The following is a 64,243-nucleotide window of genomic DNA, read 5'->3' on the forward strand; positions in this document are numbered from 1 at the left end:
ACCATAAGAACTTTAACAATTGGGAAACAGTTGAACGTTGCATTTTCTAGCAGCAGTTGTAACTGGCTAAGTGGCTCACCGCCAGCTTACTTTTTTAAACATCATAGTTATTATGTTACTGTGTGATTACGGTGATACTGATATAGCTCCATTTGAATTTAAAAAGCTTCCTTGATTAAAAATTGTATTGTAAAAATTGTATTCTGTTCATTTTTGTATTTAAGTCCAGGTTAAACTTAAATGCTTTACATTAGCATATATTCTGTTTGAGGCACGGACTAGAGGAATATATTTATTGTAAAGTGAATAATATATTTAGCTACTACGTAGTTAATCGGCTTACATAAACAACCCAAAATTATTCATTTGACGTTTTGTGACTGAAACGTTTCAGTTAGGTAATTTGAGCCGCTTTTACTTTGAAAAGCACCGAGCGGAAGTAGTGTGGTGTTCCGCTGTGGGTTTGACATTAGGTCCGGGTTTTACCTCAGCTTTCTTTATTCCACCCTACCTCCCCGTTTCTTTCCCTGTTTAATGCGCCCCAGCCTGCCGTATGTGTCTATTTATTTATTTATGCTTTCTGTCTCACAGTGTTTAGTTGTTTTGTTTTAAGTTTTAGACGTTCCTCCAATGAGAAGGCGTAAAAGATGGAGCTTCATATCTTAGAGCACAGCTTGAAAGTGGCGAGTATAGAGAAAGAGGGGATCGAGATTTGCACCCATGGATTAATAAAACTCGCCTTCCTGGCCTCCAAAACAAGGTAGGCAACTTAAGAGTGGTGTTATCCGTGTGAAGCTGTTTTTATGTGTGTTTTATGTGCTTTTCCTGCTGCTGCTGTTGCTGCTGTTAACCTAGCCAGCAAACACCGGGGGTTGCATGTTAAAGGGTGTTTATTGGAGCTGCAGCTCGCTCCTGGAGTTGTCTTAATGCTCCAAACACGCCGCTTTTAGGTGTTATTGTCAGAGCAGCTCGCAGTTTCAGGGCCTGTCCGGCTTGTGGAGGGTAATTCCGAAGCTTTGTGGATCGACGCCGGTGTTGGTGTTGTTGCTTTCTGGCTTCTGTCAGGGTCATTTTAGCCCGATCTGGCAAAGTTCTGCATGCAGATGAGGGCATTTTAAATGCGGAAACTTTTCATGCAGAAGACCCGGTCGTCATGGCCGTAAATGGCAGGAAGCGGGCCCTGGGTAAAAGCTTGTTTTGGTGCCATACCATAGTTGCTACTGGTATGCAAATAATGTTATGTTGGCTTTTTATATGTACAAATAAAGCTTTAAATTCCTTATGCAACCTACCAAAATCAAGTTATTAGAATCAAATGATGTATAGAAATATAGGGTGCAAGCACGAGTGTTTTTTAAAATAGCACATGAGTTAAAAAAAATCATAAGGATAAAAATATGGCTTAATGATTTGAAAATTGAATAATAGTCAAAGACATTGAAATCACAGAATAAAAAATGAGTATTTTAATTATATTACCCAGTGCAAAAGTGATGATTGTTCAAAAATAATTAATAAAAGAATAATAAGTTGCTCAGTAGACATTCCACAAACTGACTTTGTTCTGTTTCATTCATTGCTTAAAAAAAAACCACAATAAGTTTGACTATTTTGGTGAGCATGTCAAGATGCTTCACTGATTTATTGCATCAGTTTATATATTATATTTTTCCAACATTAACAAGCATTCTTGATTAAATCTTTTAAACTAAACTAAAATGCAATATTTTGGACTACAGACTTGAACATATTTTTTATTATTTAACATTTATGTCTGTAAATTGTCAATAAAAAATATTTTAAAACAACAATATTTTTTATATCTTGTCAAATTGTCATTGACAGTTAAATTAGTTAAGGTGATCATTTTCTGACTTTTATTGTATTTCCTGTTTCAGATTTTTAAGACGTTTGGTTTCCATTAAAAGTTGAACATATGTTTCCTTTTTTTTAAAAAAAAAAAAAGAAGGCCAACTTTTCAGTGACAAGTGTATTTAATTATGAAAATTTCACTTTTGCAGTAATATGTCTTTCTAGCAGAATTAGGACTATTATAAGTCAGTTAGCAGATATTTATTACAATAATTCATTATCACTTGTTGAACCCGACATGGCATTACATAAGAACATTTTTAAAAATGGCCAACTTTTTATTTATTTTCTGTTCAGATTTTCCCAGGCTTCAGTGTAAACAAACCTCAGAAACATTGTGCCTAACTTGGTTTTTAATCTGCGCTCTCACAGAATGTTGCAGAAAGCTTTTCTAACACCCATTCATGAGAGTAATAGTAACGTTTTTTACTTCTGGCTCTGTTGTGGCCGGTGTCTCCTTCTGTGTGGTGCCCCAGATAAAACTCGGTGCTGCTGTGATTAATCGCTGATCAAACACAATCTCTTAAGGTTAATCTTTACCTGACGGGATCAAAACTGTCTGAAGTTGCATTGTAGCCACATGCTGTTAGTATTGATTACAGTTTGGGGACCAATAATATCCGAAGATTTATCTTACTCAGCTGATCTAATCAATCGTTATCTCAAACTACTTATGCTTGGAACATATTTCTAAGAGCAGTATGTAAGATCTATCAACCAACCGATACGACTTTATTCATAAAGCACTTTTTGTGCAATCAAATCTAAGGCAAAGAGCTTTTGTAAAAGTTCAAGAAAAAAAAAACAAGAAAAATGGTAAGTTAAAGGTGCAGTATGTAACTTCTATAAAAATGTTTTCTTCACATATTGGCAAAAACTGTCAGCATGTTGTGAGACAGATAATCTGTAAAAATATGGATCCTCTCCACCTTCTTCCTGAGGTATTATTGCTGTCTGAAGAAATGCACCACTCTCGACCAAAAACAACCAATCAGAGCCAGGAGGAGGGTCTTACCACTGTCAATCAACACATGTACCTGCTGCTAAATGTGCTAATGATGGAGAAACAACTTACTGTTACAGAAAAACCATTTATCTTCCATCATCGGTGGCTATGCTGACTAGCCTTAGCGTTCATGTGCTAGTTGCAGCGTAGCAGACAGTAAGGGATGTGCAGCGGCACAAAGAGGTGATTGACAGCGCCAAGACCTGCCTCCTGGCTCTGATTGGTTGTCTGTCATATCAAACTGTTACAACATGGTGACAGTTTCAAAAACATGGAGAATAAAATATTTTTAATAAACTTTATATACTGCAGCTTTAATAAGAGTTTGGAAATATTCATATTTGCTGACTTTCTTCTTTCTCCCATTGTTTAAATGATGTCTTTCTTTTTTTTCCCTTATTTTACCCCCGTCGTATACTTTCTGCCGTCCTTCATGTCCTTTTCCTTGGGTCTTATCTTCCCTCATTGTGTCCAACTTTCTTTACTCCCTTCTTCATTGTGTTTAGTCTTTTCTGATCTACATCCTTCATCCCTTCCTTGTGTCCAGTCTTTCTTTCTTTTGTCCTTCTTTCCACTTTCATAGTAGTGATAGTTTAATCCATCCTTCGTGCCCTATGCTTAATATACAAATACCTATTAAAGCAATGGTTTTGTTGCTTGCTAACATCATGGAGTCAGGATCAGCATCCTTGGTTTCTGATGTTTCAGACAGAAAGTAAGAAGTGTTTTTTAAATTTATGTTGATTCTCATATCAAGTTACTCCAGTGAAACAGGTCGGGCTGCCTGAAATAAATTAGAAAAATAAACCTTTTCTAGTTTATTTTTGGCCTACTGTATAGGCCATAGATCTATCACATGTTGTATAGGCCATAGTTCTATGGCCTATACAACATGTGATAAACTATAAACAATGACCACTTGTTTTGCGTGAGCACTTGATGTTCTCTGGAGATCATCTAATTTTAATTTCCACTACATTTGAAATGATAACCACTACTGTTTGGGAGTTTTGTGAGTCTTTCCCCTTCATTTTTAGGGTTTTTCACATGATAAAGATACAAACGTCAGTGAATTTTATTGGGATTTTATGTAATTGACCAGAGGTGTCCAACTCCAGTCCTCTGGAGTTTCTTGCGTGCAACTGGATGCATCCCTGCTCCAACACACCTGAACCAAATGATTGGCTCGTTACCTGATGAGGGAATTTGGCTAATATTACCTGCTAGCTTAACAATTAGCTTCACTTTTGATGTAAGAATGACCTTTTTCTGCAAGCTCACATCAAAAGTCTGCCTCCTGCAGAAGAACTTCTTTAAAGACTTATTTTCTTCACATATAAGCATAAGTTAAATTTGCAGTTTGCAAAATCACAAAATCTTACCAAGTATTTTTGGTCTGGTTTCTAGTGCTAATGTCTTAGCACTTGTAATAAGGCAAAACTAGCAAGCTATAGGAGCGTGTTTTAAATGCAACCTATTATGCTTCCTTGAAAAGGTTAGGATAGATCTATGGCCTATACAAAACATGTCGATTCCATTTGTTGCACAAAATAATTCTGTTAATGAGATTTCACCTGCTACTATAAAACAACATCAGTTCTGTCTATTTTGAGCTCCTTGCTGTTGCTGGGTGTAACTCAACAACAAAACACTTTTCCAGCAGCCATTGTACGGCACATCCAGTAGTAAAACCAGATGGCCAAGAGTACTGAAGCTCCGCTTGGGTTTCTATGTGACGGGCAGCGCCTGCTAATTTGTGATGTTACATCTGGAAGGTTTTTGAAACGGCACATTTTCCAGACATCAAAACACAGCTGGCTGTTTTTTATTTGTTTGTTTTTAAGCATTTGAGATGTTTTTAGAAACAGTAGAGACCCAAATGGAAGTATAAAAACATGCAAAATCAGAATTTTACATAATAAGTCCGCTTTAAGTAAATTATATTTCAATCTTGATTTTAAAGGAAATACTAGGTCCACTGGGAGATTATTTCACATAAAGCATGGGAAAAATGTCTTAAGTGAAATACTCTAGCTGTGGATTTAGTACTTTGTCATCAATATTAAGGAATTATTTACTTAAAACAAGCTCCTATAAATTGCTGAAAAGTTACTTGTTATTGGTACTGAGGTATTTGCACTAGAAACTAGACCAAAAACACTTGGTAAGATTTTGTTTTTGCTGTGTGTAAGTTGAAAGATGAGACAAGAACGTTTCTTGAACAAAGTCAAGTTCCTCCCATCTGAGACTTGATGTTTGGGGCCATTTTTTAAGTGATCGCATGCAGCTGGCAGCCATTCAGAAAGGATTACATAAGTTCATATAATTTGACTGCAGGGCCCGAGTTTTCATTGGTTCACACTGGATTTTTTTTTTTTTTTCCCTGCTGTTCCACTGAGGCACCAATGTTGAAGTGGCTCCTCTTTGATGAGCCTCTTCAAGTGTTTTCTTTCATCTTTAGAGAACATACAGTCTGTTTTTGCCGATATTGATTTGATTTCTTTTCAAATCTGCGGTTAAGAATTGAAAACCCAGTTCGTCTTTTTTTTCCCCTTCTTTCTTTTTTGAACCCATTCACAAAATGAAGTCTAACAACATCACGGAAAAGTCTCCAAGTGCTGCTTTGACAAAGGAACACAATGGGAACTCGGCAGCAGGTGATTACAGGAAGAAAAAGAAAAGTGCTCTGTTTTTCTGCTGCTGTTTACAGCATCTTATTTTACTCTTAAATAAGCTTCCACTCTATTCTCTGTTACCTGCCGATCCTCCTAATGTAGGACTCCTCTTGGCCAAAACCGGAATAAATCTGAGCAGTTCTTCTTCCTCCCAAATACATAAATGTAGTAATTTTTTGTTTCAAAAGTTTTGCAGTGTTATGAAATGTTTGCACGAACTTTGTGCAACAAAATGACATCAAGAGAACAAGGACTATATATTTTATTTTGGGGGGAAGGGAGGTGCTATAAACTAGATTTTGACTTTTTTTGATTGAAATTATTGTGATGAATCAATTATTGAAATAATAACTAATTTACTAATTAATTATCAGGACTCACAAAATGGCAATTTGTTGAAATAACATGTTCAGAGCAGTAATTAAGCTTAGGACACTTGGTGCATCAAAAGTGTGATTTATTAATTATTTTTTTAAATTGCTGTTGGGCACAGATTGGCTACATATCTTATTGAGTTTAATGAAATTTATTGATGCTTTCACTGGATCTACAGAGGAGAAAATGCATTTCAATATCAATTTCAACAACATTTAAAATTTTGGAGATTTTCAGATATTAACAGTAATTTTGCTACTATAAATCAGAATTCCCATGAGAAATTTTATATAACAATAAATCATGCATTTTTTTGTTATAAAAAATAACAATAAATTTTTTTTATTTTTTATTGTTAAAAAATAACAATCAAAAACCAATACATTGGTCTAACCTATGTATTGGTTTAACCAATACATTGATTAAACCAATACATTTAATCAATGTATTGGTTAAATTTTGTCAAACAAAATTGTACTTTTCATTCTCAAACCTGCTGTAAAAATATACATATTGTTTAGTTTATCCATCAAGTCAATCTGGTTTGTTTAGTGAGTAAAGACTAACCCTGTTTAGTGGGATTGAGGCAAAGTATGATTATTTGTTTGTGAAAAACTGGCGAAAGCTCCCTGAATCTGAAAAGCGTGTTGAAAAACTCCAGGAGATAAATGGTGGAGCTGGATTCTGGCTCGGTACCGTCCCGCCCGCTGGCGAGTTCAGAGCAGCTCCTGGAAGATAAAGATCCTGATTACTGTCAGGCGCTTGGAGCATGACTCCAGATGAATGTCAGCACCTCTGCAGAATCGGCAAATCACTCGATACGACTCAACAGCTTCAACAGAGGAATGTGTCCTTAATTTGTTTCTCCCTACAAGACCTGAAATAATCCAGGACATTCATGTTTTAGTTACTTTTGTGACAGAATTTTCTAATGTTTTTTTTTTAATGAAATTTATTTTTAAATATTTTTTAAAATATGTTTTAAAAAATTTTTTTAAATAATTTTATTTATAGTAAATAAGATTACATATTTCATTATAATTAAGCTAATAATGTGTATCTCACAGAAGGGATGACTGAAGTAAAAGCCACTTTTTGGAAATGCTTTTTCATTTGTGATTTATTTTTTTAGAAAAAGCGAGAAAAAACAAAACAAAAAAAAACTTAAGATCTGCTCAAAAAGCACCTGAAAGTACTGCATTTAGAAGCATATCTTGTTCTGTTTTAAATGAAACCATCTAAAAAAAAAAAAAGTAACTTTATTTTTAAATCCTCATTAAATGCTCCTGATGATTAAACTCTGTTTTAATCACAGTTCTCCACGGTGCTGTAATTTAACCCAGAGCTGTGAATCCTGTGTGTTTGGGGCTCATTTAAAGCCTGCATGTGAAGTTCCTAACAGGCTCACAGGGTGAGGCTTATGCAAGCCAGACGTGCAGGCGAACGTGGTTCTGCAGTGGTTCTCCTGTCTGGCGTTAATCTGAACGCAGTGTTGTCAAAGAGTAAACAAAGTCATTAAGCGGAGCTCGCATTAATATGATAAAAGGAGGACGAATCTGCCCAGACCGGAGGGACGACGCTCGGTCCTCGTCGTCTTTAATGTCCCCGCTCGACAAAACAAGCCGTAAATCAGGGTGACGTGTGACAGCTCGTCTAATTCAAGGAGGAAATGCGGCTTTCCTTCACAGGCAGAGCTGCTAGAGCCTCAGTGTTGATGTCTTTCTGTTCCTTCACACCGTTCAGACAAATATGAAGTGTAAATATTGAGCGGCAGGCCGGTGAGCAGCGAGGTCGTCACTGGACTCATGTTGATGCCGTTTCCCTGTCTGCTCAAGGCCATGATGGAAAATCTCTGCTTCTGCTGAAACATGGGTTAAAGTGAACAAACTTCACTGAAAGCAGCTTTTTTTGTCACTTAGTCTTTATTGAATTGTATTAATTTTGTATTAACACAAAAAACATAGGACACATTCAACTACTTGCTGGGTAACATTTACCTCAATTATGTTTTATATAAATTCTCAATTTTACCCATTTTCTGTCCATTTCTGTAGTTTGTAGTTTCAATTATAAATATTTCTTCCATTATTGCAGTCTATTGGTGCCTTCATTTTCTCCAGTTCCTCATTATTGCTTTCTTTACCCCTGTCAGTAATGTCTAATATTACACTAATTAGATTAACTCACCAAGATTTAAACAAGATCTGTAAGCTCAGCTGGCGGTGAAGTCTAAAAAACTTAAACTTGTCAAACCAAGATTGTTTTACCTTAATTTTCCTTTTCTGTTCAACCAACATTCGCAGTTCTTCAGAACAATGCCTCAAATGAGCCATCTGTTGTTATTTATGACCAGGATGTTAACATTTACCACTGATTCGACCTCATTTATTAAACTCCACATGGACACTTATTGAATTAGAAGCATGCATGTTAAGTTTGTTGGTTCTGGTGGTTTTCCTTTACTCTACTACATCTAGCAGTAAACTGTTTATCAGAGTTTAACAGCTTTAAAAAGTCTGAATTGTAATTGTTTCATTGGATCAAATTTCCAGACTTCAGTTTTTATCCTTCTTGTCACATGGGCCACAATCTTTAAATCTAAACAATAGCTCTGTTAGACTAAACAATAGTCTAAAAGTTTTAGACTTTTTTTTTAAAAGAGTCTAAAACTTTTTAAACTGCTCCAAGATCAACTAGGTATTTGCTATTTTTTAAATCATTTAACATTTTAATTAAACAAATAGAGCTGTTGGCTTGTCTCGTACTCTGGAGCGTTTTGGACCAGTTGACTGCAACATACAGCTGGATTTGGATTTTTTTTCTCCAGTATTTGTGATGTCTGGCCTGATGTTGTTTTATCTTATTACTGCTGGAACTAAGTTCTGATTTTTCTCCGTTTTCTTTCTCCACTGCTGCTGCATGAGAAACCTTCATGTTACCAAAGAGCAGAGCTCAGTGATGACTGGAAGCTCGGTTTCCTTTTGGTGTCGCTTTTTAAAGTTGTCTTGTAGAGGCGCATCGTGCACTTAGTTCCTTAACAAGATGGAAGGTGGGGGAGAAAAAAATCTCTTCTGTTTGTTTTTATCCCCCTTTACTCCACAAAACAACTAAAATTTTATTTTTTGATAAAATGTATGTATTAAAAGCTTTGCCTCTTTTGTTGGGGATGCCTTGCATCTTTTTAGGTCAACTTCCCAGCTTATCTAATTCCTTTCTGAATACTTAAAACAACTGAAGCAGCTCCAAGTGTTGGAATAATACTTGTTGTGTTTCTTTTTGGGGGGTTTTTCCGTTTCAGATGCAAGTTCTTCAGTTTGACGGAGACTCCAGAGGACTACACTATCATCGTGGACGAGGAAGGATTTAAAGGTGGGCCTCTCTCTCTCTCTCTCTAAGGTAGTCGCCGTGGCAACCGTGGATGGGGATCACGTTGTGTTTTCTCTAATCGTGTCCAGCGGCGGCGACTTCGGCTGCCACTGTTTGAGCACACTCTGTCGTTATAGATGCGAGGCCAATTGGCCGGCCGCCGTTCTCTGTGGCGGGCTGAGTGAACGAACCCGTGTCATTACCCTGCCGTTTCCACAGTGACCCTCCTCGGTTACTCTGGAGACCACATGCTGTGTGTTGCATAACTGCTGCAGGTATTTTACACTGATAAGTGCCTCAGTTTGTGTGTGTGTGTGTGTTTTGTTGGACTAAGAAACGGGGTGAAACTCAAGCAAGCCGTGTCGGATGACATCAAGTAAACAGGACACACGGTTCTGACCGAACCCTGACAGGACGCTGCCGGTGGTCACAACCAAGAGCTTTTTGTGATTTTCTTCCTTTTTTATTTTTATTGTTGTTGTGTTTAAAGCTGCAGTTAAGGATGACCTATATAAGTAGTCAATGATTCTGTCAATTATTCTGATGATTAATTGAATAACCAAATTTTTAAAAAGTGGTGCATTTTGCAGGTTTTCCATTTAACCGTTGGAGGTTTTTTATGCTAAATTAGAAAATACTAAAATATGAAGATAAAATGATTGCATTCCTTTTTTGAATAACAAAAATTTTATTACCTATAATGCAATTACAGTATTTCCTTAGTGAACACTTTATCATTTGTAGCAGAGGATGCAGCTAAAAAAATATTCAACTTGAAAAGTTCAGACCTTTCTGCTCGACTTAAAGACTGATCTATTGATTAATTTTTGAATTAATTCTTTTATTTTATAAATTTTGCTGGAACTATGTAAATATGTTTTTACCAAGTTGTTGCAAAAGTTTTTCTTATATATATCTTAACTGCAAAATGTGTATATTTTTGTACAGCTTTGGCTTAATTACTGCTCTCGGTGTGTTTTCTTTCAGCAGATTGCTTTTTTTGAGTCTGAATACTCCAGTTAATCATTAATCGACTACTAAATTAGTTTACAATTATTTCAATAAACGATTAATCATAATTAATACGATTAATAGTTTCAGCCCTACATGTGTTTCTTGAAACGATCAAGCTCCACTCAGACTTTTCTGACTTTGAATGAAATGAGATATTTATAAATCACTTATGAAGTAAGTGATTTATAAAGTAAAACTTATATTAAAAAGCAGATATCTGCACCAGTTTGCCCAGAGATCCAAAATAAAACAGTTATTTCCTCTGGGTCTGGATGTTGTGCAACTGGAAGGATTTTTTTCTCTTTTGCTTTCGGACACTTGTTATATGATGTAACCGTGGCAACAAGATGTTTTTTTTACAACCAGGAGCAGCTGGTGAACTTCTTGAAGCTCAAATAACGTCTGAACTTTGACCCCAAATCCTGGAGGAGTTAAAAACGGAGACTTCATGGATGCAGAGCAGGACCAGAGAGTTGAGAGAGGAGGAGGAAGTTCTCACCATGTCTCTGACTCCAACGTCTTTCTAAACAAATGGCCAGACAGAGATTTTAAAAAGGAGTGGCAAAGGCAAATGAGGTGGATTAGCAGCGCTTGGTGTCATCCAGAGCATGTTGCTGTGGAAATATTGTCTTCTCTGCCTTGAAATTGAGCTGTTAGCATGTCATCCAGCAACAGCCTTTAGTCAGAGGCTTCTTCTGACTAAAGAAGACAGTTTTACAGTCTTTGTTGCAAGACTGACTGCGACTGGAGATCCTTCTTGGCTGCAGCATCACCAACCGCAACCACTCTTTGAAGATATTTGGATCCTTAACCATTTCCTTTTGGCATTATCTTTGAATTTAATTTAATTTTCTGTTAATCAGCTCTGACTCATGACTATCCTGTTTAAGTACAGAAAATATTTTATTTTTTTAAATCTTTTTGATTTAGCCTTTTTGAGTTGTTGGTAAGCAGCCACATATCCATTCACTGCTGATCCAAACAACACATAGTTATCCAAATATGGCAATGAATTTTACTTCAAAGGCTCATTTTGTGTTGGTAAAATGTGTTTTTAAAGTACCTGTCTGCTTTGAGAAACAATAGATGGTTTTAGTAACATTTAAGGATTTATGAGGTTTTATTGTGTGCAGGTCATTTCTCACCTGTTAGTCCAGTAGACTCGATTGGAGAATTGAAACTTTTGCTACATTTTCAACTTTCACAGTGCACTATGTTATACACTGCTCAAAAAAATAAAGGGAACACTCAAATAACACATCCTAGATCTGAATGAAAGAAATATTCTCATTGAATACTTTGTTCTGTACAAAGTTCCATTTGCACAACAGCAGGTGAAATTGATTGTCAATCAGTGTTGCTTCCTAAGTGGACAGTTTGATTTCACAGAAGTTTGATTTACTTGGAGTTATATTGTGTTGTTTAAGTGTTCCCTTTATTTTTTTGAGCAGTGTATATTAGAGCCATTCTGTGTAGAAAAACGAGGATATTTCTAACAAAACTATAAACAAGAACATTTCTGAACTTCTGAGTTTTAAAAGTCAACTTTTGAAACTGAGAAATTTCTTGAGTTATTTTCTAGCAAATCTTTGACGTTTCAAACACAGAACTTTAAAAGCTTTTTTCTAGAAAATTTCCAAGTTTATTTTTTTTAGCGGAAATGTACTCTTCCCTTTTTTTATCATCTACATTGACCCTAAAACGTGTCGTACTGCACTGTCAAACCCAAACCCTTTAAAAACATGCTCCCCTCCTCGCCTGTGGGAAGATACTGAGCGCAACTTCCTTCTTCATAAAAAGCAAACAAAAAGGAGTGGCATCAGATTTTAGCGGCTGTTGGATTTCTTTTTTGTTTCAGGCTAAAAGAACTGGATCCATTTCTCCCGCTAGCGCTAGACTCGCGCATCTGTTTTGATTGGATTTACCCAGAATGCCCTGCAGCCTGCTTCCTGCTTTTGGAGCGGTGTCCATTCCCAGGATAGTTGTTAGAAAACGTCAGACTCCAGCTGTTTCCACAGAAAGGATGAATAAAAACTCCTCTTTCCTCCTCCTCCTCAGAGCTGCCCCAGTCGAATCTCATCAGTGTTGCCGATTCAACATGGCTGGCGCTCAACGTGGTTTCCGGCGGCGGCAACGCTTCCAGCTCGCAGCCAATCGGCGTCACCAAAATCGCCAAATCAGTCATCGCGCCACTGGCCGACCACAACATCTCTGTTTTCATGCTGTCAACGTATCAGACCGACTTCATCCTGGTGAGTGTCCTTCCAGACAGTCATGGTGCCGTTTCTTTTATTTAAGGGGAGTCAGACTCCATAATAATAAGAATGTTTTAAAGCGATGCTGATGTCGTTCCTCCGGCTCTACGAAGGAATGTTCAGGTTTTTATTTGTACTTTTGCTTCTTTCTCACTCACTGACGCCATGTTGTTTATGTAGAAAATGAGAATATTGAGGCCCAACATCTTAGAGCTGCAGGGAAGGAATTAACTTTGAAAACAGAATATGGAAGATTTATGAATTTTGAAGAAACTGTCTCTGAGACCTTGTCTCTGATATTAATCGAGTTTTTTTGTAGAGAAGTCTGTTTTGATGTGTAGTCATATAATCTGACATGATTCACTGAAACAAATTTATTTCATTATTTCCATAAATATGATTTTTTTTCAGCAATTGTTTACGTCCAGATTTACAGCGTCTGCTGCAGAATTATGACGCATGTCTCACATCTATGACGTAAAAGTCGAATAAGATGATCAACATGAGCGTTTATGCTCCAGATTATTTGAAAACTATCGGATATTTATTCGGAGTACTTCCACATATGGAAGTGGAACAAATCGGCTTCTTTGGTCTGTTTTTAAAGATCAGAATTGGGCCGTACACACTGCGGTGAGAGAGTTGAATATGGGTCACGTTTGCCTACAAGTGATTGATGTGTCCAAGCATACTCACAAAGTTTAGTGGAAGGAAAAAGTGCTCAAGCAGTAGCCTTGAAAGGACCTGAATTATTGTTTCTAGATTAACTTTTCCTGTTGTTCTACTTTGAGATGCATCTTTATTGCAGGTAAATAAAAACTTTTTTTAATCATCCACGGAACCAGCTGTGATGTCAGCCGCCGGTTTGGAGACGTTAAAGGAAACATTTGCATGTGATTAAGCTGATGATGATTTTGACTTAACCTGAACAGGTTGCAGTCACGTCATACATGTCGGCATAAAGCTGGCCAGCTTTACGGCCTCCTGTAACTGTTGCATTATTTGTCTGTTATGCAACCGCTGGCAGGCTGTTGTTTACGTCCACAGAGCCGGCATGAAAAAGGCAATAACAGTGGATGAGATGAACCGATGACTGACTGTCTGATTTTTAAATTGGAAGAAAATCCTCTGGAGTATCCAGAGGGACTCTTTGTTTTTACTGCCTCAGTCCTGTGGAAAAACAAGGTCTGCTGACCCACTCCAGCTTCTGTTTTTGTTTTTTTTGTTTAGTTTTTTTAAATGGGGGGAAAATAACGGCTGTGTGCGTCGATAATCTGTTACATAAAGAGGATCAGCAGCTCAGCTTCTTGGAAACCAAGGTACCAAACTCAGACCTGCTTCCTGTCTCCACACCGTCTGCTTTACATAAAACAAACGTTTACAGCAGCGTTCCCACATCAGCTCCTTAACGTCCGACATCGATTTACTGCAGATTTCCAACCAAATCTATATGGAAACCAAATAAACCAGATCAAAATCTTCACTGTTATGTTGCTTTGTGTTACAATTATTATTTAAATATGACCTAAAAAGACCCACTGGAAGTGATTGCATCATCTCATCTAGGAATAAATGAATATTACAGAAAAGTCTTTAAATATGTTCCTTATTCTATAATCTGAATCAAAAGTAGATTTTTACATTGATTTATATGCATGAGACAATAGAAGTTAGTCTATTCTATGAATATTGAACAAATTTATACTCTGAATTACATTCAATCCCCTTTTTATTTGGGTTTCTAATCCCAGTTTGGACCCTCAGGTTCTAACTCCTAATGAAACTAAAATACTACTACTGAAAAATCTAAATGAGCCTCATTAATTTAAATATTATTTTTCTGCTCTATTGTCTGTGAAAATATAAGAAAACATGCCAACCCTTCATACACACAGAAAAACTAGGGACTCTGTTTTTTGTGACTAAATCATATTTAAATGCACTTTCAGCGCTTTTTGAGGATAACTGGCTTATGAGCTAAAACATTATATATTACAACACAATAAACTAGGTTATTCTGTTTTCCCTTGTTTTAATGAGACACATTTTTAAGGAGAAAATATTTAAGTTGTGAGTGCATTTGCAAGTGGAGAATTAAAAAAAGCAAACATCTGTTTGCCTGTAAAGCTGGAAACCAGTGAGAACTTAAGACTTGGTTAAAATTTTTAATCAAGTTAATCTGTAATTAACCTGCAATTTAGTCGAGTATACTGTCAAAATAAGCAACATTTACAATTTAAAAACTAATTTTTGTTGCTAAATTATTAAATAAATAGACATATTAGCTCAACAACAAACACATTTGTTTTTAATCTGTTATTTAGTTTATCCAACCATCAGATTGGTGGAAAGAGTTTCAGGAACTCCTGGTCATTCATGGAACTTTAGAAATGTGGTCTGCTGCTGATACATAGTTGGCACTGAGATGGTATTTTAGGCTGGAATAGCTTCGCTGTTTGGCTAACTCAGTTTAGCACTAGAGCAACAGCGTTGTGTATTTTCATGCGTCAAAAAGCAGTTAATTCTTTGTGACGCAGAAATGAACTCCCAGCCAGACGCGGCTTTGTCGCTGTTTGCAGACGTAGCTTGTGAATCAGACATTTAGTCTGATTTATGGGCCCAGAAACATGTGAAAACAAAAGTTAAACTTAGAACTTTTGTATTTGTGTTTTTTTTTTTTAAAAAGGGATTAAATGCAGTAACATTTTGTAGGCATTAAAATTGAATTAATTTATCAAAGTTAAAGCTGCAATGATTTAGTTTAAATCTATTTCTTTAGGCTTTTTAGGGTTGATTGCCAATGATCCCAAACATTAGACATCGAAACATTTTAATAGAGAATAGTGCTTTTTTTCTTTATTTTATTTCTTTCTTATGAAAATACTTTTCATAAATATGAACTCAATAACTCAATATTTAGCTGTTGAGTTTTGTAAGCACAGTTTCTAAGTGAAAGGGTGAGTTAAAGAAAATTAGTTTTCAGGACCTTTAAGCTCCAACCCTTCACCTTAAGTCAGACTAAAGTTTTTGCTACCATTTCTCTGAACTTCTTTGCTGGTTTTTTCCCCCACCAGGTCCGAGAGCGCGACCTGCCGATGGTCATGCACACTCTGTCTTCCGAGTTCACACTGTTCCGGGTTGTCAATGGAGAAACAGTCGCCGCACACAACCTGGGAATCTCCAACGGATTTGTGAAGCCGAAACTTGGTAGGTATTTTTTTTATTAGTATTTATTTTTTAAGCTGATCCCGCCTAACCACTGACGTTTTGTCGTGTTTCAGTGCCGCGCCCCATCATTCACCCTCTGTCCAGCCCCAGCAACATGTTCTGTGTGACCAGCTTGGACCCAGACACGCTGCCCTCCGTCGCCACGCTGCTCATGGACGTCATGTTCTACTCTAGAGGGTAAGACGCTCACTACGCCGTGGCCTCAACGTATCCTGAACGGGTTCAACTCTGAAGCTGATCAGGAAGAGAAGCTGTTTTCTGGAGCTCAGTCTAAACAGGAAGCTAACATGTTGCTGCTTTTAGAACCAAAATTAAAAATATTTTAGTCATTTGACCAATCTGATAATATTTGCCTCAATAAGATAATAAAAATAGATTGTTAATAAGTGATTAAATCCATGTTCTCCTTTTCCAAGCAAACAAAGAGAAAAAATAACCACACATTTAAATTTCCTGCTTTGACTCTCAAATTTTCTCTGTTGCAGTGAAACACTGGATGCTTGAAATAGTTTCTATATAGACGTATTTGATCAAATGTCTGTAAAATCTAAAGCTGTTGGTATACCTGTGAGGTATTGTAGTCACAATAAAAAAGAAAGTACACCTTCCTCATTGAATCCATCTAGTTATAACGTGTGCTTCAAAATGAATACAAAATATATATATATATATTTTGCATTTGAAGATTTAATATTGATGGCAACAAGTATGGTTTTATGGATCTGCTGTATCTTATTCATCTATCAAAGCTGCAGCACATCTGTTCAGCTGGTTTTACCTCTTTATGAACTGTACAATGGCTGCTGGAACAGACAAGCATTTAGTTGTTGAATTATCAACCAGAAACCACTTTCTGCATTCTTGCTGTTTTGTGCAGGAGGCTCTCCTTCTGCTTTTCAAAGATGTACGGTTGTGCGTCTGTTTGCAAGTTTAAACGTTGAGTTTAGACTCACCGTTGTCACTTTTCTTTTAATTTAAAGTGAAAAGGCACCCTAAAACGGCTCCTTCTGAAAACGGGCAGAACTGATCAGACTAAAATCTGATTATCTAATAATGAGTTGGTGCAATAAAATGTAATATGTTTTGTATAGGCCATAGACCTCAGGTTGCCTTTAGGCATAAAAACGAGCTGGATGTGACCATAAGAGACGTTGAGTTCCTGAAGGTTTCAGTTTCTTCTCCAGGTCAAAAGAGGTCGGGGCGTCCGGCGAGGACTCCACTCACATCCGCTTCTTCTCCTTCTCTCTGATCGAGGGCTATATCTCACTGGTCATGGACGAGCAGACAGCTCAGAGGTGAGCCCAAATAAAACTTCATTATCTTTCTTTTTCCTTGAAGATCCCACGCTTGTTTCCTCAAGATGTTGTTTTTCTCTGCTAAAGGGTTCGTTACTTTTATGTCGGGGGAATAAATTCATGATTGCTATTTGAAGGGGTGATTAGCTTGTTGCTAAGCAATAACGAACCTCTTGGGTGGACGCGGTGTACTTAAATCACAGTGGGTGTCGTTCTGACTCATTCCTTCTCCACCGAGTCCCCCATTTTCTCTCCATGAACTCCCTCATTAAGCTTGGAGCCCATGCAGAAAAGCATCCGGCTTCATGTCCCACCTCGTCCCTAATGGCCTAATCAAAGCCTGGCCATTCAAAACTAGAAGTGGGTACGTCAGTGATGCCTTAACTGAAATCATAACAACAAAAATAAAAATAATAAAAAAATATATAGACTGGTTTGATTGTGGTTTCTGCAGCATGTAGGTCAGAATTGTCTCCATGTTTTCTGTAATGTTCTGCCTTAAAGGGACAGGTCACCTATTTATCTTCACTTTACAGTTTGTCGTCTTTAACGAGCCGAAAAATCTACCTGCTGTTATTCTATCATTTCTATTTTAACTGCTGAGTATCTTTAGTTTACCTTCTTATTTTAAATGTGAAACAAGTCAAAAGTAAAAAATAAATAAATGTTTGGATAATTAATGAATAGTTGAATATATTTCATTTGATGGAACAATGAATATTAATGATGGTACAATATAAACACCGGATTCAACAAGATGCTCATTTCCATCCATGGTCCCATAAAACACAAATAAAATTACATAAATGTTTTTGTTTATTCTCTGTCTCATAGTGAATGGAGTTTCTGGACAATCAGTTGTTCATCAATCTGTCCAAATGTTTTTTCCTAATCTATCACCCCTCTTGTATTTTTCATTATTTCTTATTCAGCACATGGCTACTGTAGATATTTACAGTAAATGTTACATAAGCTAAGTAACTCAACCTTGTATATTAAAAGAAATATATAAAACAGATTTTGTCCTGAATGTTGTGGATTATGTTGATTTTTTTTTCCCTTCAGATTTAGGAGATCAAACAGCATCGCTTGTGTGGCGTCGCTGTGGTCAAAAAATAAATAAATCTTCCCCAGCCAGCGTTTAGTCTCCATGGCAACCAACAACCATACTTTCATATGAGTGGTGATTTGTAGAGACGACATTGAAACATCGACTCTGCAGCTTCACTTCATGTAGAAAGTTCCTATATGAGGAAAAAATTCATGAAGTTACAGAAAATATTCAGAAGAAAAACATATTTACCTCCCGACACGTTTTGTCTTCATGATTTCATCACATTTACATATCTCTGATTTGATACCACAAAGAGGAAATACAAAATATAGTTTAATTTATTAATGGGAAAAAAAAGTGATTCAAGTGTTAAGTCTAATAAACCTAATAACTTTTTGTGCTGTGTCTCCATAGCAACAACATCCATCCATCAGGGCTTCATGTTGTCAGTCTGGTTGTATTTAAGTAATGTCTTGTTTCTACAATTATCATAGTTGGCTCTGGGTAATAAAAAGCATAATTATGCTTTGAATGAACACATTATTCAAAATGGTTTTGTGTATTTAGTCGTTATTTTGTCTGATTAAAATGTCTACTGGGTGAGATTTTAATCAGTTAAGTTTTTAACTGATTTTAGTGATAAATGTTTAAATCTGGATTTTTTTCAGTTCTAATCCATCATTTCTTCTCTTCCAGGTTCCCAAACAACGTTCTGTTCACCAGCGCCTCTGGTGAGCTCTGGAAAATGGTTCGAATTGGAGGACAACCTTTAGGCTTTGGTGAGTTCCTGCTGTTTTATTTTGAAGGATTAAACGACTTCCTGTAGCTCTTCTCGGTCTAAAAAAAGAAAGAAAGCTTCAGTGGCTCCTAAAATTAACAATCTTAGTATCCAATTAATTGGTCATTCTGGACGATTAATTGGATAAACAAATTTAATGACATAAATTAATTTTTTGATATGTTCCTTAAATGAAAGTTGGGAATCTGTTGTGGATTATGGATTATCCACTGTAATATTTGCGTCTGGTTTTGTATTTTTGCACTTGGAAAACAATGCAAACTGTTTTTATCAACGTTGAGATGAAGAGTTGATTTTATTTTTTTTTTGCAGATGAATGTGGCATCGTGGCTCAGATATCAGAACCTCTGGCAACAGCTGACATTCCTGCTTACTACATTAGTACCTTCAAGTTTGACCACGCTCTGGTAAGAAAACCTTGGTAGTCAGTATCTTACATGCAGGAGACGATGAACACAAAGCTTAGCTCTTTGCTAGATGCTGTCTATGTTTTTTTTTTAAAGTATGTAAAATTGAGTGCTGCAGTCTGCCTCTCATTCATCTGTTCGGTCGTGTTTTATCATCTCCGCATTTTTACTACCAGACAGTGTGAACTACGTAACCTCATCTACTAAAACTACATTTCTTGTTGCTGCTTCTCCTCCAGGTCCCGGAGGAGAACATCCAGAGCGTGATCAGAGCTCTGCGGACCGAGAGCACAGCGCAGTGAACGACCTTGTTGCTTTTCCTTTTTCCAGTCATTTCGTTCAAACGTTTATCATCGCCCGAAAAGTGCCAAGAGTGTGTTGGTGGGTTGCTGTGGATCAGCTCAGAGAAGGAGGAGGCTTCTGCTGCCATCACTGTTGTTTTTCTCCCTGGAGCCCCCTGCTGGCCGCCGGCCGCCACTGCTTTAGTTTGCTACACTTGATGTTTCTTTACCTCTAAAAGCTGCTTCCTCCCACCAGCACCATACTGTAAAACCTACTTCAATCCTCTCAAGGAAGAATGACGAATGTACTCCAAATCAAAGAAATATTCAGTAAGCTCTCCATCTCGTCCCCCTCCCCCATCGTTTTCTCAGTGCCAATGTTCTTGAACGCCGAACCCGATGCCTTGTCTGACTGCTGCATGTTTGCAGTGAAGGAGGCGGTTTCATAGTTACACTTTTGATTTGATCTTTTAGTCTATGTTAAACTGAACCAGCAATGACCTGACCCAGTCCTTCACACCTTATGGTTATTATGGGAAGTCTGGTCTGGCGACGCATGAAGGAAATCATAAGATGTGCTTTGGGATGTTTGGTGAATTCACACTGTGAGCAGCCTGGCTGATTTTAGAACTGAGACTCAAATGAACTTTTTTTCTGTCTTGAATTTAGCATTTATTACTCTTCATAATCTAATAAATCAATACTTAAATCATTGAGATTGCTTTTAAAATTGGAACCGAAAAGATTTGATTTCAGGTTTATATGCAGCACTTTAAAGACACTCCAGCATCATTGCACTGTTATTGTTTAGTGTTTACAGGTCAACTTTACTCCTCCCTAATGAAATATTTTCCAAAAGTTTGTCCCTAAAACCTAAACTGCTTTCTGGAAAGTTCTTCTCAGTTTCCAGAACTGAGAGGAACTTTAAAAAACTTGCAGGTTAGTTTTCTGATTTTAACAGACGCATTGTAACAAACCCGACAATTGTCACCAATTTGAAGTTATCAAAATTGTAGAAATTTACAGATATGATGTTTTATATCTTATCTCACTGTTGTTTCTAAGACACAAACAAGTCGTTACAACATCTTGATGACATGGTGAAGTTGTTTTTGACATGGTTAGGAGAGAAAACATTTTGAGGAGAGAAACATGAGTCGGCTTGAACCTCCATAGCATTAGATGCTCTCAATGCAGAAACAATCATTCATATGAGCCATAAAGCATCTGAAGCCAACCTGAATGTTTTCTTCATTTCTTTTAACCAAACTCTAAGCTTTCAATGATGCTTTCCAAATTCTTAAATCAACATTTTCATCAGAAACAGCTGGAAACTCGGCTATCTGTGCTTTTTCCCTTCCTGTCGGGTTTTTATTGTTGCAGAAAACTGCAAAATAAATCCTTCACAGATTAATGCTTCCTTAAGGCACTGCACAATAATCTTTAAAAGCTCTTTTTGATTTAAAAATGACTTAATTTTAGAAGTAAATGATGTGCTGTTGATCCAGTCAGACCAGGTTTAAAACTCCAGTTTTGAGTTGTACTCTGCATTAAAAACAAAATCCTTCAACTATTATCGAGGGTTTACAGAAGATGATTAGGGCCACTGAATAAAAACAGAATTTTGAATTTAATCTCAGAATTTAGACTTTTTTTTCTGAATTCATTCTTTGAATTCTAATTCTGCGTCAAAATCTAAAAGTAATCACGTGGCTGTTTCTTCCTTGTTTCAGAATTGTAAACGTTATCCACACTAGAAGCCTGTTTTAAGACTTAAGATTTGAGTTTTAAGACTAGATTTGGATGAAATTGTGCATAAACAATTGAGGGGAAAAAAAGTTACAATTCTGAGATTAAAGTTCTTTTTTTTTTTAATGTCTCTAATCCTGTAAAGTGTTTACACTTTAAAACCAACTGTTCCACCTCAGAACAGGCCAATAAAAACCTGCACTCTGCCATGTTTTGACGCTGGCGTTGCTCACAGTGTGACGCCGCAGTGAGACTTGATGAATGATGATCTACAGTCGTAATAAATTACTGAGCCACTTTGAAAATGTGCTGAACATAAGCTACGGTTCACAGGGGGAAGGAAGGCTCCTCTCCGACCCCTGGTGTCCACTTAAGGTCTTGAAGCCGCCCCCCTCCGGCTCCAATCTGCACTTTAACGCAGGTCCCCCCTCCACCCCACACTGACCTGCTGTACTGATGTGAAACCAGAGAGGACTTCTCACTTCACAATGATTTTATCCACGTGGAAGAAGTAGTGACGATGTTCTCCCTGGCTTTCAAACCTCTGATCAGATTAGTAGAAATCATGTCTATCAGTGTTAAAACTCCAGGAAGGTAACTTTTGTTTTTCTGATTGCATTTCAAAGAAACATGTTGGAAAACTTTTCATTTGGAGCTTCTCGTGTGAAAACGAAATAAACGAGCTGTTGGTTTTTTTTTTTTCTTTTGAGCCTCTGTGTTTTTACTTACCAGGTGCAATCTGGTTTTCAAAGCCTCCAGGATTACATATGGAGAGAAATGAAGGAAAGAAGAGATTAGCTTTAACTCTTGGTGTTCAGGAATCTCAACTGGAACTTTATGCAATAAATCAGCAAAGGGCTGGGGGTAGACAGATTTTAACAAATCATCAAATTTTTGGTTTTTGAAGATGTGATTTGTGGAAACTTTGGATTATATATATAAATACATAATTATATATAGTAGAGATTGATGTCAATGTACCCAAGGCGGCCATGTTGTTTGACAAGCGTGTGTCACAGCTTCCATTTATTTGAACTTTAAATTCAGTTTAACTTTACAGCAAAATAAAGCAATGTTACCGGAAAACTGTTGTAATACGAGAATAAAGCGTTAAAATGACCAGAATAGTCATTTTGGAGAAACATTTTTTTTTATTAATTATTCAAGCTTTTTTGTCATTAAAGCAACTTTTTTTCCTTATAATTTTAAGACGGTTTTCTGGAAAAATTGCATCTTTATTCTGCAAATATTAAGACGGTCTTCTGGTAAATAATACATTCTCATAGATTTGCCCTTATACTCTGTCGTACAACTCACAGAAGGGATGATTGAAATAAAAATCACTTAAAAGTTTGTCCCAGGTTTGTTCAAATCTAGGAGTGAATCCAGATAAAGTTCATAGGTCCCTATAAAATATTTTTAAAACATCTATAGATAATAAAGAAAAACAAATCTGTTCGTATTTGACCAAAATAAGGAAAAATATGTGAGAGCAACTCGAGCAAAACAGTTGAGAAACTACAATACAAAACATTTTAACAGGAAATCTGAAACTAAAGTATTGATTTTACCTGCTAGCATCAATATGTTACTGACTTTGTATCGATATTACAAATATGTTGGATCAATCCGCCCACCTCAAAGTAAACAAAATTACTGTCAAACATTTGTGCAGCAAAAACTTGTTTTGCCATAATTTTAAAAATAATAAAATGACCAGAGGTCATCAAAGGTCAACCAGGCCCTCCACATGAACAGAGTTAAGCCAATTTGGTGTGAATCAAACGGTATTGGTCTTTGAATAACTTTTTTATAATCTTTTTCTTTTTTCTTAAAAATTCTAGCAGCACAAAAGAATTTTTTTGCTTCAAAAACATTCCTGAATTTTGGATTTTTTTTCCCCCCAATCTAAGTAACTGAGTCTAAATTTTCCAGAATGTTCAGTGACAGATTATTGTGTTTTGAACAAAGAGGAGAAGATTAATTGCTGTAATTACTAAAGTAGGCCAGATATTTCTAATGAGGCTCTATGTGAGGTGGGGAATAAAACCAGGTAGCTCACCTGTCTCCTTCCTCCTGGTTCCGATCGTGCCGCCGCCGCCGCCGCCGCCGCCGCCGCCGCCAGGCTCAGCTTTGGCCCGACCAGAACAAAAAGAGAACGGCCGAGGTGGGTCAGTGTTATCCCACATCGTGATTGTCTTACCTCTTACATAATCCTGTGCATCGTCAGCGAAATCCCCCAGGTTCCTGCTGACAGCAGTTGGACCTTTCAGGAAAGCACTGTGCTGAGGTCAAAGGTCACAGCTTTTAACGTTTCAAACTTCCTCTATCTTTCTTCCAAGCACAAGACTTTCTTTTTTTTTCTTTGAGTTTTGGTTGTTTAGTTCATTTTCTGTCCAGTTCTTAATAAAAAATAAAAAGAACCACATTATAATCCCTGACAGAAATATTCACATCCCTTGAACACTTTAAGAATCTGTTTTAAGTTTGTGCTCGTGTACAGATTTGTACTTTGGCTCCACTTTGCTCTCAGTAGCTGTTTTCTCTGGCCATTTATTTGTCAACACACATTTTTATAACTCAAAGCTTTTTCTCATGATTTTACGTTCTCATATAGTTGCATTTTTAGTACTGTTAGTGTTGTGACTATATTCTTGGAACTAAACAAAAATTCTTGTAGCCCTAATACTCTACAACTCACAGAAGGAATCAGTACAAGACATTTTTTGAAAATATTTTCTGTCACTTGTGATTTTTGTTTTGTAAAGAAAAAAGATTCAAATCAGATCTCGTATGAAAATTTTATTTTCCTTTATTTTTTTAAGCCAAATCGCCCAGAACTGGGATGAACCGATTCAGTGGATTAACAGGTTTTATTCATCCAGTCGATCTCAGAAACTGACAAGCTCAGTGGAGGAAGATCTTGCAAAAAAAAAAATGGACGCATAAAATAGAACAAACTGACTTAACATCAGAATGTGTTTATTATATACATCTTTTATTTATTTGCAAATATTTTTTTTTTTAGCAAAAAGGGTCAGTGTCAGATTACATTATTACAACCTGAGCCAATTTTCTGCTGCATAATAATCCATCCGCTCATTATTATTACTGCAGCTCAAACACAAAGTCCAGAAGTTCCAAAAACAACTAGAACCCGATTCCTCAGAACCGCTTCTTTGCCGTTTCTCTTCCTTCCTGCCGTAAATAATCTCCATGTGACGCAAAACGACCAACTGGAGAATTAAACTCAGGAACAAAAGTCTATTTAATGAGTCCAGATTCAGTCTGGAAGTAAAGAGCTGGTTCTGGTTCCACCTTCAGTCGTGGCCTGATGGATCCCAGCTCACAGGAGAGACTTCGCCAGCGCCACCATGTGGTCCACACCGCACGCTACGTCCACCACCTGACCTGGAACGGTCACCTTTACAGAGACGCAGAGATCAGAACATCATCAGCACAAACCGTTTCCATCTTTCTGTTCACACGTCAGTTTATTTTGATTCCTGGTGCGCTCCGAACCCCGCAGGGTTTCCACGGAGATGTCCACGCCCTCGAATCCTGTTTAAATGCTAATGTACGTCTGCGGAGGTGAATCGAAAAGCTCTCTGGGGGAACAAGCGGGTGCAGAGGTCGAAACAGGGAGACAATCTTTTCAGATGCGAGACGTTAAATAAACCGTCGGGTTCTGGAGTTTTACAACAACACACAGAAAATATATCAGCAGAGAACAGAAACTGTGAAAAATCTGCTGCCGGCTGTTTGCTTTTATCATTTTTAAGTCCAAACGGCTCAATATTCTGTCACAGTCGGGTCCAACAACGACACTGAGAGAATGAGAAATACTGATTAAGAGGTTACATTAAAAATAGAAAAACCAGTTGAATGCAATCATAAAGTGAAAGTCTGGCTGCTTGGAGCAAAGTATGTTGAAAGCATTAGTGGTTTAAAACTTTTGCACAGTTCTATTCAGATAGTCACGGGGGAAAAAAAGAACTCCATGTCCGTTCTAAGGTTCTAACATCAGGAACCTCATGTATAAACGTCTCTTATAGAAAGAGACAGGCCAGGAAAAACAAACCTGCAGCAAAATATGTTACACACAAGTCATGTAGAAAAACAAATGTGTTGCTGACAACAAACCAAACTGCACTGAAAATATTTGTACATTTCCTTTATTTAACCCTGTTGGGATCTAGATCTCATTTTCATGAGGAACCTGGACACTGAAAGTATTTAGCTCAAAGTTCATTAAAACAAAATGTTTTTTATTTTTTCATCTTTTTTTGATTCAATTTAAGAAAATGAATTACATTTGTCTTCTTACAATATTCTAACACACATAAGCCTGTCATGACAAATTCTGATGGACAATAAATTGTCCCAGAAATTATTGTGGCAAATGATAATATTGTCATTTTGAAACCATTTTCAACTAATATAATGATAAGGGCATATTAATGCAAGATTGCCGTGTAAAAAATCAATAAACTTTAATTTATCAACGTTTATCAGTCTACTGCCCACTGTAACTGGAAGATATTTCAAATGTCCAAAGTGAAACCACCAAAAACAATAAAAAACACAAACAACTGAAAACATAAATAACATGGATTATGAAGTCTCTATAAACAAAATTACCCTTCAAAAAACGTTCATCATCAGAATAGCTGATGTAAAAAAAGTTTCTTCTGATTTAATGTCAAACATTGAAGAAAAAAAAAGGTTCTGCATCTTTTAGGTGTTCGGCGCGTGAATCTGTCACTACACATATAACAGCCAACCAAATGTTGCATCCAAAAGTTCCCCTATGAATTATTACAAACATGACTACGATTTGAAAGTTTAATAGATGAAGACAAGATGGAGACGGCTGTAAAAGACAGAGCTAACCTTAAATACCCGACTTGTACAACATATTTAAGACCTTTAGCCTAAAAACAAGACAAAATGTGATCTGTGTTCTTACTCTCCAGGGGAAGAATTGGTCGTCTTTCTTTCCGATACCCAAGCAGCCTCTGATGTTCTTCCCCCAAACGAAAAGTTCACCTCGATCTGAAAACCAAACGGCGACGTCATAGCTACACACTTCAGTTTGGAACGTCTCGTCTCAGAGTTAAAAGTCTGTCTGTCTCAGAGGAATCACAGCAAAGTCGATGATTTGTTTAGGTCAGGAGTCTGAACAATCCAAAGAGCCATTTTAGGCCTTCCTGCAGCAAAACAAGCTAGCTTAGATGTTAGCTGACACTTTGATAAACATCTACCGTAGAAACTTTGTTGTCATTTTTAAAGTGCAACAATTCTACTTCTTGTTTAATATTTTAAATAGAGGGAAAAAAAATCAGGATCCCATCTTCTTCAATGTGATCCTGATATTTGTGACGCAGAGTTTCCAGTTTCCAAAACGATAAATGGCACCAGAAAAATGGATCTATAAATACATTATCAGTACTTTTAGTCTCACTTAATAAAATTATTTATTGAAATGAAAAACCGGTAAAACCTGGATTTGTCATTCTACATATTTTGGAAAAATCATTAATTATCAATTTTGTACAACGTTATTAAGAGCCACTTGCAGCTCCAGGTTGCAGACCCCTGGTTTAGAGAAAAGGGTTTATATAATTAGGAATTAGTAAGTGAACCTCAATAAATTAAATTATCACTGAGAAGTTCATTTAATTCAACAAGACAAACTCCCATAGACAGAGGGAAACATTTTAATATTAATCATTTTAATGATTCTGGCTCACATGGAATGAAAACCCTAAATTCTGTGACACAGTAAATTGGAATATAACATTAGACAAAATAAAAGCAGATTTTCTTAAGCACAAATGTGAAGTTTCTGAGAAATATGCTAATTTTTTCGCACAATATTTGGTTTTATGGCTCTGCACTGTTTCCCAACCCTGGTCCTCCAGGCTCACTGCCCTGCATGTTTCTTTGCTTCACTCCAGCTGATTTCAATTGACGACTGATTAACAGGCGTTTGTTGAACTGCAGTCAGTTGAATGAGGCCATTAAAGCAGGGAAACCTCTGAAACATGTAGGACAGTGAGCCTTGAGGACCAGGGTTGGGGAAACACTGAATTACTGCATCAATGCAACATTTCAAACATTTATTCTCAGTTGCAGAATCTTAAAGCAGTGAGAAACCAGTGGATGTTTCCGTTTCTGCTACTTAAAAGATGACCTGACAACTCAAGCGTCAAGGAGAATTTCTTAAAAATGTGACCGTTTCCGAGTCTCACCTGTCACTGCTGCAAAATGGCTGAGACCACACCTGATCTTGACGACGGCCACAGAGGGGTTGAACTCGGAGCGTCCAAACAGAGTGGGAGGAATCCTCTCCGGGTACGAAGACTCGGAGAGATTCGGACCTTTTCCCAGAATACCGTAGCCCCAAACAAAGACTTCTCCTTTTTCTGGAAGAATTCAGAAACGTCAGGATATGAAGGTTTCAGATACCTGGATGAATCCATGTACTTCAGCGTTTAGTTCAAGAAAACAGTAACAATCACTTCGTGGACTCACCATTGAGAACGGCCACCTGGGTTCCTCCACATGCTGCCTGAACCACCTTCCCACAGCCTTTTAGAGGGAGATGACGCGGAGAGTTCATCTAAACGGTGAAATTACATCAAGACATCAGCAATGACCTTAGAGAAGCAAGAGCTGCTGCCCATTAATCACTGAAGATGTAGCTCAGTCGTTAGATGTAAGGCACTGGATGTGTGGAGATGGCAAAACTTTATGCAGAGGAACAACTTAAAGAGGAACGATGTACAGTCAGCACACAACTTCAGTTATTGCAACTAAAAACCAGCCATCAGGCCCCAAATCTGGGTGTAGTGATTAGGGCTGTATAATTATATCGATTCTACAATATTTATCGATTTTTTTCCTCCCTCGGAAGATATCGATTTTTCATCTGCGAGTATCGATACGTTAAACCATAAGGGTCCAGTGAGGATTGCCATGGCGACGATGGCTGATTGATCATTCTTATTAGCAACTGAAAGAGTATCAGAGACTGAGAGTACGATGAGATCCTGGCAGTTTGAGAGGCAGCTACTCAGAGATCCAGTAGGGGAACGGCGGCGCTGCACAGCTGCAAGGAGTCGATCACTACGGGGTGAGGCAGAGCCACTCCCCCAGCAGCTAGTAGTAAACAGCTTACAGCCACGGCTAACTCTGGGAGCCAAGGTAGAAAAGCCTTTTCCTTATAGTCCAAAAGACTTTTTTTTTACTCTAAAACGCAGCCACAGTATGTGGAAAAGAAAAACATAAGTGCAATCATTTGCATATTGAGAGTCTAGAGGCTGATAATCTCCCCACTCAGCTCCTTTGAGCTGAGTGGGGAGATTATGAGCTGAGTTTCCTTGGAAACTTTGAGTTTTATGTCAAATCCACATGAATTAAATGACAAACTAATTTTCTCACTGCATCTTTGATTCATTTTGTCCAGCTGTATACTGTTAAACTCTGTCCAATCAGAGTCAGGTATTGTGTAGTTGGTGCTTTTAATCAGTTTTCAGTCAATTAAATCCAAGTGTATGGAACACAAAATGTCACTAAAATCACTCTGTCCTTGTAAAATCTTTCAGAAAATTGTAAAAGTGCATCGAATCGTATCAAATTGTATCAGCTACCAAATATTGTGATACATATCGGATCGTGATCAGAATATCGTATTGCATCGTATCGTGGAATTACTGTATCGCTACACCCTAGTAGTGATGAACTCCAATCTGAACCTCCAGAGCCACATAAAGACAGTTACAGTCGGCCTTCTATCACTTGAAGAACATTTCCAGGATTAAAGAACTAAAGTCTCAGAAAGATCAAGGAAACTCATCCATGCGTTTCTCTTAAGTCAAACTGATTACTGCAACAGTGTCCTCACAGGTCTTCAAAAAATTTTTTAAAAAAAGCTGCAGCTGATCCAGAACACTGCTGCTGTTCTCACTAAAACCTGGAATGTAAAGCACATCACCTCAGTTCTGAAATCCGTTCACCGAGAAAAAAAGACTTTAAGATACTGCTGGTGGTTTATAAATCACTGAACGGCTTAGCAACACAACACATTAAAGATCTGCTGCTGTTGCATCAACCTTCCAGACCTCTCAGGTTCTGGTTCTGGTTCTGCATCCCCAAAACCAAAACCAAACATGGAGAAGCAGCATTCAGCTTCTATGCACCACAAATCTGGAACAAACTTCCAGAAAACTGCAAAACAGCTGAAAGACTTAGTTCCTTTAAATCAAGAATAAAAACCCAGCCGTTTAGATTAATGACAACTAGAACATTGATTACTTCTAGTCTGAATTACAACTTTTTATTTCTCCTTATTTGGCCACTGGAATGTAAAACTTCTTAAATTGTTGTTGCTAAAATGTGTTACGTAAATAAACAACTACATTTCAAATATCAAGTAAATTAGTTTTCACAAATATCCTTATATATAAAGATTTTTAAAAATTGCACTCCTCTATGCAATTTGTTATTCACAGTTTGACAACTTTCTAATGACACTACTATCTTTTTTTCCTGCAGCATAACGGTAGTTTTAAAGAAACATGGCCAATCTATGAATAGAAATATACCTCTGAGCAGTGGACTGGTGGTCTTTAGGACTTTATTCCAGTATTGTCTAAAGAAATGAGAACGTACTACTCAGTTCCTGGCTCTGCTCTGACACTAAATCACATTTTAAAAATGATCTTAATTCTCCATTTTTTCACAAAGTTCTCGGGTCAATTCAGATCAGTGGCAATGAGCTGATTTATCTGGTATCTCAGGGCATTTTTTATATGCAGTTCTACACCAAACTCTTCATTATATTGATTCTAATAATAGCCACCCACTCAATAAGTAATCCTACCTGTCCTTTGTGGGTTTGTGGTCTCATTCTGCTTGATGCTGTTTCTTCCTTCTGACTGAGCTGCTACAAGACAAAGTTTCCTAGTTATGGGGCGTTGCGTCATACATATTAGATTACATGCTACAACGCCACACATTGACTTCATTGACTGGACTGATTTGCCTTACCCGTTTCATCGTCCTCATCTGATGGTACTAACTGCAAGCTCGTTCATGTGAAAAAGTAGCAAGTTTTTGCACATTTAGCTGCGTCTGTTTCCAGACCCCTCCTCTTTTTAGTCCTTCTCTACCCTTTGTTCTTCTACTTTCCATCTTTAAACACAGCTGACCAAGACCTCTGATGTTTTACGTCAGGGTGAGTCTTTGGAAAGGAAACCAAAAAAAACGAGACCTGCTAGTACAGGCGGATGTGATTCAGGTACAGGAGTTATGGCAGGTTGTTTTTCACATAAAATCAGCTTCACACACAATCAGAGGAAACCTATTTTATGTTAAAACTGCCGTCCATACAGCAGTCGCAGCTCACATGACTAACCTACTAGTACAACCACTGCATATAGGCCAAAAAATATAAAGAATAAAGAGGGAACTGGCCCCTGCAGCCCAAACGTCAGACCAGTCCACTGGGAAATGTCCCAGTCCTCCCATTAGCCAATCTGGGTCTGTCACTGACAAAATCATGTTTGGTGTCTGGAGATGCACCGATCCACTGTTTTCACTTCTGATACTGATACAGATATCTAAGGTTTATAATTGACCAACACAGAAAAACAGTGCTGACTTGACTTCAAACTTTTTTTTTTTAAAACTCAGACATAAATGTACTGAATTTTAAATTTATTTGATGACTCTGCACCAATAGCTTCACAAGCTTGGTCATGTGAAAACAACACAACTTTATTTTGTTCAGTCAGTGCAAGGAGGAGCATAACAGCCAACGTAAAATAAATAATAAAGAATCTGACAAAAACAGTAAGTTGACTGCTTTGGTCAAACGTAAAAATAAAAATAAAATAAAAAAACTCCAAGCGCAATTAAGAATTAAAGCAAAATGTAAAGCAAATAAAGCTTTTTTCAATATAGGAGCCAAAACAGATATCAATATCAGATCAGTGCATCTCTATTGGTGTCTTGGTCAAAGTCTAAATGTCAAACTAGTTGTTAGAAAAGCTTCCTGTGCCTGACGCGGTAACTCACCACCACAAACACAGAAGTCTTGTTCGGACCCTGAAAACCTCCCCAGCTGTCCTCACCTGGGTGGACTCAGTGGCCAAGGCCAGCTGTCTGTACTCAGAGTTTCCCCAGCCAAACAGCCGACCGTCCCTGGAAACGGCCAGGCTGCAGTCTCCGTATGTGCTGATCTGCTGCACGTCCACGCCGGCGAGCTCGCCTCCCACTTCCACCGGGGAGGAGCTGATGTCGAGGTGGCCCAAACCTGAGGAATACGAGGCCACCAAATCAACACAACTTGATTTGATTCGGATTTCTGGGTGTCATGAGTTTCCTCAAAATCAGTTTTCGATTCCAAACGATTATTCATAATGATTTCATCTTTAATATGCAGGTGTGCAAATGATCCTCATGATTTACTCCAGTTTTACACTTATTTACTTAATTGTCATTGCACAAACACATGACAGCAAATTTGGCAACAAAATGATAAGTGGAGACATTAGAGTCTCTTTCACGTTTGTTAAGTTTTAAAAATTAATCCCTGTATCCTCCGTTTTAAATCCTTTAACCAAACATTTTCAGGGACACAACTTTCTGCATATGGTCTCCTCCATCCAGAGGTTTCTGGCCATTTGACAGTCTTTGTAGTTAGTTAGTGAAGACTTGTAAAAAAAAGGTGCATTATCGGGCGTGCCGTGGTGGCGTAGGGAATAGCGCGACCCGTATTTGGAGGCCTTGGGTCCTCGACGCGGCCGTCGAGGGTTCGACTCCCGGACCCGACTATATTTGCCGCATGTCTTCCCCCCTCTCCTTTCCCCTTTCCTGTCAGCCTAGTTTCATATAAAGGACACTAGAGCCCACAAAAGACCCCCTGGAGGGGTAAAAAAAAGAAAAAAAAAGTGAATTATTTCTCACAGAGTTGGATAAACATTTCATATTCATGTCACCTGTAGATATAAAAACCAGATAGTCAAAGAGGACTAGTTGAAATGAAACGGCAACATGGCTGTCCGAGGGCATTTCTGCATAAAATACGGCAACAAAGTTCTGACCCTTTCATAATGAAATCGAGAATCACAGTCAAATATCTTCTCCTTGGGTTAAATGTGTGAATGTCACTGACCCGTCTGACCGTCGGCTCCCCATCCACAGGAAAACACTTTCCCCGTGTCAGTGAGGAACAAGCTGTGGTCCTGCCCGCACGCCACCTGGAGGACAAAACCCGAAATCAGGAGCTGCTGCAGCTTCAACCCCAGCAGTAATATTCAACTAAAACTAAATAATGATTTTAACTGTGTTAGGACTGAAACAAGAATTAATCAGATCAATTATCATTAATCAATTACTGAGATAGCCGTCAACTAATTTAGCAATTGATTAATTGTTAACTTAAGTATACAGATTAAAAACAACATTGGCTGAAAGAACAACACACTCCAAGCAGCAGTTAAGCCAAAATAGTACAAAAAACACATATATTTGCATTTAATATGAAAAAAAAATAGTAAGTGCTTATATTTTTATTAATAAAAGAAAGTGAATTATTTGTTTGCTTGCATCTTTTAATGAATTTCAAACATTGTATAAAATAAGCCTAAGTGGTTAAGCAAAAATGGGCAGAATATGCCAATTTTTAAAAAAATCTAATTAATCGTCACAATAATCAATTAAATAATAAATACTCATATAAGTTGTTAGTTGTAGCCCTGGTTGATACTTTAAAGTTATCAAAACTTCCCGGCTTCTGCCCAGTCCAATATGTTGTTTGCCAGTCCAATGGCAAACATCATATTGTTTGTTGTTTGTCATATTGAACATATGACCAATATGTTCTAATATTCAGATCCTGATTTATACTTTTAACCTCATTTATAAAAGGACTATCCTTTCTTTTTGTCATATTGCATATTTTTGACAGACGACTGACCTGGACCACCCTGCTGCTGAAACCTTTGATCCTGTGAATGATGTGGCTGCCACTGACAAAACACAGGGAAAACAGCGCCATCAGGAGGTTAGCACAGTTACTGCAGCCACTCTACACTCTACGTGTTGATGTTAAATTTAACACTTTTTAGCAAACAATGTAAGATGACCAAAACAACAGAAAGAAAGAAAGACTTAAGACCTGAACTGAAGATCAGGAAGATAAAATATTATAATTTCACTGCTGTACACAACATTAGACAACCTAATAAAAGGCATCATGGACGAAATGTTGAGGCTGATGACAGAAAACATAAGGATTGGGAAATGATGAATGTAAGCAAGTCATACTTCATGGTGAAGGTGTGACCACAGACCTGTAGAGTTCGTCATCAATGATCTTCCTCCCACACTGGCCGTACGCGTTGTTCCCCATGCTAAACACTGGAGACGGCAGAAAGATGGAGGCAGTCACGATGCAACAGGATCCATGAAGAAGAAGAGGTAAAAAAAAAAGCCAAATTCATGTGTATTTGCTTCTGCAGCAGCTTCACGTTAAATTAGAGCTACAAGTTTCTGTTGGAGGAGCTGAGCTGATACATTAGATTAACATAAGTTATTTCTTAAATGAAATAAATGGAAAACGTGAGAGTAGATTTACCCTTGGCTTAAAAAATAAAATCTTCAGTATCTAATAATCTTCAGCAGAACCTTGGTTTGGGTTGGCCATGATTCTCTTTACAAATTAAAAAGAAAACCCGGACACGTTACGACAAACCAATTACCGGTTTGTATTCAAACTTCCTGGAGTGCGGCTAACGTCACTATAAACTAAATGTTCCAGGGCATGAAGCTAGCCTTTTGCACTGTTTGCATGAAAAAAAATTTTCTTCAGTGCACCAATCCAAAAATTAGGTGAATGGTAAATGCTTACATTGCAAAAACACAAAATATTACCAAGTATTTGTGTCTAGTTTCTAGTACAAATATCTTAATACACTTGAAATAAGACAAAACTAAATTAAAAGTAACTTTTTAGCAACATATAAGAGCTTGCTTTCCTTAATATTGGAATTATTAGTTCCACTGGCAGTAAACACATGGGAAAATGGGTTGTTATAAGTGAAATAATCTGTCGGTGAACCTAGTACCTTTAATCAATATTAAGCAAGACTTAAAACAAGCTACTATATCTTGCCAAAAAATGTCACTTTTTGAGCAAAACTGTGGGATCTCATTCGATGCGCATCAAATGGAGGTTGATGGCTCAAACTCAGAAAATTCGGGGCTCAAATTTCCTCTATTTTGTCCTCATCCTTGTTTTCCTTATGAAAGGAAAACATGAGCAGAGGTCTTTGTTGTCCAGGATTCGTCGTGGTTCTTACCTCCCTCCTGGTCGGTGAGGACCAGGGAGTGGGCGCGGCCGCAGGACACCTGGACCACTCTGGTCTGCTGAGGCTGGGAGAGAGGCAGCGCCACCGGCGACGGCTCCAGAACGTAGTCGTAGCTTTTCTCTGGAGGGAGGAAACAACAACAAATGTACTCCTTCAGAAACTCACAGTCTGGGAAAAACTCATCTATGTCAAAGAAACTGTCTTTCAGATTCTCCGTTTTAGATAAATTTAACTTTGTAACAATACTCAACCCAGATGTCTTAAGGATTTGTTAAGAACCAATGTTCCCATTACAGAACAACCTTAGTTTTTCCATTTTATGTAACAATGCAGATTCATTTTAACACAAATGAGTAAAATTGTATTTTTCTTTTTTTTTAGTCTACAGACCATAATCTGGAAGTGGAAACAAGTTTTCAGGCACTTCTGTAAAAATAAAGGTTTATGTAAATATTTGGGTGTAAAGGGCAGACAAGTATTCACACCACTTATCTACTTAAAACTGACAGAAGCTGCATTTCCATTGATTATATATTTGCGCAATTTGATATTCTGAAAATAAATATGCTTAATGGAAACACAAAATAGTCTTGTGATAAGTGGAATAATCTGCCAGTGAAATTGGTCACTTTATCACTATTCAAGAATTAATCACTATTCAAGCTTCTTGAATACCAACCAACCTTCTTAATGGGCCACATTAAGAAGGTACTTGTAAGTTAGTTTTGTCTTATTTTACATGTTATAAGATATTTGTACAAGAAACTAAACATAAAATACTTGGTAAGATTTTCTGGTTTTGCGGTTTAAGAACAGACGAAGGAAGCAGCAGCCCCGCTCTTACGGCCGCTGTGTTGTGTGCGCTGGAAGCCCAGTTGGGAGTCCTTGTTCAGGCCCATGCCCCAAAGTTTGGTCACGTCTTTGGTTGAAGAAGCCATGAGAGTGAAGCCGTAACCGCAAGCAGCCGATGAAATCTGCAACACAAGAGCAGGAGTCCTTTAAGATAACAAAAAACTAAACTAAATCACAAACTACAATATGTTCTACTTGGATCTTATGTGATAGATCAACAGGGTTTTCAAATGTTTCTATAAATAAAAATGTGGAAAGCGGAGTGAAACTATTCTGAATCTATCGAAAAAAAAATCAGTTTTCTCAAAATCGGTATGTTTCTGTTAAGCACATTTATTTTCATCATTTCAATTTGCGTAATTCTATATGGTTAAAAGAAATGCAGCTAGTGATGTTTACCTGCTCTGCGGTCTCCAGGCGGTACGGAGTGTACTGATATCTGCGAGGTTTTTTCCTGCCGCTGTCCGGCACCACGAAGCTGGGGATCCCCAGTGCCCCGGTGAAGCTGAAGCCCCAAACAAACACTTTGTGGGTCGGCTTCCTGTGCTCGCCGACATACTGGAAAACCGGTTCGCCGCTCTTCTCTTGCGGTCTGGACGCCCCGCTGAGTGTCGCGTAGCCACACACACGCAGGGCCAACCGCATGTGGCGAGGGCAGAGACACGGGAGAGCCATCCTGAAGAAACAAGCAGAGGGACACAAATATCATTAAAGATATTTAATAACATTTAACTAAAATCAACATTCAGATATAATAAAAATGTGAAAAAGTTTATAAGTATTCAAAACTGCAAAATAAAATCAGCACATGGTGTCATTTTATAGCTTGTAATATTTTGTTTTATAAAAGTTAGTAAATCAATGAACCATTGATCCTGTCAAAATGGGCAATACGGAAATAAATTGTCTAAGTAATAATGTACCAAATGTTGCATCCAAGAATTTAAATATATATATATATATATATATATATATATATATATATATATATATGTGTGTGTGTGTGTGTGTGTGTGTGTGTGTGTGTGTGTATATATTTAATTTCCAGTGTGATTTATATTTTTCATTTTATTTCTAATCTTACTGTTTTACCAATTAATTTCCTTAATTTTTTTCCTCATTTTATTTAATGCATTTTTCCTTTACTATTTTTTTTTCAATCATACCCTGATTCTTTTTGTAGAGAAAAAGGTATGACATAAATATGGATTAAACGTATTTAACGTTTTCCAAACGTTCAAGACAGACAACCAAGTATAAATGATTCCACCAATGAAATATAAAGGGGTTTTTAAATAATCCATCAACGCCGAATTATAATAAAACTACTCTTAATACATATTTACCAGTTCAAGTTTTTCTAATGAAATTGTATTCTTGCAAGCATTTAAATGAATCTTAAATTCGTAGAAAAAGTTACGGGATTCCACAACCTGCTCCACGTTTTATCAAAGTAGCGTCTGGACTCACCTTCACCTTCACGTTCCTCCCCAAAAAGCAATTAATTTTCAAATCTAAAGAACATGGAGTAGATAAGACGAAGCGATATAAAACGTTTTACTGTCACTATAGTTTACTTTTAGCTAAATGAGACAGAAAAGTACACTTCCGGTACATTTCTCCTTACAGTAAAACGTAATTCCATTTAGGAAGCACAACGCCACCTGCTGGAACGGAGGATATACTTACTCTATATACGTTTTGTTTTGGGTTTTTTTTACATTAATTTTATATTTGTTGAAATATGCAAATACATAAGTAAAATTACACTGAGAGGGGCTTCATTAATTGTAGTGCTTATTCAGATTTTAAATTACTTTACTTTGCTTCTGCATTGTAATGTTTCATTGTTTATTGAGTAAACAATAAAAGATTAAAAGAAAGAGTGTTTTACGTTTAAAACATTTTCAATTGCCGTATTGATGAAATGTGCTATGCAATGAAACTTGTCCTGCCTTATCTTCCGTGCTTCCATTTACCATTATTTTTTTGCTTGTGCACCTGAAATTCCCTGTGGGACAGTAAAGTATATTTCTATTCTATTTGTTAAATAAATCATACAACTGGCCAATAGAAAATATATGGAACCAGTCTGAATGTAACATACACGTAAAACAAAGTTTATATCCACATCAGTGTAGCAGAAAGATAAATAATATAAACCAAATTATGCACAATTTGTACCAAAATGGATTAAAACAAGTTTTATGTGTACCAAAATTGCTTTGATGGAAATGTCAAACAGAATAAGACTAAATCAATAAATCAGTTATTAAGGAAAATCATTAGGCAGAGCTATGAAAAGAGGGGAGTGAGTTATAAAAAGATTTAAAAAGTTAAAACATTTTTAACTTAAAAAAACAATTCATGGCACAAATTAAAACAAACAAAGGAAGTGAAAAGTGTTGCACCAGAAACAAACCATTACAGTATGAAAAGTTTAAATGTAATGATACAAATGGCCACAAGAGTGCACAAAAGCATGAATGAAAACCAAACTGAAAACTAATTATCGTATGCCTCTTCAGGATTTTTATATTTTCTAAATTTCCTGATAATATTAATTACATGTCCGCATCTCAACCCACCACCTGATTGTATTTTTATGCATTACATGTTTTCCCATTAAACATTTTTGCTGCACAGGTTAAGACGTCTTCATTTTACTGGTGTGAACTGCGGACAAAAAGCTACGGTGGCCGACAGGTGCAAATGCGCAGCAAAAGAGAAAACATGCAAACAAAAAAGAAGACACCCCCGAATGAAATGCAGCAAATAAAAAGAGAGACGCAAACACCCCCGAATGAAATGCAGCAAATAAAAAGAGAGACGCAAACACCCCCGAATGAAATGCAGCAAACAAAAAGTGTTGAAAACGGAAGTGCTCCAGACCACTAGGGGGAGTCAAAGAAAATAGTATTCATTTCTATGGGACCAGATGCAAGATTCTTCTTCTTCTTCTTCTTGGTATTTATTGGCGGTTGGGAACAAACTTACAGTAGCATTACCGCCACTTACCAGTATGGAGTGTGGTTCGAGATGGTCTATAAACTTTCACTTTCTACCTTTTCCCTCCATTAACTCCTGATTAAACATACCCCCACACATACACACCTGCTTATATTATCCAACTTGCTTATAACTTTATATACCCCTCTTTGATATTCTTTACACATTCACACCCAACTTGCTCTACTCATATCCTATGAAATAGCTTTGTTTTTTTAAGATACCGAATAATTATTTGAATATGTCTACTCCCGAAATCTCTCCTCAAAAATTCTATTAAATTAAACCTTTCTTTAATACCTACACACTCTCTCAGCATGCATCTTCTCTCTTCTTCATACTTACAACACTCTAAAATAACATGCTCTATTGTTTCAGACTTCTCACAATAATCACACTTTCCAGATGCAAGATTCAGAGAGATACCTTTACTTTCTTTCAAATTTCTTTCTCTGAATCTTGCATCTGGTCCCATAGAAATGAATACTATTTTCTTTGACTCCCCCTAGTGGTCTGGAGCACTTCCGTTTTCAACACTTTTTGTTTGCTGCATTTCATTCGGGGGTGTTTGCGTCTCTCTCTTTGTTTGCTGCATTTCATTCGGGGGTGTCTTCTTTTTTGTTCGCATGTTTTCTCTTTTGCTGCGCATTTGCACCTGTCGGCCACCGTAAAAAGCAGATCAGTGAGCACAGCTGTGTTTGCTTCCGCTGTGCACAATCTAGCGACAGTTCGCTGTAGTGCAGGATTAGAGCTGATCTGGAAACGAGTTAATGCTGCAGGACAGTCGGTCGGTCAGGTGAGAGCCTGACCTTAACCTCACGGCTCATCAGAACCGCGTCAACGGCTGCTGAACGAGCTGCCAGGTGAGTCAGGCGGAAATGCCTCACCTGAGTCAGCTCTGACGCTGCTTCCGTTCCTGTCTGTGCACAGCAATACGTCACACACAGGGGGTGAGGTGCTTCTGAAAGTCCATCAGATGGCGTGAGCGTAGCGTCTGGAGCTGCAATGCGTCTGAATGTCACACCTGGTATCTGTTTCTATTTTACAAACGTCACCATTCTGGGCTTGACACTCCAAAGCTTTTTGATTCCCATTCAGAAACAAAAATTTATGCCGATGACATTAGATTATTGTAGAGATGAAAGTCTTGGAAATCGTTTAGAACTGCAGCTGACGGTCGTTTTAACACAAGTAATCGGATTAAAAAAAACGTGAAACCCTTAGCCAATTTTTCATTTAACCATTTATTTCAGACAATATTAAAAATGCAAATAATTCAACTCCATTTTAAATAAGAAAATTAACATTTCACTGCCTAAAATGAGCTGCATCCCCAAAACTAAATGTGGAGAAGCAGCATTCAGCTTCTATGCACCACAAATCTGGTGCAACAAACTTTCTTAAAACTGCAAAACAGCCGAAACAGAGTTCCCTTAAATAAAGGCTAAAAGTCCACCTGCTTAGAGTTGCCTTAACCGCAACACTGACAAAACATATGATTTTGATCATTAAAACTTAATGTTTGATGTTTTTGTTACTTTTTATTTTTGTGTTTTTAAGATTTTAAAAGAAAGAAATCAATAAATCCATTTACTTTTAAGATATGAAAATAAAATTTTTTGTCTAAAATGCGACAACACGGCTTTCCTTTAGTGAACGATTGGTCATCGGTAGCAAAGGATGCATCTGCAGCTAAAATAATACTCGACATATGAAGAGCTCAGCCTTTTCTGCTTGACCTATCAGTACAGTGTAGGGCTGATCTGTTTATTATTTTTTTGAATTAACCAATAAATAGCAAACCGTGCTTAAATGGATACTTTTTATTTACAGAATTTTAACAGGACGAAGCTAAAATTGCAACTTGAGGAGTTTTGGGTGGGACAAAGGTTTGTACAGACAAAGATTTTTTTTATTTTAAAAGCACAATGTATATATTTTGGTAGAGTTTTGGTTTAATTACTGCTCTGAGTGTTCTGTTCTTTCAGAAAATGGCCTTTTTTTGAGCCAGTAAACAATTAACTGGTTACTAAATTTGTTGACGATTACTTGAATAATCGATTGATCATTATCAATCTGATTAATTGTTTTAGCCCTAGCAGCATTTTAACAGCTCCCCACACTATCGTCTATCGCTATACCTATTGTTGCAGCTGAATAATTATGCTGATGCGTGAAACAATTAACAATTAATCTAACCAACTGCTAAATTGAGGTTTCGTTGGTTTGCTGAATGAGCCCCCTCATATCGGCCGTCCCGTCTAAAAGCAGGTATCTGCTGAGAAGTAGCGACTCTAATCCTTTAAGAGGATAAACTGTGAGATCCAGAGGGAGGGATTCAGGATTCACCGACTGTCTACGGTGGCCTGCACAAGGCATTTCTGCCAACTTAGCAGACTGAGTGTGTGGCTGAAACCTGCTGCTGGAGTCTTTATTATTATGCCTTTATGGAGCAGGAAGGACGATGCAGGCTGAGGAAAACTCAGTGCAACATGAATCTGAGGACTGAGCGAACGGGGGGTTAAGGTGAGTCGGAGACACTTTTAAAATAAACACTTTGGGCTCAAAGATATGCCCAGAAATTCTGCATAAAACTAGTGTTAAGTATTTCTCATATCGCTGCAGCCGTCAGTAACAGAAGTCATTATATTCGACTTTGCATTGTAGTTTTAATACATTAAAAGATTTTTATTTTTATTTTCATGCAAAGCAGAAAAGTTATGAAAAAAAAATCTACATTATTTTAAGGTATTCTGGGTTTGTCTCTGCCAGTTTTGTTCGTCTACAGAGTGAAAGCTGTGACTAAAGTAGCTCAGGTTCTGTCAAACTGTCTGTTAACAACAAAGTTCAAGTCTTGGATTTAGGTCTAGACTTTGACTAGACCATGTTAACACATGATTACGCTTTAAAATTTCACTCAGCTCTTCAGGACTGTCCCATCAACTCTGACCAGCTTCCCTGTTCTTAAAACAGAGCAGCTCCCCTCCTTCCACTCCCACAGCATGATGCTGTCACTGCGTTTCCATAAACATTTGTTTAAGCGCATTTTAACGAACCGCATTAGAAATGGTTGATGGAAACAGCAAAATTTGAAATAACTTCCTTAATTTTGCAAAAACATTTTCCGCTCACTTGAAGTGGCTTTTGGCTTTTCTGAAAAAGAGCTGATGTGATAAAGTAGAGATGGAAAAACATTTGCTGAATAAGCTCTGAGGTAACGAACTCTTGGACCCACTGGTGGGTCGGTGCCTTACCAAAGGCACACAATTCCAAATGGGTTCTTATGTACGTGTCTATATTAAAAAAGAAAAAAATGTGGAAATCTGAGTTTGAAAAGTTGAAGATTTGCTAGAAATAATTCAAATTTTGAGAATAATCTCAGAAAAAACACAAACATTTCTGACTCAAAAGTTTTGAACTGTTGGACTTTCAAAAGTTGAAAGTTTTTGACTTTTGAAACTCAGAAATTTGCTTGTTTTTTTCTATAACATTTCAGAGTTTTGGCAGGAATTTTCTCTGTGGATTTTCTTTCTATCTACAATGGCCTTAAAACACCATTGTACATTTGTGTGTGTTAGGGTGGATGACAACCGTTCCGAAACAGATTCTGTGTGTATTATATTAGCTTTTAAAATGATTTTTTTTTTATTCAGGTGGGCGTGTACAAGGCCTGAGAATATGATGAGGTCACAACTGACCAATTAGATTAGAGCATTTTGAAAGCCTAAATATATATTTTAAATTTCCAAAGAAAAATAGCTATATTGTAGTCTATATTCTAGGTGAAATTGATCATCTTTTCATTAACTATATGACATCAAAACATGCTAACACTATTATATCTTTGTCCATGTCCAGTCTTACGTTCATCTAGACTGCCATGCCTGCATTGGAGGTGATCTGCAGCCTGATTGGCTGGCTGTGCCTCTACCTGTTGTTCTGCTCCACCTTCTCTCACCGAGGGCCCGAGTGGAACTGCCGCTTGGTCACCTTGACCCATGGCGTCATCATAGTGCTGCTGACGGCATACGTTGTGTTTGTTGACGGTCCCTGGCCCTTCACACATGCAGGTCAGCAGCAAAACACAGAAACTGTGATGCGATGGTTCAGTTCGAAGGCAAACATGGCGCATTGTTACTCAGAACAATAAATCCAAAGCCAATTTACGATGGTTCTCTATGTTTAAACCAAATATTAAGTGGTTTTTATTAAGAATGACTGAGATCATTTTGGAAGTCTGATTCCCAGAAGTTGAAAAAAGACCAGAAACCATTCTGCTGCTGTTGAATCTGAAGACATGCTGAGCATGGACACAAAAACAGGTTTGGTGGGTTTAGCTTTGCAAAGAATAAGGGGTTAAAAGTATCACACTAAACCTGTAGATCTCAAAAAATGATTTGAAGATGGATGTTATTGGTCCAATAGTTACATTCTTATAGGATTAAGATTTCATTTTTTTATCTTCTCTGCAGGTACAGAAAACACTGACCTCCAGATATTTGCCCTGGCAGTCTGCCTCGGCTACTTCTTCTTTGACCTGGGTTGGTGCGTGTGCTACCGGAGCGAGGGCCCAGTCATGCTGGCGCATCACGCCGCCAGCATCGTGGGCATCCTCCTGGCGCTGCTGATGGGCGTGTCGGGCTGTGAGACCTGCGGGGTGATCTTCGGCAGCGAGATCACCAACCCGCTGCTGCAGAGCCGCTGGTTCCTCCGCCAGCTGGGACTCTACGACAGCCTGCTGGGCGACGCCGTGGACCTGCTCTTCATCCTGCTGTTCGCCACGGTGCGCGTCGGCCTGGGGACCGTCATGTTTTATTGCGAGCTCACTTCGCCCAGGACTTTGCTGATAATGAAGTTTGGCGGCGTGGTCATGTATCTGCTGGCCTGGGTGTTCATGGTGGACATCGCCAGGTTCGGCTACAAGAAGACCAGGGCCAAATACAGGAAGTGGATGGTGAACCGCGAGCTCAAAGAGACAAGCGAAGAAAAACCAGTTGGGCACGAAGAGTGATTGAGAAGACTAACTCAACCGCTTTCACATGTTTTTAACAGACGCTCCATGAATTAATTAATTAATTAATTAATTAATTAATTAATTAATTAATTTATTTATTTATTTATTTATTTATTTATTTATTTATTTATTTATTTATTTATTTATTTATTTATTTTATCTGCGGTACAGTGGACTGCAACATTTTTAAAGTCTGTGTAAAAACAATTCTGAAAAACCTTGATAAGTACATTTATTTTGCAAACTAAATAATGATCTGACACTGAGCAGAGCATGCGCATTAAGAGGTCCGACCTTTAGAGGAACTGCCAGCAGGGGCGCAACTACATACATACTTTCCGAGGTGTATGCGAACATGTCATCGCCCCCCCTGCTCCCCGCTCCCCGACATAAACTTGTATAACTCATTTTTAATTAAAGTATCAATAATAATAAATGTACATATATGTGAATAAATTATTGCCCTCAGGGCAATTAAAAAAGAATGAAACAAAAAACAGGGCAATATTTCATAATTTAATATATATTTGAGCCAAAGAGCCACTTCTGTTAGCCTGTGTCTAGAACCGCCTGTGAGCTGCAGGTCTGAGGCTTTTTGTTAGCATGTTTTCTATCATTCTTATAGCTTCATAGGAAGCCTGATCCAAACTGGCAACCCACATTAATAAAATGGTGAAACAATAATGACCACAAAACAAGGAGGGTTAGGGTGAGAACTGTCCATATAGTACCGTGGAAGAAATGTTTGAAGGCTTGTGCATGAATCAAGATGTATTTGAATCAGCATATAAACAATTTAGTAGGAATGGTGTTGAAAAGGCAAATTAAAGAAATCTGGATTAATCCATATAGTAGACCGCTGTTAAAAGCTTGGAATGCAAATACTGATATCCAATATTGTGTTGATGCATATGCATGTTGTGTTTATATTGTATCTTACATGTCAAAAATTTAACGTGAAATTGGTTTTCTTCTAGGAAATGGACAGAAAGAGAAGCAGCCAAAGAAGGAAATGTTTGTGCTAAAGAAGCTTTAAAGAGATTTGGTAGAGTCTATTTGCATAACCGTGATGTTTGTGCTCAGGAAGCAGTGTATAGACTCACCAACATGCATTTAAAGGAGTGTTCTCGGAGCGTTATTTTTATTCCAACTGGTGATAATATTGTGAAAATGAGTTTTCCCATTTCTGTTTTGAGACAAAAGCTAGATCACAGGATCTTACCCCAAAAGACATGTGGATGACTGAGATAGTTGACCGCTATAAGAATAGGCCGAATGATAATATGTTTAATAATAGGTGCCTGGTTAAGTTTGCTTCAGATTATAGCGTTTTGACAAAAAATGAGAAACGTAGAAATGCAATAAAGTTGAATAATGACTTTGGGTTTATTGCAAAAGAATTTGGACAAAACCAGCAGCTGTTCGATATGCGCGTTTCTCTGAAACAAAAGAGCCAGAAAAGTTTTACCAAAGCATAATGCAGTTATTTCTACCTTATCGCTTTGATAGTGAACTTAAGCCTTCAAGTTGTGCAACCTTTGGTGAGTTTTACAGAACTGGTTTGTTTGGATTTGTTGATGGAACAAAACCTTCAGTAAAGTCTGTTGTAGATTTAAGTAGGAGTGAGTTTGAGTTGGAATCTGTGGACAATGTTACTGGTGATGTAATGCTGGAAGACGATGGGCTGAATGGTGTTCTGAGGTTGAATTGGAACACTTGGAGTGTGTGGTATTACAAAAAGGAAGACAAATAGAAAACAGTGATCAGGAACAAATACCTGATTTAAGTCTGCAGTGTAAAGACGTTTCATTATTTGAGAAAAATAAATTAGAAGAATTGAAAGCCTTGCATTGATTAGATCAGGCAGTATTGTCTAGCCAAGCTTAATGGAACAAATCCTGATTTTTCAAAAACGTCTAGGGGGCGCTGTAGATAAATTAGGCCACGCCCACCAAGGATTCTTATGAATTCCTGTCTGGGGCTGGATAAGGATCCATCCCAGTAAGTTTGGTGCAACTCAGTTTGAAACTGTGGAATTTAGAGCCAAACATATGGCAGCGGCGTGACCTGTCACTTCGCTCCGTCGCCATGGCCACGCCCTCCATTGAAAACTCTTAGCACTTTAAAGCAAGTGAGCCCAATTGTTATCTGTCATCCAACACAAAATCATCTTGATTAGGTCAAGAGAGTCAGAGATAGCGCTTTCCATGAAAAAAAAGGCACTTCCTGTTCTGATGGGGCGGGGCTTAGACGTCAGACTCTGACGATATAGGATCATCAGGCATCCAATCAGGATCATTCTTGCCAAGTTTGGTGCAGCTCAGTCGAAACATGTGGAATCTAGAGCCAAACATATGGCAATGGCGTTACAGGTCACTTCGCCACGCCGCCACGCTCCATCGAAACCAGTCAGGGTTGGAATACACAACCACTTATACCACAGCAGGTACGGAAAACCACAAAATTCAATCATGTAGAAATCGACTGTTAATCTCTTCATGTTAAATAAAAAATATTACTTAATATTTAAGTACTTAGTCATTATTTCAGCTTGACTCATTCAGAACTGTTCTGATCGTTTCCATAGCAACGATCAGAAGCAAGACCTCCCCCAGAAGTCCAGTGAGCTCACTGATGAGGTCATAGATGACATCATGTACATCACAATAGATCAAAGAAGTTCTAAAGATTTAATGTGTTGCGCTCCAACATTGAGCCCAAACAGTTTTCAGAGACCAGAAGCCAACATGAAGATCAGTGATCATTTCAGAGCTTTTTTGGACAACTTTCATTTTCACCGTGAGACAACTGAGGACAGCGAGGACGGATTAAACCCCATAAAGATGACCCAGAACATGAGACGCTTTGAGAAAGACATGAGACCTGTGGAACACTTTTTTAGAAACCTGTCTGCTTTGTCCAGCTGGCGCTCTGTGCACATGACTGCCTGTTTTTTCTTCATCTACATGTGCACAGTGTGGCATGGCTGGACCTTTTCTTTCGTCGTGCTCTTCATGATTCTCCAGCTTTCTGTAAATTATTTAATTTCCAAAGGCTGGAGGATCGAGTGGAGCATCATACCCGACATGGGTGAGCCAGTGGAACTTCTACAAGAGAACCTAAATATGGTTCAGATGTTCCACTGGGTTGCCAAAACTGCTCAGAAAACCCAGAAGCTTTTTGGAAACACGGCCGACATGCTTGAGAAGATAAAAAACCTCTGCATGTGGGCTCGGCCAGAGCTCACTGTTAAGATCTATGTGATACTGTGGCTGTTTTTTATCTTCTCATGCATGTTACCATTCCAGCTGCTGGGTTTTATCCTAGGTGTTTCTGTAGGGATCAAGATTTTTATCATCGACTTGATCTTTGAAAGGTTCCCAAAGCTGCGGCAGCAGTTTGACGTCCCCTACAACCTCTGGGCTGATTTACCCACTGACCTGCAGCTGAGGGACCCCAGAAACACCTTGCTGAGCAGGTGGATGGCCAAAGCAAAGGCCCGATGGAGCACGGCCCGAAGGAGCATTTCCAATGCTCTTCTCGGTGCCAGAAGGAGGCTCGTTTTCCCTCCACGCTCCCGCTTCATCGGGACCTTGCATGCATGGCGACGTCGGGTATGGCGACGATAGCGGACCAAAGTGTGTCCCAGGTCTCGCAGGATGACGGGAGCAACTGCTTTTGGAAAAGCGTTTCATGTTCAAGGAACCACCAACGGATGTCTGTGGGAAAAGGTAAGAAATGAAGTCACACCTGACGTTACGGTTTCTCCAGCCCCTCCTCTTGACCATGATTAAGGAACTTTTGGAGAGGAACTAAAACTAACAAATTCGGAAGATGAAAAAATCCCAGAACCAAATTATTATTGACCATTTTGAGGCTGGAGAAATCTAACTGGGACTGAACATGTGTCCTGATGTGTTCAGTTAAATGAAATTATGGGATTAAAAGGTAAAAAGATTTGACAGGTTTCCTGTTTGCAGGTTTCTCTCCGGGTGCTCCGGCTTCCTGCCACAGTCTGAAATTGAGACTGTTTAGTTAATTGGCCTCTAAATTGTGCTCAGGTGTGATTAAAACATTTCTTTTCTTTTCCTTGACTAAACCGTTTGCCTGGGTCTGAATTCCTGCCTGGGTTCTTCTGTCTTTATGGGGTTTGCATTTCCTCCTAGTGCATCAGTGGGTTCTCTCCGGCTTCCTCCCAGAGTCCAAAGAAATGATTGTTGATTTATTTGGCTTGTCTAGTTGACCTTTGCCCCATGTCTTCTTCCCTCTCTTTTGCTTAAAGTAGTTTTGGCCAAAACTACTTTTAGCAAATGTCAAACATACATTTTTGTGATTACATTTCATAAATATCAAAAAGTAGTTTCCTGTTTGCAGGTTTCTCTCCGGGTACTCCGGCTTCCTGCCACAGTCTAAAATCACGACTGTTTAGTTAACTGGTCTCTGAATTCTGCTACGGTGTGATTGAAACATTTCTTTTATTTTCTGAAATGTTTCCCTGGGTCATCTTGCTGTGGATTGCCACATGACTGCCCCTTGCTGTGGCAATCCATCTGCTCAGGAAGGTGTTTCTGGTTCAGCTGCAGGTCGGTGGGTAAATTAGCCCAGAAGGTGTAGGGGGCGTCAAACCGCTGCCGCAGCTTCGAGAACCCAGCCTGGGCTCTTCTGTCTTCATGGAGATTGAATGTTCTCCAAGTGGGGCCAAAACTATCCATCCATCCACCAAGGGGGCAACTTCGTTGGCGCAGGAGCCGAATCCCTGGAGATCCCTGGATCCGGCGGACAATGTCGGCACAGGGGCCAGACCACCTGGAGGCGACGAGGGAGCCCTGGGACCACCTGGAGGCGTCGAGGGAGACCTGGGACCACCTGGAGGCGTCGAGGGAGACCTGGGACCACCTGGAGGCGACGAGGGAGCCCTGGGACCACCTGGAGGCGTCGAGGGAGACCTGGGACCACCTGGAGGCGACGAGGGAGCCCTGGGACCACCTGGAGGCGTCGAGGGAGCCCTGGGACCACCTGGAGGCGACGAGGGAGCCCTGGGACCACCTGGAGGCGACGAGGGAGCCCTGGGACCACCTGGAGGCGACGAGGGAGCCCTGGGACCACCTGGAGGCGACGAGGGAGCCCTGGGACCACCTGGAGGCGACGAGGGAGCTCTGGGACCACCTGGAGGCGACGAGGGAGCCCTGGGACCACCTGGAGGCGACGAGGGAGCCCTGGGACTGTGGCTGGCCTTTATCTTCTCATGCGTATTTATGGAAATAAATATGTACCATCAGAATTTGAATAAAAAATGCCTCTGAAATTTGAATGTTGTATATTAGTGCTTACTAGAGGAACTAGAATGACACAATGTTCAGAGTAGGTATTTCATTTCTCTGAGTCTGTACTGTTTATACAGGCAGTTTTAAATATGAAACTGAAATTGTTTTTTATGCAAAATTTTATTGAATGTACTTAGATGAGTTCATATATGCTTGAAGTATTAGAAAATAAATGACATAAGACAAACAAAACTTTTTTCTGATTCTTATAATGCAAGAAATGTAAAGTCCTAGAACAATGTACAAATGTACCTACTAGGTTCCTTTTGAGTAAAGAAAAAACAATCAAATTACAAATTTAGAACATTTTAGTTCTTAAACATGTCTACCATAAAGACACTAAAATTCACCTTTGTGGTAACATGATCAGCATTTTGCTTTACATTTCATAAATGGTGAATTTTGAAACTGGTATGGAAGCTTATTGCTATTTAACCCAGGGGAAAAAATGGAGCGCTATCACGTTATAACGTCATACGCATCTTATTAAAACGTGATAGTTATCTTGTTAAAACATGATACGCATCTTGTATAAACGTGATAATTTTATGTCCAGGAAGTGGCGGTATTATGCCAGGCTAGTACAGTGGCTAACAGGACGTGGTCAAGTTTCCCTTCATGTTTAGCCTAAAACACGGAGATACGGATGCTGCTTTGCACTGTGGTTGAAATCAATAATAGCATGCACACTCTGAGCAGGATCCTAAACAGAACGGGACTGCACAGAAGGAAACGTCAGTCCGATCCTGTAGCTGTGGCAGCGATCCTAACTGATTCTGGATCGAAGCTGAAGTTGGCTTTCGATTGTAGCTCCTCAGTCCTCTGGCTTGCAGAAGGGCCTTTACCATTCGGTACCCAGAGTGAGACTGCCTAGATTTAATGTCTCTCTCACACATTGGTCTAAGTCATCATCTGACATGGTGGTGTATAATGCCCTCACTGAAAGACCAGATTCTGCCATCCGTCGATATACAGTCTGTCTAGATATACCCAAGAGTTTGGCGATGCATGGGACAGGGAGATGGAGTTCTAAAAGACTGCAAAGGTAGTCTGAGGATACGACCATCCGTTGTCGCCCAGCTGGTCCTTGCTCAATATGCACAACAGTTGTTTGTTGTTCTTCACTTTGTTTTTCTAAATTAATTAGTCTGTGCAAATGAGCCAACGCATCCAAAATATTTGAAGGAACATCTATCTGACAAGACATGGCATTTAAAAAAACTAGTTCTTTAGTGCAGATAAAGTCCAGGAAATCCAGATCCAGGGGCATACGGTCAAGGACATGCACCGAACGATCACGGAGTCTATCAAAAATATGATCCAGCAAAAGTTCCTTGAAAAGAGAGAGAGAAAAAAAACATGTCTAAAGAATTGTCAGTAAAATAAAAAATGTTGAAATCAGTAGGTCAGTATTGAGAAATCACAGTAATATAAATTAAATTATGATATTTAATCTGAAATAAGTTAAAATATGTACTTACAAGCATATATTTTTCTTGAAAATGAGTTAAAATCAATTGAAAAAACAAAGGGAGTTGTTTATAGTGTTGCTAGGTAACGGAAGAGGTTTTATACCGCAAAGTAAAAAGAATGTAAATTAATATTGTATATCAACACTTGTTAGATAAGAGAAGCAGTATTTTGGATGATGTTGTAATGACAATAAATTTCTTAATTCATAAATGAAGTCACCTGAACAATACAGTAGCTGAACAGAATGGGGTTGTGGTTATAATTAATGTCGGTAGTTATCACAGCCCCTCCTTGAAGCACACAAGGCAGCAGCCATATTAGCTTAGTACATTAGCGGTAGCATCTCCTGAAAAATTACACTTTACTAAGACTGCCTGTCTCAGTCTCACCTAAGACAACATCAAACAACCCAGAAAGTCGCCAACCATCAGTTCTCTTTCAAGATTCTAGACTTGGCGCAAGTGGTATTTCTTGTTGAAATAAAACGGGGTAAATTGGGTGTGGGGCAGCGGGGAGGGGCTCTTTCAAGATTCTAGACTTCTAGGTCGTGATCTGCAGCTCTCGCTGAAGCGGTTTGCAGCCGAGTGTGAAACGGCCGGGATGAGGATCAGTGCCTCCAAATCCGAGGCCATGGTCTTCAGCCAGAAAATGGTAGAGTGCCTTCTCCGGTTTGGGACTGGAGGGGTGGGAGGTGTGGGAGTAGGGGGTGTCCTGCCCCAAGTGGAGGAGTTCAAGTATCTCGAGATCTTGTTCACGATTGAGGGAGAAGAAGGGAGCTGGAGATCGACAGGTGGATTGGCGCAGCGTCTGCCGTCAAGCGGGCGCTGTACCGGTCTGTCGTGGTGAAGAGAGAGCTGAGTCAAAAAGCGAAATTTTTGATTTACCGGTCGATCTACGTTCCCACCCTCATCTATGGTCATGAGCTTTGGGTCATGACCGAAAGAACGAGATCGCGAATACAAGCGGCCGAAATGGGTTTTCTCCGTAGGTTGTCTGGGCTCTCCCTTAGAGTTAGGGTGAGAAGCTCAGTCATCCGGGAGGGACTCAGAGTAGAGCCGCTGCTCCTTCACATCAAGAGGAGCCAGTTGAGGAGCATCTGGTCATGATGCCTCCTGGACGCCTCCCTGGTGAGGTGTTCTGGACACGTACCAAGAGGAGGAGGCCCCGGGGAAGAACCAGGACACGCTGGAGGGACTATGTCTCTCGGCTGGCCTGGGAACACCTTGGGATTCCCCTGGAGGAGCTGGAACAAGTGGCTGGGGAGAGGGAAGTCTGGGCCTCCCTTTTTAAGATTCTACCCCCATGACCCAACCCTGGATAAAGGGAGGGTGGGAGGGATGGATGGAGGGAGTAAAAATATTCTAGCGATAGTAAAAATAGGTAGTAAATTCAAGTCTAGGATTCCTGTATAAAGCCTGTTTTATGGCACATTTCAGCAACAAGGCAGTTCTTGGTGCTTTACATCACAAGTCATAGAAATAAACAACAAAGATATTTATCATTTTTAATCTGTTCTTCAGGTTCAAAATGTTTTTCTATCCGTTTATCTTCACAATTTCATGGAGTTTCTGTAGAAATGTGATTATAAACGCTAACATTAGCATTAGCTGCTACATGTTTAGCATTGAGGCTATTTTAAGCTAGCATAGCTTTCTGACAGGCTAACTGCTTTTAGCACAACTTGAACACACTGGTGTCTCCCAGCATCCAATCAGATCGTTGGCTTTTTGCTGCGGTTCTAATTATTGCTACAATATTTTCTCTGATGTTTATTTCATGAACTCTAATTGGGCCGAATCTTCCTTTAACACTTGAGGTTCTGCAATAAGTTCTATTTACAGTCGTGAACCTCCAGCCCAGATCCTGTCAGCAGCAGCTTTAACCTGCCTGGTAGAAACGTTAAGGAGAAGCAGAGCGAACAGAGAGCAGGTGGTACCAGGTGGTACCAGGTGGTACCAGGTGGTTTTGTCCCGCTATAGCGAGGACGATTATAAAAATATTGTATAACTCATTTTTAATTAAAGTATCAATAATAATAAATGTACATATATGTGAATAAATTGTTGCCCTCAGGGCAATTAAAAAAGAATGAAACAAAAAACAGGGCAATATTTCATAATTTAATATATATTTGAGCCAAAGAGCCACTTCTGTTAGCCTGTGTCTAGAACCGCCTGTGAGCTGCAGGTCTGAGGCTTTTTGTTAGCATGTTTTCTATCATTCTTATAGCTTCATAGGAAGCCTGATCCAAACTGGCAACCCACATTAATAAAATGGTGAAACAATATTGACCACAAAACAAGGAGGGTTAGGGTGAGAACTGTCCATATAGTACCGTGGAAGAAATGTTTGAAGGCTTGTGCATGAATCAAGATGTATTTGAATCAGCATATAAACGATTTAGTAGGAATGGTGTTGAAAAGGCAAATTAAAGAAATCTGGATTAATCCATATAGTAGACCGCTGTTAAAAGCTTGGAATGCAAATATTGATATCCAATATTATGTTGATGCATATGCATGTTGTGTTTATATTGTATCTTACATGTCAAAAATTTAACGTGAAATTGGTTTTCTTCTAGGAAATGGACAGAAAGAGAAGCAGCCAAAGAAGGAAATGTTTGTGCTAAAGAAGCTTTAAAGAGATTTGGTAGAGTCTATTTGCATAACTGTGATGTTTGTGCTCAGGAAGCAGTGTATAGACTCACCAACATGCATTTAAAGGAGTGTTCTCGGAGCGTTATTTTTATTCCAACTGGTGATAATATTGTGAAAATGAGTTTTCCCATTTCTGTTTTGAGACAAAAGCTAGATCACAGGATCTTACCCCAAAAGACATGTGGATGACTGAGATAGTTGACCGCTATAAGAATAGGCCGAATGATAATATGTTTAATAATAGGTGCCTGGTTAAGTTTGCTTCAGATTACAGCGTTTTGACAAAAAATGAGAAACGTAGAAATGCAATAAAGTTGAATAATGACTTTGGGTTTATTGCAAAAGAATTTGGACAAAACCAGCAGCTGTTCGATATGCGCGTTTCTCTGAAACAAAAGAGCCAGAAAAGTTTTACCAAAGCATAATGCAGTTATTTCTACCTTATCGCTTTGATAGTGAACTTAAGCCTTCAAGTTGTGCAACCTTTGGTGAGTTTTACAGAACTGGTTTGTTTGGATTTGTTGATGGAACAAAACCTTCAGTAAAGTCTGTTGTAGATTTAAGTAGGAGTGAGTTTGAGTTGGAATCTGTGGACAATGTTACTGGTGATGTAATGCTGGAAGACGATGGGCTGAATGGTGTTCTGAGGTTGAATTGGAACACTTGGAGTGTGTGGTATTACAAAAAGGAAGACAAATAGAAAACAGTGATCAGGAACAAATACCTGATTTAAGTCTGCAGTGTAAAGACGTTTCATTATTTGAGAAAAATAAATTAGAAGAATTGAAAGCCTTGCATTGATTAGATCAGGCAGTATTGTCTAGCCAAGCTTAATGGAATAAATCCTGATTTTTTAAATACTTCTAGGGGGCGCTGTAGATAAATTAGGCCACGCCCACCAAGGATTCTTATGAATTCCTGTCTGGGGCTGGATAAGGATCCATCCCAGTAAGTTTGGTCCAGCTCAGCTTGAAACTGTGGAATTTAGAGCCAAACATATGGCAGCGGCGTGACCTGTCACTTCGCTCCGTCGCCATGGCCACGCCCTCCATTGAAAACTCTTAGCACTTTAAAGCAAGTGAGCCCAATTGTTATCTGTCATCCAACACAAAATCATCTTGATTAGGTCAAGAGAGTCAGAGATAGCGCTTTCCATGAAAAAAAAGGCACTTCCTGTTCTGATGGGGCGGGGCTTAGACGTCAGACTCTGACGATATAGGATCATCAGGCATCCAATCAGGATCACTCTTGCCAAGTTTGGTGCAGCTCAGTCGAAACATGTTGAATCTAGAGCCAAACATATGGCAATGGCGTTACAGGTCACTTCGCCACGCCGCCACGCTCCATCGAAACCAGTCAGGGTTGGAATACACAACCACTTATACCACAGCAGGTACGGAAAACCACAAAATTCAATCATGTAGAAATCGACTGTTAATCTCTTCATGTTAAATAAAAAATATTACTTAATATTTAAGTACTTAGTCATTATTTCAGCTTGACTCATTCAGAACTGTTCTGATCGTTTCCATAGCAACGATCAGAAGCAAGACCTCCCCCAGAAGTCCAGTGAGCTCACTGATGAGGTCATAGATGACATCATGTACATCACAATAGATCAAAGAAGTTCTAAAGATTTAATGTGTTGCGCTCCAACATTGAGCCCAAACAGTTTTCAGAGACCAGAAGCCAACATGAAGATCAGTGATCATTTCAGAGCTTTTTTGGACAACTTTCATTTTCACCGTGAGACAACTGAGGACAGCGAGGACGGATTAAACCCCATAAAGATGACCCAGAACATGAGACGCTTTGAGAAAGACATGAGACCTGTGGAACACTTTTTTAGAAACCTGTCTGCTTTGTCCAGCTGGCGCTCTGTGCACATGACTGCCTGTTTTTTCTTCATCTACATGTGCACAGTGTGGCATGGCTGGACCTTTTCTTTCGTCGTGCTCTTCATGATTCTCCAGCTTTCTGTAAATTATTTAATTTCCAAAGGCTGGAGGATCGAGTGGAGCATCATACCCGACATGGGTGAGCCAGTGGAACTTCTACAAGAGAACCTAAATATGGTTCAGATGTTCCACTGGGTTGCCAAAACTGCTCAGAAAACCCAGAAGCTTTTTGGAAACACGGCCGACATGCTTGAGAAGATAAAAAACCTCTGCATGTGGGCTCGGCCAGAGCTCACTGTTAAGATCTATGTGATACTGTGGCTGTTTTTTATCTTCTCATGCATGTTACCATTCCAGCTGCTGGGTTTTATCCTAGGTGTTTCTGTAGGGATCAAGATTTTTATCATCGACTTGATCTTTGAAAGGTTCCCAAAGCTGCGGCAGCAGTTTGACGTCCCCTACAACCTCTGGGCTGATTTACCCACTGACCTGCAGCTGAGGGACCCCAGAAACACCTTGCTGAGCAGGTGGATGGCCAAAGCAAAGGCCCGATGGAGCACGGCCCGAAGGAGCATTTCCAATGCTCTTCTCGGTGCCAGAAGGAGGCTCGTTTTGCCTCCACGCTCCCGCTTCATCGGGACCTTGCATGCATGGCGACGTCGGGTATGGCGACGATAGCGGACCAAAGTGTGTCCCAGGTCTCGCAGGATGACGGGAGCAACTGCTTTTGGAAAAGCGTTTCATGTTCAAGGAACCACCAACGGATGTCTGTGGGAAAAGGTAAGAAATGAAGTCACACCTGACGTTACGGTTTCTCCAGCCCCTCCTCTTGACCATGATTAAGGAACTTTTGGAGAGGAGCTAAAACTAACAAATTCGGAAGATGAAAAAATCCCAGAACCAAATTATTATTGACCATTTCGAGGCTGGAGAAATCTGACTGGGACTGAACATGTGTCCTGATGTGTTCAGTTAAATGAAATTATGGGATTAAAAGGTAAAAAGATTTGACAGGTTTCCTGTTTGCAGGTTTCTCTCCGGGTGCTCCGGCTTCCTGCCACAGTCTGAAATTAAGACTGTTTAGTTAATTGGCCTCTAAATTGTGCTCAGGTGTGATTAAAACATTTCTTTTCTTTTCCTTGACTAAACCGTTTGCCTGGGTCTGAATTCCTGCCTGGGTTCTTCTGTCTTTATGGGGTTTGCATTTCCTCCTAGTGCATTAGTGGGTTCTCTCCGGCTTCCTCCCAGAGTCCAAAGAAATGATTGTTGATTTATTTGGCTTGTCTAGTTGACCTTTGCCCCATGTCTTCTTCCCTCTCTTTTGCTTAAAGTAGTTTTGGCCAAAACTACTTTTAGCAAATGTCAAACATACATTTTTGTGATTACATTTCATAAATATCAAAAAGTAGTTTCCTGTTTGCAGGTTTCTCTCCGGGTACTCCGGCTTCCTGCCACAGTCTAAAATCACGACTGTTTAGTTAACTGGTCTCTGAATTCTGCTACGGTGTGATTGAAACATTTCTTTTATTTTCTGAAATGTTTCCCTGGGTCATCTTGCTGTGGATTGCCACATGACTGCCCCTTGCTGTGGCAATCCATCTGCTCAGGAAGGTGTTTCTGGTTCAGCTGCAGGTCGGTGGGTAAATTAGCCCAGAAGGTGTAGGGGGCGTCAAACCGCTGCCGCAGCTTCGAGAACCCAGCCTGGGCTCTTCTGTCTTCATGGAGATTGAATGTTCTCCAAGTGGGGCCAAAACTATCCATCCATCCACCAAGGGGGCAACTTCGTTGGCGCAGGAGCCGAATCCCTGGAGATCCCTGGATCCGGCGGACAATGTCGGCACAGGGGCCAGACCACCTGGAGGCGACGAGGGAGACCTGGGACCACCTGGAGGCGTCGAGGGAGACCTGGGACCACCTGGAGGCGACGAGGGAGCCCTGGGACCACCTGGAGGCGACGAGGGAGCCCTGGGACCACATGGAGGCGTCGAGGGAGCTCTGGGACCACCTGGAGGCGACGAGGGAGCTCTGGGACCACCTGGAGGCGACGAGGGAGCTCTGGGACCACCTGGAGGCGACGAGGGAGCTCTGGGACCACCTGGAGGCGACGAGGGAGCCCTGGGACTGTGGCTGGCCTTTATCTTCTCATGCGTATTTATGGAAATAAATATGTGCCATCAGAATTTGAATAAAAAATGCCTCTGAAATTTGAATGTTGTATATTAGTGCTTACTAGAGGAACTAGAATGACACAACGTTCAGAGTAGGTATTTCATTTCTCTGAGTCTGTACTGTTTATACAGGCAGTTTTAAATATGAAACTGAAATTGTTTTTTATGCAAAATTTTATTGAATGTACTTAGATGAGTTCATATATGCTTGAAGTATTAGAAAATAAATGACATAAGACAAACAAAACTTTTTTCTGATTCTTATAATGCAAGAAATGTAAAGTCCTAGAACAATGTACAAATGTACCTACTAGGTTCCTTTTGAGTAAAGAAAAAACAATCAAATTACAAATTTAGAACATTTTAGTTCTTAAACATGTCTACCATAAAGACACTAAAATTCACCTTTGTGGTAACATGATCAGCATTTTGCTTTACATTTCATAAATGGTGAATTTTGAAACTGGTATGGAAGCTTATTGCTATTTAACCCAGGGGAAAAAATGGAGCGCCATCACGTTATAACGTCATACGCATCTTATTAAAACGTGATAGTTATCTTGTTAAAACATGATACGCATCTTGTATAAACGTGATAATTTTATGTCCAGGAAGTGGCGGTATTATGCCAGGCTAGTACAGTGGCTAACAGGACGTGGTCAAGTTTCCCTTCATGTTTAGCCTAAAACACGGAGATACGGATGCTGCTTTGCACTGTGGTTGAAATCAATAATAGCATGCACACTCTGAGCAGGATCCTAAACAGAACGGGACTGCACAGAAGGAAACGTCAGTCCGATCCTGTAGCTGTGGCAGCGATCCTAACTGATTCTGGATCGAAGCTGAAGTTGGCTTTCGATTGTAGCTCCTCAGTCCTCTGGCTTGCAGAAGGGCCTTTACCATTCGGTACCCAGAGTAGGGGTTGAACCAATTAGTCGACTAGTCGACTAGTCGACTCTAGGACGTCTCGGGAGTTTTTACATTTCATGTCGACTAGTCGCAGTCATGTGATTGCCGGTGGTGACAGCCTGTGCTGATCTGACAGCACAGTATACGTCACAAGACACAAGAAAAATAAGTTAATACATTAGTTTAAATGATATGTAGATGGATGCATATTTGTGGTTTTACAGTGTTTTTAAAAGGAGATGGAGTTGCAGCTGCAGTCCACTACAAAACAGAAGCCGTCTAAAACTCGCTCCCTTCCCGCTAAGGATGTCACTTAGCCGGCTCGCGAGTGTCTTTGTCACGAAAAAATTTAAAATATTTAAATATTAAAAATATTTAGCTGTTCCGGCAACCAGCACTCCCAGCGAGAGGATTTTCTCTCTCGCTGGGAATACCATTACGAGGAAGCGGGCAAGCCTTCATCCGGCTCATGTTGATGCCCTTGTTTTCCTACATGTCAACCAAGAAAAACCCCAACAACTCTTAGCGAAGAGAATACTGACAGCGAGTGAACTTTATTTACCCCCCCGCCCCCTCTTTTTATTGTTTTTACATGCCATCTAAAAGATGTGCGTTTCCTTTTGAATGTTGGTTTCCCAGCAACTTGTTATTTATCATAAACTATCCCGATGTTTTGTTGTTTCACTTGTTGCTGTTCTGTGTAAATGCCGTATTTTTTCCGTGAAAACGGGTAATAAAGCCTGTACGTTACTCCAAAGCTTTGCGTCTTGCGTTGCTATGACGTCACAACGACTAGTCAACTCAACATCGACTCGACTTTTATCATGTTGACGTTGACTAGAAAATATCTTAAATCGTTCAATCTGCTGAGTCAGCAGAACTTCCTGCCGCGCATCGGGCGGAGGAGAAGCAGGTGGTTTCGTTGAATTCAGCTGTAACCAAACGGGATCCGTTCATAACAGGTTTGGCTTGTGATGTTCCAAAAGCACCATGTAGTCAGTGTGATAATTTGACTCCTATAGTAACTATCCAGAGATCATCAGCATCAGCCGGTGTTTAGAAAAAAAAAGTCAGACCCGACTTTGTGCAACAAACTTTTCCCCGCTGCTCACGAAGAATCTCCATAATAGACTTAGTAAAAGCAGGAGAAGGGGAGAGAGTGTGTGTGTGTGTGTGTGGGGGGGGGGGGGGGGGGGGGGGTCAATATTTGCCGTGAAAATAGCTAATAAAGCCTCCAAGTAGTTGTGAAGGGTTTTTGCGCTTACGTCACTATGACGTCACCGCGACTAGTCGACATCGACTCGACTATTATCATGATGTAGTCGACCTTAAAAAATATGTAGTCGTTCAACCCCTAACCCAGAGTGAGGCTGCCTAGATTTAATGTCTCTCTCACACATTGGTCTAAGTCATCATCTGACATGGTGGTGTATAATGCCCTCACTGAAAGACCAGATTCTGCCATCCGTCTATATACAGTCCGTCTAGATATACCCAAGAGTTTGGCGATGCATGGGACAGGGAGATGGAGTTCTAAAAGACTGCAAATGTTACTCGTCTCTACTTATAGTGACAAATATAACAAATGATGTTTTGTTTTGTTTTTCCGTTTTTTTTTCTTCTTCTGAAGACTTTCTGCTTTCCCTTGATCTTGGAGAGCCTGTAATGACGAACAGTCAGTGAGAGAAAGAAAGGACAACTGCCGTCTTCTTCCCCAAACTCTGTCTTTATTACAAATTATTGAAATTATGAAATTATTAACATTTCCTAGAACAATCACATTCCTGTGTCCTTTCTTCTGCTACAAAAAAAACACACACAGCCTTCACCTGTGTAAAAAGGTATCAACTCTCACCAATCAATCCAGAGTGCAGCGATATACATTAAAAAAAACCATTTCTCAAATAAGAGGATTAATTATGTTGAATACTGCAAGAGGGAGATGTAATAATGGACAAAACCTTAAGCTCGCTCTAATGTGTTTTCAATAACTACTGTCCGACTGAATAAACTACAGTTTAATTGATTACATAGCAAGGGAGAAAAAGTAAAGTCTATAGTAATAATAATAATAATAATAACAATAATCATAATAATAATAATAATAATAACTCCTTTTTAACAGATAAACAACACAATGTATCTCAGGGTACCAATGTTTAATCGGGGAGTGGAACGGAGCTAAAAAAAGATACACGTAGCGATCTTCAGAACGGCCGTTATGCGACCGTTGTAGCTAAAATGTAGCTAACTGCGATCCTAACAAATCCTTTTTTTCTTTATTTATTTTCAATGTTTCAGCACATCTACCAATCAAATTACAAATCATATCCAAATATACATTGTTACTCCACATTTTTAAAGGGGGGGCAGCCCTCACCAGCTTCACACTACTAACCTGTAATGACGAACAGTCAGTGAGAGAAACAAAGGACAACCGCCGTCTTCTTCCCCAAACTCTGTCTGAAGAGCGAGGGGCGGGGCTCCTCAACTCCGGTCTCCTGGTGAGACGTTGCCCGAACCTTCGTTACCCCTTTTTTTTTTTTTTTTTTTTAAAAACCCATATATGTAATTAGTTGCAATACTATTAATTTCTGTGTGGTGGCGTATATTTTCTTAAACAGATTTTCTGGACTATCACCAAGTGATAATTAAATTCTCCCACTTTATGGTGTATCACACAAAGGTAGTCTGAGGATACGACCATCCGTTGTCGCCCAGCTGGTCCTTGCTCAATATGCACAACAGTTGTTTGTTGTTCTTCACTTTGTTTTTCTAAATTAATTAGTCTGTGCAAATGAGCCGACGCATCCAAAATATTTGAAGGAACATCTATCTGACAAGACATGGCATTTAAAAAAACTAGTTCTTTAGTGCAGATAAAGTCCAGGAAATCCAGATCCAGGGGCATACGGTCAAGGACATGCTCCGAACGATCACGAAGTCTATCAAAAATATGATCCAGCAAAAGTTCCTTGAAAAGAGAGAGAGAAAAAAACATGTCAAAAGAATTGTCAGTAAAATAAAAAATGTTGAAATCAGTAGGTCAGTATTGAGAAATCACAGTAATATAAATTAAATTATGATATTTAATCTGAAATAAGTTCAAATATGTACTTACAAGCATATATTTTTCTTGAAAATGAGTTAAAATCAATTGAAAAAGCGAAATTTTTGATTTACCGGTCGATCTACGTCCCCACCCTCATCTATGGTCATGAGCTTTGGGTCATGACCGAAAGAACGAGATCGCGAATACAAGCGGCCGAAATGGGTTTTCTCCGTAGGTTGTCTGGGCTCTCCCTTAGAGTTAGGGTGAGAAGCTCAGTCATCCGGGAGGGACTCAGAGTAGAGCCGCTGCTCCTTCACATCAAGAGGAGCCAGTTGAGGAGCATCTGGTCATGATGCCTCCTGGACGCCTCCCTGGTGAGGTGTTCTGGACACGTACCAAGAGGAGGAGGCCCCGGGGAAGAACCAGGACACGCTGGAGGGACTATGTCTCTCGGCTGGCCTGGGAACACCTTGGGATTCCCCTGGAGGAGCTGGAACAAGTGGCTGGGGAGAGGGAAGTCTGGGCCTCCCTTTTTAAGATTCTACCCCCATGACCCAACCCTGGATAAAGGGAGGGTGGGAGGGATGGATGGAGGGAGTAAAAATATTCTAGCGATAGTAAAAATAGGTAGTAAATTCAAGTCTAGGATTCCTGTATAAAGCCTGTTTTATGGCACATTTCAGCAACAAGGCAGTTCTTGGTGCTTTACATCACAAGTCATAGAAATAAACAACAAAGATATTTATCATTTTTAATCTGTTCTTCAGGTTCAAAATGTTTTTCTATCCGTTTATCTTCACAATTTCATGGAGTTTCTGTAGAAATGTGATTATAAACGCTAACATTAGCATTAGCTGCTACATGTTTAGCATTGAGGCTATTTTAGGCTAGCATAGCTTTCTGACAGGCTAACTGCTTTTAGCACAACTTGAACACACTGGTGTCTCCCAGCATCCAATCAGATCGTTGGCTTTTTGCTGCGGTTGTAATTATTGCTACAATATTTTCTCTGATGTTTATTTCATGAACTCTAATTGGGCCGAATCTTCCTTTAACACTTGAGGTTCTGCAATAAGTTCTATTTACAGTCGTGAACCTCCAGCCCAGATCCTGTCAGCAGCAGCTTTAACCTGCCTGGTAGAAACGTTAAGGAGAAGCAGAGCGAACAGAGAGCAGGTGGTACCAGGTGGTACCAGGTGGTTTTGTCCCGCTATAGCGAGGACGATTATAAAAATATTGTATAACTCATTTTTAATTAAAGTATCAATAATAATAAATGTACATATATGTGAATAAATTGTTGCCCTCAGGGCAATTAAAAAAGAATGAAACAAAAAACAGGGCAATATTTCATAATTTAATATATATTTGAGCCAAAGAGCCACTTCTGTTAGCCTGTGTCTAGAACCGCCTGTGAGCTGCAGGTCTGAGGCTTTTTGTTAGCATGTTTTCTATCATTCTTATAGCTTCATAGGAAGCCTGATCCAAACTGGCAACCCACATTAATAAAATGGTGAAACAATATTGACCACAAAACAAGGAGGGTTAGGGTGAGAACTGTCCATATAGTACCGTGGAAGAAATGTTTGAAGGCTTGTGCATGAATCAAGATGTATTTGAATCAGCATATAAACGATTTAGTAGGAATGGTGTTGAAAAGGCAAATTAAAGAAATCTGGATTAATCCATATAGTAGACCGCTGTTAAAAGCTTGGAATGCAAATATTGATATCCAATATTGTGTTGATGCATATGCATGTTGTGTTTATATTGTATCTTACATGTCAAAAATTTAACATGAAATTGGTTTTCTTCTAGGAAATGGACAGAAAGAGAAGCAGCCAAAGAAGGAAATGTTTGTGCTAAAGAAGCTTTAAAGAGATTTGGTAGAGTCTATTTGCATAACTGTGATGTTTGTGCTCAGGAAGCAGTGTATAGACTCACCAACATGCATTTAAAGGAGTGTTCTCGGAGCGTTATTTTTATTCCAACTGGTGATAATATTGTGAAAATGAGTTTTCCCATTTCTGTTTTGAGACAAAAGCTAGATCACAGGATCTTACCCCAAAAGACATGTGGATGACTGAGATAGTTGACCGCTATAAGAATAGGCCGAATGATAATATGTTTAATAATAGGTGCCTGGTTAAGTTTGCTTCAGATTATAGCGTTTTGACAAAAAATGAGAAACGTAGAAATGCAATAAAGTTGAATAATGACTTTGGGTTTATTGCAAAAGAATTTGGACAAAACCAGCAGCTGTTCGATATGCGCGTTTCTCTGAAACAAAAGAGCCAGAAAAGTTTTACCAAAGCATAATGCAGTTATTTCTACCTTATCGCTTTGATAGTGAACTTAAGCCTTCAAGTTGTGCAACCTTTGGTGAGTTTTACAGAACTGGTTTGTTTGGATTTGTTGATGGAACAAAACCTTCAGTAAAGTCTGTTGTAGATTTAAGTAGGAGTGAGTTTGAGTTGGAATCTGTGGACAATGTTACTGGTGATGTAATGCTGGAAGACGATGGGCTGAATGGTGTTCTGAGGTTGAATTGGAACGCTTGGAGTGTGTGGTATTACAAAAAGGAAGACAAATAGAAAACAGTGATCAGGAACAAATACCTGATTTAAGTCTGCAGTGTAAAGACGTTTCATTATTTGAGAAAAATAAATTAGAAGAATTGAAAGCCTTGCATTGATTAGATCTTTGAATGAAAAACAGTTCTCTGTTTTTTTTTGTTTTTTTTTATCAAATCAGGCAGTATTGTCTAGCCAAGCTTAATGGAATAAATCCTTAACAACTGAACATTTTTATTACAGGTGGTGCTGGCACAGGAAAAAATCATTTAATCAGGGCAATTAAATATGAATCAAAACGTTTATTGTCGACTGTGCGTCGATAGTTGCTTATCAGAAGTGTTGTTATTGGGTAAAGGAGCACATGTTGTGTAAAAATGTGATGGCTGATATCTGACATCCGGGAGATGAGTTATTGTCACTTCCTGTTTAGTAGTGAAACATTAGCAAGAACTTCCTGTAGGGTTTGATAGACCAGATAGTGACTTCCTGTTGGAAGTGGGAGGGGCGCAGGTTATGTCATCAGGTAACCATGTGAATGTGATGAGGGCTGGTCTAT

The 64,243-nt window shown here is 39.0% G+C and overlaps 3 protein-coding genes across 4 annotated transcripts; 2 read left to right on the top strand and 1 right to left on the bottom strand.

Moving 5' to 3' along the window:
• Positions 1-450: 450 nt before the first annotated feature.
• Positions 451-22,078, top strand: castor2 (cytosolic arginine sensor for mTORC1 subunit 2). Its single transcript, XM_005809308.3, has 9 exons — positions 451-760; positions 9,227-9,297; positions 12,367-12,560; positions 15,638-15,770; positions 15,845-15,968; positions 16,976-17,086; positions 18,837-18,919; positions 19,252-19,346; positions 19,586-22,078. Exons 1-9 carry the CDS (start codon positions 648-650, stop codon positions 19,646-19,648), a joined length of 987 nt encoding a protein of 328 aa, XP_005809365.1. The 5' UTR covers positions 451-647; the 3' UTR covers positions 19,649-22,078.
• A 2,131-nt stretch (positions 22,079-24,209) lies between these two features.
• rcc1l (RCC1 like) lies at positions 24,210-37,245 on the bottom strand. 2 transcript variants are annotated; one of them, XM_023342832.1, is made up of 13 exons: positions 37,078-37,245; positions 36,007-36,283; positions 35,600-35,729; positions 34,747-34,875; positions 33,739-33,805; positions 33,363-33,414; positions 32,559-32,643; positions 31,516-31,697; positions 30,264-30,326; positions 27,914-28,001; positions 27,631-27,804; positions 26,346-26,431; positions 24,210-24,800 (listed from the first exon to the last, which is right to left on the bottom strand). In XM_023342832.1, exons 2-13 carry the CDS (start codon positions 36,280-36,282, stop codon positions 24,723-24,725), a joined length of 1,410 nt encoding a protein of 469 aa, XP_023198600.1. In that variant the 5' UTR covers position 36,283; positions 37,078-37,245; the 3' UTR covers positions 24,210-24,722. The 2 variants fall into 2 exon arrangements, with proteins under 2 accessions (XP_023198600.1, XP_023198601.1); XM_023342833.1 differs by lacking the exon at positions 30,264-30,326 and having other exon boundaries at positions 24,212-24,800.
• Positions 37,246-40,900: 3,655 nt separating this feature from the next.
• LOC111610133 (transmembrane protein 136-like) lies at positions 40,901-43,695 on the top strand. The gene is made up of 3 exons (XM_023342750.1): positions 40,901-41,142; positions 42,475-42,686; positions 43,089-43,695. Exons 2-3 carry the CDS (start codon positions 42,497-42,499, stop codon positions 43,625-43,627), a joined length of 729 nt encoding a protein of 242 aa, XP_023198518.1. The 5' UTR covers positions 40,901-41,142; positions 42,475-42,496; the 3' UTR covers positions 43,628-43,695.
• The last annotated feature ends 20,548 nt before the right edge of the window (positions 43,696-64,243 follow it).

This window comes from Xiphophorus maculatus, chromosome 11, assembly GCF_002775205.1.
Source record: "Xiphophorus maculatus strain JP 163 A chromosome 11, X_maculatus-5.0-male, whole genome shotgun sequence".
Classification (NCBI taxonomy): domain Eukaryota; kingdom Metazoa; phylum Chordata; class Actinopteri; order Cyprinodontiformes; family Poeciliidae; genus Xiphophorus; species Xiphophorus maculatus.

What these genes read in the sequence shown, in the direction of transcription:
- castor2 (XM_005809308.3), top strand. Translation starts at nt 648, where the DNA reads ATGGAGCTTCATATCTTAGAGCACAGCTTGAAAGTGGCGAGTATAGAG. An exon ending in GACGAGCAGACAGCTCAGAG is followed by an intron (nt 17,087 to 18,836) that starts GTGAGCCCAAAT and finishes CTTCTCTTCCAG; the next exon opens with GTTCCCAAACAACGTTCTGT. An exon ending in TCAAGTTTGACCACGCTCTG is followed by an intron (nt 19,347 to 19,585) that starts GTAAGAAAACCT and finishes CTTCTCCTCCAG; the next exon opens with GTCCCGGAGGAGAACATCCA.
- rcc1l (XM_023342832.1), bottom strand. Translation starts at nt 36,282, where the DNA reads ATGGCTCTCCCGTGTCTCTGCCCTCGCCACATGCGGTTGGCCCTGCGT. An exon ending in CCTCACCGACCAGGAGGGAG is followed by an intron (nt 33,806 to 34,746) that starts GTAAGAACCACG and finishes TGCCGTCTCCAG; the next exon opens with TGTTTAGCATGGGGAACAAC. An exon ending in ATTGATGACGAACTCTACAG is followed by an intron (nt 33,415 to 33,738) that starts GTCTGTGGTCAC and finishes GTGTTTTGTCAG; the next exon opens with TGGCAGCCACATCATTCACA.
- LOC111610133 (XM_023342750.1), top strand. Translation starts at nt 42,497, where the DNA reads ATGCCTGCATTGGAGGTGATCTGCAGCCTGATTGGCTGGCTGTGCCTC. An exon ending in CTGGCCCTTCACACATGCAG is followed by an intron (nt 42,687 to 43,088) that starts GTCAGCAGCAAA and finishes TCTTCTCTGCAG; the next exon opens with GTACAGAAAACACTGACCTC.